This window comes from Dicentrarchus labrax, unplaced genomic scaffold, assembly GCF_905237075.1.
Source record: "Dicentrarchus labrax unplaced genomic scaffold, dlabrax2021, whole genome shotgun sequence".
Classification (NCBI taxonomy): Eukaryota; Metazoa; Chordata; class Actinopteri; family Moronidae; genus Dicentrarchus; species Dicentrarchus labrax.
In genome coordinates, this window is record NW_026137001.1 from 122694 (window position 1) to 187500 (window position 64807).

A 64807-nucleotide genomic window follows, 5' to 3' on the forward strand; every position below is an offset into this window, starting at 1 on the left:
CTCTGGGGTGTAAATCTCCTAAATTAAAGCATGTCGTGTGTCACAGAAGACAGGTGTATATGATCCTGAAAGAGAGAACAACTGATCTGAGCCTGTCTTTCTCATTTAAAGTTGACGGTTTTAATGATGTGGTTTTCGTTTCCTCAGAGACTATGAAATGTTTTGGTTGTGGTGCAGAGGGGCACCTGATCCGCTCCTGCCCGAGGGGTTGTGGAGCGCGGTGGGCTGCTGTGGGGGGGGATCCACCCGTTGCTGCTGCGGTGGCTCCGGGGGGGGGGATCCACCTGCGGATGCTGCCCCTGCCCCGGTTACCGTGTGGGGCACTCTGGTCAGGTCTAGCTTCATGAACATCACACAGATGGACGCCCCCTCTCGCTTCTTCTTTGGGCTGGAGCGGAAAATTGGACAAAGGAAGACCATTCATTCTTTACGAACGGGTAGCGGCTCCGAAGTCTCAGACTCATCTGAGATCAGGAAGTATGCTGCCGAGTTTTACAGAAACCTGTTTAAGAATGAGTGGACACATAATCCAGATGTGCACAGCAGCTTCCTCAGCGGTCTCCCTCAGGTCAGCGAGGCTGACAACAGCGAGCTGGCAGCAGAGGTGACGCTGCAGGAGCTCCACACTGCCACAATGAGCCTACAGAGCGGCAGAGCTCCAGGCATGGACGGCCTTCCTGCTGACTTTTACAAGTGTTTCTGGTGTGGCGGCGGGGAGGCTCTCAATGTGAATCTGAGGTTGCTCGACAACGCCACCTTGGGAATTGCACCCAAGGAAGAATTATCATCATCGTCATCATCATCATCATCTTACATTGATCAAAAAAACAGGTTTGTTCCACTCAACAGACAAGACACGTGGTTCCCAGTTTACAAAAATACTTTAATCAAATATATATTATCACAAAATTTAGCATTCATCCCAAATAATAAACAAGGAGCCTAATCAGGGGCTGAGGCCTACTGGTGGGGAAAGAGCAGGTGAAGAGGAAGGGGACTCAACAACACTAAATTAAAGGAAAAGGGTTCACCCAGACACACGTGGCAGTCACACACTGTGGTATCACCAAATCCAAGCAAGCACAGCACACAAGAAGGAGAGACACCACCACCCACGTCACCAGCACCACCACCAACCTGCAGCCACTGAGAAGAAAACAAAAAAAAAAGAATTTTACAACGGAAATAATTAACCCAAAATGTACAACACAATACACACCATAAAGCATGAAATAATTCACAAAATAAACTTAACAAAACAATTCACTTAATCAAAACAAGTAATACTAAACTAAGGGATTAACTCCTCACAATCATTCGGCTAATATTAAAGGGATAAACAGGTTAAAAGTGTGGTGTCGGCAGTCCACTGTGGTAGCCGGCTGTAGCCAAAAGCCAACAACAGCAGCACCACCACCAAGCAGCACAGAGCAGCAAGGAATAAGTGGCTGCCGGAGACAACGTCGTATATAGCAGCAGAGACAAACTGTAATTAGCAGCAGTGGCCCCAATCAGCTGGTAAATCGCCACCTGTAGATTTCGGCCAGCTGATGAGCGTTCCCTGTCAATAAACATAAAATTAGTATGGCTGAGCTAGATTTATCAAAGATTTTGGGGGCCAGATTTAAGGTAGCATACCTGTTTTCAAAGTCAAACCTGCACAGGGAGAGGGAGGGAGGGAGAGGAAGGGAGGGAGAGGGAGGGAGAGAGAGGGAGAGAGAAACCCACACGGCAGCGGACATCTACCTATGACCACACTAGCATTAGCTACAGGATAGCATTCAGTGTAACACAGAGAGAGAGGACACTTACTGCTCGAGAGAGCCAGCGACTAAACGGAGCACGGAGCACGCAGTCGCTGCTCTGCAATGAAAACACAGTGGCTTTAAGCATGAGGACACAGTGATAAATAAAATGAAGCAGTAGCCACAGCAAGGTCTGCGGAGCATTACCTGCACGGGCAAACACCTGACCCGGAAATGATGCATCAGTGAGAGTGCGAGAAGGAGGGCCGTACTTATGTACTGCCGCCCTAGTGGTCAGCTGACGCAATTGACTGCAGCAAGGCAACCCTATTTCTATGCAGCTACACTGGTCCATAATAGGACCAGATCTGCTAAAGGTGATCAATGAAAGCCTAAAGACCGGCAGACTGCCTCTGAGCTGCAGGAGGGCCGCAATAACCCTGCTGCCTAAAAAGGGAGACCTGCAGGAACTGAAAAACTGGAGGCCGGTCTCATTGCTGTGCACAGATTATAAGATCCTGTCCAAAGCTCTGGCCCTTAGACTGAGAGAGGTGATGGCGTCCATCATCCCTCCTGACCAGACCTACTGTGTGCCCGGCAGGCTCATCAGTGACAACGTCACTTTAATTCGAGACGTTTTGGAGCTCTCCAGTTCATTGGGCATAGAGACTGGTCTGATTTCAATAGACCAAGAAAAGGCTTTTGACCGGGTTGAACACCAGTACCTGTGGCAGACTCTGGCTGCTTTTGGGTTCAACCCTGGTTTCATAGCCATGGTCCGGGTTCTCTATAGTGATATCGCGAGTGTTCTGAAAATTAACGGCGGGCTGAGCGCACCATTTGGGGTCCAGAGAGGGGTAAGGCAGGGCTGCTCTCTCTCTGGGATGTTATATTCGGTAGCCATCGAGCCTCTGCTCCACAAACTTAGAGCTAAACTTACTGGTGTGTGTTTCCCCCAGTGTCCCGTATCTTTTAAACTGTCTGTGTACGCGGATGATCTCATGGTTTTAGTTAATTCACAACGAGATATTGACATTTTAACTGGCACTGTGAAAGACTTTGGTTTTATTTCATCTGCTAGAGTGAACTGGGGGAAAAGCGAGGCTCTGATGGTGGGAGGGGAGCTGGGGGGGCGGCTCGGGCTGCCCGGTGGCCTACAGTGGAAAAAAGGAGGATTCAGATACCTTGGAGTCTTCCTGGGGGATGAGACCAACAAAAATAAAAACTGGGACAATGTCCTGGAGCAGGTAAAAGGTCGGCTGGGGAAGTGGAGGTGGCTACTCCAAAAAAATGTCGTACAGAGGCTGAACTTTAATAGCCAATAACCTGGTCTCATCCTCCTTGTGGCACCGGCTGGCCTGTGTCGATCCTCCGGTTCCTCTCCTGTCTAAAATTCGGTTTTAGTTGATTTTATTTGGGACAAGTTGCACTGGGTCCCACAGAGTGTCCTGTTTTTACCTAAAGAGGAGGGGGGGCAAGGCCTGGTCCATCTGGCCAGCAGGGTCGCGGCTTTCCGCCTCCAGTTTATCCAAAGACTACTGACCGGACCAAAGGACATTCTGTGGAGACCCCTGTCCCGCTGCATTCTGCAGGGTTTTAACGGCCTGGGTCATGATTTTAATTTGTTTTTAATGAACATACCGAACATGAGCACATCTACCCTGCCTGCTTTTTATAAAAGTGTTTTTAGAGTGTGGAACCTGCTGAGGAAAGAGAGGAGGGGGCAGGTGGACTCCCTGTACTGGATCCTCCAAGAGCCGGTCCTGTGGGGGACCCGTCTGGACCTTCCCAGCTGGGCAGGTCAGGGTCTGGCCACGAGACTGCAGACTGCCGGCACTGACTGGACCCCGGATGGATGACCCCTCTGGACTCGCTGCCCCGCTGGGACTGACGTCAGTGAGGGTCACGCAAAAGCTCTTAGAACACTAGAAACAGAGACTCACAGGACACGACTGCTTGCTTTTAAACTCCTCTTTTAATCAAACAGTGACTGATGATCCTTTTCCTGCCATTTCCCTGGCACCGGATTTTAAAGACTGCTCTGGGATTTTAATGGAATGTACACACCTCGCACCACTGGATGGTACCACAGGGAAAACTTTTTACAAAATATTGGTGAAAGCAATTAACAGAACAAAACTAAACAAGAGACCTGACACTCCATGGAGGAGATATCTGCAGCTGGCTCCTGCAGCCAGACCTGAGTGGAGGTCCTTTTACAAACCTCCACTCTCCAAAAGACACGCAGACATTCACTGGAGAGTCCTCCATGGGGTCATAGCAGTGAACTCCTTTGTGTCCACCATAAACCCGGCAGTAGAGGATAAGTGTCCCTACTGCGACCAAAGAGAGACTGTGTTTCACTGTTTTTATGAGTGTCTTCGTCTTTTACCCTTGTTTCTGTTTTTACAAACTGTTTTTACCAAATGTGGAGAGGTTTTTACCAAGCAGTTTTTTATTCTGTGTTTTAAATACACACGCCAACACAAGAACAAATGCCAGCTTTTAAACTTTGTTTTAGGGCAGGCTAAGATGGCGGTGTATTTTAGCCGGAGGAGGAAGGTGGATTGTTGAACCTGTCAGTGTGTATCAATATGATGAAGTCCAGACTCCTCATTGATTTTAGCTATTACAAAGCAGCAGGAGATCTGGACTCGTTCCAGCAGGTTTGGTGTTTTAATCAGGTGTGAATACGAAAAAAGATTTCAACATGGATACCATGTATTTTTTTTGTCATTTCATGACAACAGAAGTTAAAGCCACGGGTCTATAATCATTGATTTCTGTAGGACAGGGTTTCTTTGGAATGGGAATAGTGGTAGATTTTTTCCAAGGGGCAGGAACCAAATGAGAATCTGCAGACCTCTGAAACACAGGGCACCACGCTGGGGTTAGCTTTGCTGCAAAGGTCTTTAGGAGAAAAGCAGAGATGCCATCAGGGCCTGCAGATTTCTTTTTGCATACATGGCTGAAAAGGCTGGAAACATGGCTGATTTTGAGGGGATCAACTACTAACCTTGAACAGGGGTCAGCAGTTGTAATTGACTGTAGTACATTATTGCATTCCAAAGAGTAGTCCTGTGTGGTTAAAATCTCCAAGAATAAAGACCGGGGCTCCCGGAGTGCGTTGCAGTTGATTGTGGACACAGTCTGCAACACGAGCTGCAGCTCGGGCCGCATTGCCACAAGGGGGGCACATACGCTGAGCAATATTGCCAAACTCCCTCGGGAGGTAAAAGGGTCTTAGAGAAATGCACAGCAGTTCAATATCAGGGCTGCACAGCAGTTCAATATCAGGGCTGCACACAGTCTCTGTCACAGAATAGTTCCTGCACCAGCGGTCACTCACAAACATGCAGATACCTCCCCCTTGATTCTTCCTCAAAGTTTCATCCCTGTCTGCACGGACAAGGGAGAAACCCTCCAGCTCGATCAGGGAGTTGGGGATGTCTTTGTGGAGCCAAGTCTCAGTAAATACCAGCAATCCCGCCTCGCGGTATACAAAACATACCCTCATGTTGGTACGGAGCTCCTCCAGCTTGCTCTTAAGAGAGCGAACGTTGCTCAGGATCATGCCGGGCAGCGGAGGTCTACTGCCTCTTTTGACACATCCTCAGAAGCTCCCAAACAATCAGGGCCAGTAATAGTCCTTATGCAAATAACGCCATGGTGCTCCTCGGTACCCTCGTACACACACAATCAATAAAAAACCACAGTAAAACGAGTAAGAACAACAAATAAATTGAAAACAGCAGCAGCACCAGCAGAGCAGGGCCATCGGAAGTCAAGACTACTTAATATTGAGGTTGGGTTGAGCTTGAAGTGCACATCGCACTGAACTTGGTTTACTGAACAAGACAAACTGACAAAGACAAAGGTTGACAAGGACTATTTATACCATGTGTAAGTGAGAACAGGTGAAAGCAATCAACAAAGGTGGGAAAGTCACACAAAGGGAGGAAGTCAGGATTTGAATAGTGAGGGAAAAGGTGAGTACAAAATAAAACAGGAAGGACTAAACATGAAACACTTAACATGACCAGATTTAACATACTTGACGACAATAGGTGAGTCCAACCAAGCAAAACACACCTGTTGAGCTTTTATTTTTTTAAATAAAATGATAATCCATGATAACACTGACAGTCAGAGATCAATAAGTGCTCACTCATATAGTTTCACCTGTTGTACAGGTCTGCTTACAAATCTTTGACCATATATGGGCGTGGACGCTGTATGTGGGCGTCGGCTTCATCTGTATGTGGGCGTCGGCTTCATCTGTGGTCTCCTCCAACAGACGGTGGAGAATCAAACAGGATAAATAATTATCACAAATCAATACCCAACTTAAAGAAACTGATCACATCAAACATCATTCCTGTCAAATACATCAATCAATCATCAATACATCAGTTTAATCAAAAATATTGATCACATGGAAACAAACATATCCACATATTCAGTCACTATGGTAACCAGCACAGTCGATGATGTCATAAATCAATACATGGATTAGCATGCAGCAGGAGGCGGGGTCAGGCCACCTCACAGGTTGTCATGGTTACTGGCTTAGGGCCTGTCATCACGAATACGGGGCATCACCCAATACGATGTCGTTTCGAAAAACATCTCCGTAAACACGGTGTCGTTTCCAGAAATATCTGCGTCCACACGGATTCACTGAATATGAACCAAAGCGCTGTAGTACGACTCCGGGCAATCCGGCGTTTTCGGATTTTCCCACTCTGGGACCCGTTAATACTGTTTTCCCCCCCGAAAACGCCGTATCCGTCTGGACGTGAGGCCGATACGATAAAGTATTTATCCGGATTTGAGAAAAACGTATTCGTGAGGACAGGCCCTTAGACTGACCTGTGACCTGAGCAGAAACAAACACAAACATTAAAAATGGCCGTCATCGCCCTTTAACCTGTCTGCAGGAAGCCCCGCCCCCTGTTGGCTGGCTTCCACTGATGCTACGCTATGCTAACTAAATCTACCCACAATTCATTGTTCCAGTGCAACAGCTCAGCTAACTAATAACTATGGATTAGAGTGAACCAGTGCCGCTAACATGCTAACAACTAGCCTAGCATGGTTTATTAGACACTAGAGGCTTCAGCTAACGGCTAACGAGCAGCTGATTGGTTCAGATTGTCGTGGAAAGATCCCTGATAACACTCGATATGTTGATTCAATAGAAATAAGATCAGAAACCTCTGGAATCTGTCAGCAGCTGTGGACGTGACTTCACATTTATAAGAAAGAGAAAAATATCAGTCGACTACAATCTGTGCAGTTTCTGTATAAATGAGTTCACAGCACTCGGTACAGAGAGCTTGTTACTCAGTGGAGCATTAGAGCCAACGTAAAGAAAACTAGAGCTCAGACCTTTAAAGCCAGAAGTTTACAAGAACATCTGTGAAAAGACATTGTGTTTGAAATATAAAGGAATAATTTTACAAGTAAACGTAATAACGTAATAAATAAAATAACTAATATTTAAAAGATACAAAAAAAAAAGAACAGTAACAGAAACACAACTGTTAGTTTGTTCTGATCTCAGCACTATGACTCCGCCCACAGCTGGTCAGCTTCCTATTGGCCAGAGCTCCTGATTGTCATAATCAAAGTATTGATCAGTTATTGGAGGTTTTATTGCTCTCACAGTGACCACAGTGTTCACTCTGCTGGTTTCAATAAAGCTAGTGTCATTCAAATTCAGTGCTTCTCAATAAAGTTTGATTCGAATGTAGGCTACAGTAATAAAGTTTATTTTAAAAAGCTCCATCTCTGTTTAGAGCAGCTAGCAGAGCTAACAGGCTAACTGTAGCTCCGACTGGAAGACATCATCATCATCATCATCATCATCATCATCGTCGTCTTTTCAACCTCTGACCTGTGACCCTGAGATTAATGTTACTATGACAGCCATCCCATCAATACGACGTTGTGATGCTAAAATCTACAATAATCTGACTCCATCATCGTCATTGTCACAGTAGTGCAATAAAAGTGTGTGTGTTATAAATGTGTGTGTGTGTCAGTGTTCGTTGGGCATGTGTCTGATGGTGTGGAAGATCCAGTCCATCTTGGTGCTCCAGCCTCCATGATGAGCGTCGTTCATCTGTTTGGTGAAATACTCCAGCGCCTCCTGCTGACTCTTCTCTGACAGACAGACAGACAGATACAGAAGGATGTGAGACATATTCTGAGACTGATCATTTCTGCTGATCAATAAGATCAAAAAAGTAATTGTTTTTATTATTTAGGGTTAATTTTCGTTTTTCTTGTTTTGTATTTAAGTCATTAAGTCATTTTTCATACATTTGTTACAAGTAATTTTTTTGCCTTTTATTGCCTTGATGATAGTGACAGCTGAAGACAGACAGGAAAAGGGGTGCAGAAAGAGAGGGGATGACACGCAACAAAGGGCCGCAGGTCGGATCCGAACCCTGGGCCGCTGCAGGAAGGACTCAACCTTAGTACCTGTGGTGCCAGCTCTACCCACTGAGCTTAAATTTTGATTAATTTCTACTCTCATTTCGTTGTTAATAAAAGAGCCAACAAATGTTTTCTCATGTTTTTCTGTACGTTATTTGTTACAGCCTGTAACAGTGTTTTACAGCCTGTAACAGCCTGTAACAGTGTTTTACAGCCTGTAACAGCCTGTAACAGTGTGTAGCAGTGTTTTACAGCCTGTAACAGTGTGTAACAGCCTGTAACAGTGTGTATTTACAGCCTGTAACAGTCTGTAACAGCCTGTAACAGTGTGTAACAGCCAAGCAGAGAGCAGATTATGAGTGCTACATGAGGTATGAGGGAGAGTTCAGTTAAAGAACCCCAAATAACCCCTGAAAATACACCAAGTACAGTTCTATGTTTGTCTGAGCGTCTTTCTGTTTCCTTTATTTACTGTATTTTGTCTTTAAAAAAGGAAAACGTTTGCATTGCGTTTCTTTACTTTAAATCTCGTCTGACTCACTGACTTTCTGTCTGGTGACAAACTGTTGATCTAATGTGAAATTCTATCATTTTAACATTTTATTTTGAAAATGTACTGCATTCTCTGTTTCTGTGTCTGACTTCCTGCCAGTGTGATCTGCTGACGCAATAGTCCAGCTGTGTATTCTACACTGAGAGAGCTGCTGTCTCTCTCTCTCCACCTGTCTGTCTTACCCAGGGCCAGGGTTTTCCTCAGGTAGGCGATGTCGTCGAAGCTCTGCAGTTCGGGCATGCCGCAGCCGAGCAGGAGGGAGAACAAGTTGATGAAGAGGCTGGCATGCTGGCGGATGGCCAGGTAGGCTTTATAACACATCTCCTGGAACCTGACACACAGACAGGTAGACAGAGAGTGAGACAGGCACAATTTCAGACACGAGGACCAGCAATAGACAGGTGAGGTGCAGGTGAGACCTCTCGAACTCTTTGGTCTTGGTCGACTCCTGGACTCCTTTGCTGATGACGATGAGGAAGTCCTGAGTCAGAACGAAGGGAACTCGCTCCCTCTTGTACCCGAACTTCTTCTTCTTGTGATCCAGGAAATGACCAAAGTCAATGTGGAAGAGCTGGAGGAAGAGGAGGAAGAGGGGGAAGAGGAGGAAGAGCAGGAAGAGGAGGAAGAGGAAAGCTGATCAGTGAGCATGAATCCAAACAATCCACTCCCCCTGATGATTCTCTACTGAGCATGCTCAGTAGCGAACCAGAGAACCTCCATAGGGCGAGCTGCTAACTTCCTGTTTAACCCTTCGTTAACTCCAATCTTTAACTTTACAAATGTTACTGTGCATCACCTGACGCACGCCATCGCTATAACTACAAGGTTGGGCCACTATGTCATGTTGGTGTGAAAGCCCGGCGCTCCTCCTGTGGAGCTGGTTCAGACAGACCTGGTTCAGACAGACCTGGTTCAGACAGACCAGGATCAGGATCTGTGGAGGACCAGCTCACCTGCCCGTTCTCCTTCACCATGATGTTGGAGTTGTGTCGGTCTCCGATTCCCAGAATGAACGTCGCTACGCAGTAACCTGCACACGACCTGGTGAACAGGTCGATGGCGCGGTCATACCTGAGACACAGACAGGGAGTCAGATAGACATGCAGCCAGACAGACAGATAGACAGTCAGACAGATAGACAGTCAGATAGACAGACAGGTACTGACCCCTCCCCTCTGTTCTTGTCTTTGATCCAGTGGTGCAGTGTGTTGGAGTTGAACTGCAGCGCCCCCTTCAGGCCTCCTTTACACTGAATCTGCATGATGGTGAAACTGTTCTTCACCACCTCGATCAGACCCACACAGTCACCGATGGACAGACAGCCGTACGGCAGCATGCTGGCGCGCGCGCGCACACACACACACACACACACACACACACACACACACAGTGAGCCAGTGTGTGATGATGTCACAGCAACATCACTGATGATGTCACAGGTTCTCACCGCAGGTCCAGGCCCTGGTTCTGCCAGATGTTCTCCATGATCTTAATGATCTGCAGAGTCAGCATGTCCTGACGCAGGTCTGCAACACAGACACACAGGTTACACACTACAATACCCACAATCCCCGGGCACGGTTAGCATTCTCCACTAAAACCAGAGGAGTGGTTAGCACTGAGCTAGCTACCGTCTCCATTCTTGAAGATGATCTCGTTGTTGGTGAAGAGCAGCTCGGACATGATGTCAGGATTCTCCCAGTTCAACCACAGGGGGCGCTTCGCCGACGACATGATCCTGCACTCCTCCAGCCTGGAGGCCACAAACAAACAAACTTTGCTTCAACTGATCATCAGGCAATTAGTCAGTCAGTTAACAGTCAGTAACAGTCAGTCAGTTACCTGAGGTTTCCCAGCTGGTGAACAGGGTTCAGAGGAGAGACGAATCCCTGCAGAGCCTCCATATAATCTGGACGAGACATGTGTTCAACCAGGAACTTCATCTGAGTCTGACAACCAATCACAGCACAGCAGCACATCACTATAATAATAATAATAATAATAATAATAATAATAATAATTTTTTAACAATGTTACAAAGTGCTGTACAAGGAAAGAAAATGCAGATAAAATGACAATAAGGAACATGAGCACAAAGAGAAGAGATGCAATCAGCCAATCACAGATATCGTTACAGTAACAGACAGAAGATTCAACAGATTATAAAAAAGAGTTTTTACTTTCTGAGTCTCGTCTTTCTTCTCTTGTTTCAGTGTGTCGGTCAGATTCACCAGCTTATCCATCGCCTCCACCTGTGCGCGCGCGCGCGCACACACACACACACACACACACACACACACACACACACACACACACACACACACACACACACACACACACACACACACACACACACACACACTATTCAGCCACTAGATGGCAGCAGTGCCACATTAATGAACACAGTCACACTGTCCGTTCAGGTGTTTCAGTTCTCACCTGTCTGTTCAGGTGTTTCAGGTACATGCCGCAGGCTCTGCAGAAAGCTTCCAGCAGCAGACCGAAGCGACGGGACACCGTCTTATTGTGCATCTCTGACCTGAGAACAGTTACAATTACAGAGATTATCTAAAATGAGTAAACTTTGTTACTTACGAGGAAGCAGATAAACCGTTTTTATCAACTGTTCCTTCAGGTCACGTTTCTCACTTGAGATGCCAGAAGAAGAAGTGTCCTATCCTCTGATTGGTCAGAGCTTTCTTGATCAGGAACCGAGCCAGAGGATTGTCCAGGTACATCTCATACTTTAACACCTGTGAACACACAGTTTAGATAGTTTCTATTTGTTTTACTGGCAGCACACGTAAAGACAAACTCAAACAGTGAGCCTAAAAAACACTGGAGATCAGTGAAATTAGATCATTATAGACCTTGTGCGGACGATGAAGAACAGGGCACAATGCTCCATGAATGTTCAGGTTATAATGACACAAATAGTACCAGGAGGTGTACCAGAGGGTGAGGATGTAACACACCTGTACGAGCTGCAGCAGGTACTGCGACAGCTTGTCGTCTGTCAGACCTTGTACCAGGCAGCGCAGAGCGAACTCTCTGACAATCGGATCAGGAAAGTTACAGTCCAACAACTCCAGAGCCGACTCTGGCTCCATCAGAGGCCACTCCTTCAGCAAACAGTACATCTGAGGAGGAGGAGGAGGAAGAGGAAGAGGAAGAGGAAGAAGAGGATGAAGAGGATGAAGAGGAAGATGAGGAAGAGGAAGAGGAAGAGGAAGACAAGGAGGGGGCGAGGAAGAAGATGAGGAGGAGCAGCAGGAGGAGACAGACCGGTCACTGATGAGATGAATAGAAATACATAATGAAAACTGACTGTAAGAATGAATTTTGTACCTGAGACACTTCGTCTCTGGAGTTCCATTTGACGGACAGAAGCAGTTTAGGAAGAGACTCTGGGATGTTCACACAGTAATGTCTGCAGAGACAGACAGGTACAGTTGAAAAGACAGGTAGAGACACAGACTCAAAGGTAGAATCACTTCAAGCCCATCTCTGCCCATGTTAAGTCCTGCTCCTCACATACATACATCCATATATTAAGTCCCGCCCCTCACATGTGTCTCTATGTTAAGCCTCGCCCCTCACCTGTGTCTCCAGAGGAAGTCCTTCTCCTGCTCAGAGAGCTCGTACAGAGGATCTCTGGAGCAGAGAGAACGAAGCTGCTCTGCATCACCTGCTGAAACACTGCTGTCACACGCCAGACGACTGCTCTGAGACAGAGAGACAGGTAGAGGGAGAGAGACAGGTGGGACAGACAAGGGAAAGGGAGAGGGGGACACAGGTAAGGAAGATGGAGAGAGTGACTGTCTGCAGAGGTCAGTATCTATCAAAAGTAGTCTAAGGAGTAGCTCTATATATAACCAGTCAGTGGCAGTAGTTGTAAATATTACCAGTCAGTAGCAGTAGCTGTATATATTACCAGTCCGTGGCAGTAGTTGTAGCCCAGCTCTCGGCTGATGGTCCAGTTGGCGTGTTCTTCTATCTGCTGCTCATCAGGAAATACGACGGTCTGATTAAACCAGGAGAACTCGAGCTCCACACAGGGAGTCTCCTACAGAGAGCAAGACAATCAATCATTTAATCAAACAAATCACTCCAATAGGTAGAGAGACAGAGAAGTAGACGAGGTCTTGTGAACCTTATTGGGATTTGAACCAGCAACTCCGATGGGATTGAGGAGGTCCTCAAGGCCGTGAGGGACTGGCCAAAGACTGAGAGCCACTTTACCCGAAACCAGAATGTCCGTGTAGTCAAACAGGTTAACGTTTCCCCAGGCCAGAGGACAGTGTTCCTGAAAACAGACAGGTGAGAGACAGACAGTTTGATTTATTCTTTCTCTAATTCCTTCACTATGTGTTTCCTTCCTTCCCTACCTCCTTGGCTCCTTTCCTTCCTTTCACAGAGCAGATAGACAGGCAGAGTCTGGCTGAGCGAGGGAGGTCAGCCAGGTAGATGTCATAGGTCAGCCACTCGTTCCACCTGGACACAGACAGGTAAGACAGAGGGACCGGTGCAACAATACAAAGAAGTAGACAGGTAGAGAAAGCCCAAATTTCCACCAGGCGCATCTTCAAATTCCACCGAGAGCGTTTCAGAATGTCTTCAGCATCTTGCCATACGTTGTTGACAATAAAAGGATGTAAAACATGTTGTTTTGAGGTGTTGTTTGTTTCTCTACCTCAAGTCTCCTCTTACTGACTCACTTCCTGTCTTGTGAATGAAACTTGTTCTGGAGTCTGCACGCGGTCTTTCAATTTGAAAACAGTATATTGAGTGTGTACATTCAGTGTGTATATTGTGTTACCTGGGGTTGGAGCAGGGGACTCTCTGTGTGTTGACGTTGTCACAAAGCGGCTCTCCACCATGATAAATACCTGTCCTCACATAGATCTACACACACACACATAGGTTGACAAACACATTTAAAGGGTTTTTGGAGGACTCTCAGCTAAACCCAAACATCCAGTCAACGTATTCCAAAAATTTGGAAGGGTAGAACCTTTTCATTTTCAAGAAAAGGAGGTCAGTTAGTTTTCCCTGTGTTTCCTGTCATTACCTGTGTGTCTCTGTGTGGTGGATGTGACATCACTCTCTCCTCTTCTGATTGCGCACACCTGAAGCCCATCCACTAATCCACCCTGCAGAATATCAACTGTGGTTGATCACCCACTCATCTCATTGAATCACCTCCAGTGGTAGTTTACGCGTTAGACCCCTAGAATTGTGTATTCTAGTTTCTCTGTCTTGTTAACTTTTTCTAACTTCAGTGGATTGAAGGTCATTGTCAGCCACACTCAAGCTTCACTTAATCACCTCTGCCTCCTACCACCACCATTACCCTTACATTGGACAATAAATTACTCATGTCATTCTTAAGTGGAAAGCGGTCGCAGTCATGGGTCTCCAAAGATTACTGTCCTAACTTAGAAAGCCTTTTAGGCCCTAATTAAGTCCATTTGGTGTCATAGTGTTGAGTATGTACAGAACATTTTTCTCTGGGTCATTATCTCTAGAAAATCATCTCCTCAAGTTGGCATTAAGACTGTCTCAATCCCACTGAATCTTAATGAAGATGGTCAACTGTGGTTCGCTTCAGGATATTTTTAACTCACTGCTGCTGTGGATTAACTCTGCCAGAGTGCATTTGATATTGACATTATTGTGATGATTTTTGGCCATTTTTGGGACTTGAATGTGGACAGCTGTGAGGCTGTGACTGATGATGTTTCACATGAACAGACATGAAGACAGGTTCAGGAAACCCAGAGACACAAACCTTGTCGATGTCTCTGATGTTGACGTTGACATAGGTGGCGCAGAGCAGTCGGACCCTCAGCAGAGTGTTGAAGGCCCACAGAGAGCGAGGAGGAGAACCATCACCTCCTCCTGGACAGGGAGACGGCTGAGGAGTCCGACGACTGAAATAGAAACACAAACATCCTCTACCTGGCTACAGTTCACCTGTACAAGCTCCTGATTGGCTGTGATATGAATAGCAGAGATGCTGATTGGCTGCTGTACCTGTATGAAGGTGTGACAAAGCCAGAGGCAGGTAGCTGAGAGTAGAGACTGTCTTTGGAGACCAGCATGAGGTGAGGAAGACGACCCACTATGATACAGGACCGGATATACTGCAGAGAGACAGGTGGAGGAGGGACAGGCAGACTCAGTGAGACAGGTAGATTCAGTGAGACAGGTTGTACTGAAAAGCTTGTTAATGAAGGATGGTGCCTTCAGAGGAAGTTGTTACCTTGTACTGACTGAGAGGATACTTCTCCAAAAGGTACTCATCACAGCCACACACCTGAGACAGGTAGACAGACACCTGAGTCAGACAGACAGGTAGACAGACAGCTGAGTCAGACAGACAGACAGACAGGTGTACCTTCAGGATGTACTGTCCCTGGTACTCCTGGACACAAAGGCGGAGCTGTTGAGGTGAAAGGTGCATCGATCGACTTTTCTTCCTGATGGACTCTGCTATCAGCTGCTCAGGTAAACTGTCATGACTCACCTGTACACAAACACACAAACATGGATGCCAAGAGTCAGCTGTTCATATACCAAAACAAACATGGACACCAAGAGTCAGCTGCTTGTCTATATGAAGAGATGTTTTTGCTGAAAAGGTCAAAAAAGGAGGAAAAAGCTACAAGTTTGGTGGGATCCTGGATGGAAAGATGTGTTGGACCGTAAACTCCACAGAGGGAACTGGACGTGAACGTCAGGTAAAGCTTCTAGATTATGTAGGACCTAGAATATCTGACATATTTTGGAAGGTGCTTCCCAGACCAAGGAATAAATGTTAAATGTTAAAGGAGAGGTTTTGCTGACTTGATCAGAGACTTCGATTCTTTACAAGAGGGACCTACTGAAACTCCAGCAAGTCCACAGAACCATCAGGACTGGACAGAGTCCGAGTCACACATCCTTTCATCACAGCTCACCTTCAGGGTGTATTTCTGTTTGGAGTTTGACGGAGACACGATCACCCAGATGGTCACAATCAACCTCCCTGCAGAAAGATAGGTACAGGGAGAGAGACCGGTACAGAGAGACGGGTAATAAGAGACAGGCAGAGAATTTGTTTTTCCCACTGATTCCCAGGATTCATTTTCCTTCAGACTGGACACATGGACTGTGAGACCGATTGAAGAATACCTTTGTCCAGTTTGCTGTAGATGTGTTGTGGGAGTTGGGGGCTGGATTCCACGTTGGGGGGATAAACGTAGAGTGCTTGACTGTGGGCCCCCCCTCCCTCCCTCTCCTCCATGGCCTCTCTGCACACGCTCAGTATGGAGCGCCGGAAGTCCTGAACCTCCGGGTCCTTCAACATCTCAAATTCACAGACCGGCATCCCGATAGCAAACCCTGCACACAGGGATGGATTCAGTATGTGGTCCTGGGTTGACTCTGCTTTGGTCCCAGTTTGACCTACTTTGGGGTTTTCAGCAGACGAATTCAATTCAATTTAATTCAATTTTATTTGTATAGCGCCAATTCATAACAGAAGTTATCTCAGGACACTTTTCAAATAGAGCAGGTCTAGACCGAACTCTTTAAAACATTAATTAATTACAGAGACCCAACAGTACCACCATGAGCAAGACCTTGGAGACAAGGGCAAGGAAAAACTGCCTGTTAAAAGGCAGAAACCTAGGACAGATCCTCCGGCTCTAGGTGGGTGGTCGTCTGTCTCGACCAGTTGGGGTGAGAGAGAGAGAGAGAGAGACAGAGAGAGAGAGAGAGAGAGAGACAGAGAGAGAGGCAGAGAGAGAGGCAGAGAGAGAGAGAGCGAGAGACAGACAGATAGGTGCACAGCAACAACAGTATTGGCAATGGCAATCTAGCAGGACCATGGCAGGAGGCTCCACCAGGATCGACAACAAATGCTGTGTGACAAGATGTTTGATTATTAAATAATATAAATCAGGTGAGGTATGTCGTGTTACCGATCTCGCGGTTCAGGATCTTCTCCTCCCGGTTGCCCAGTGGCTCGATGACCTTCAGGATCGGGTGAAACAGTCGCAGGTCACACAACCGCCTCGTCTCGTCGTAAAACTCCTCCCTCTCAGCCTCCTGGGTCACACCGACAAAGATGTAACAGGATTCCTCCTAGCCAATCAGAGAGCATGATTAGCAATGTTACTACGGTAACATTAAGGGTTAAAGGTCAAAGAGTGACCTACCTGCAGCAGGTGGTACAACGGGTATTTCCTGGCCTCAGTGAAGAGCTGCTGCTTGATGCTGATGAGAGGAGTTTCTCTGAGACACTCAAGACTGACCATCATCCCTGGAACACATGGAACCACAATGAGAGAACAATAAGAGAACAATGGAAGAACAATATGAGAACAATGGGAGAACAATGGAAGAACAACAAGAGAACAATGAGAGAACAATACGAGAACAATGAAAGAACAATACGAGAATAATGAGAGACAAATACGAGAATAATGAGAGAACAATATGAGAACAATGGGAGAATAATGAAAGAACGATGAGAGAACAATGGAAGAACAATGGAAGAACAACGAGAGAACAATGAGAACAAAAAAACAATGAGAGAGCATTGAAACAACAATGGAAGAACAATGAGAGAACAACGAGAGAATAATAAGAGAACAATAAGATAATAGGACAGAGTAGAATAAAGTAGAATCAATTAGAACAGAGTAGAATAAAGTAGAATAAAGTGGAACAGAGTCGAACAGAGTAGAATAAAGTAGAACATAGTAGAATAATGTAGAATAAAGTAGAACACAGTAGAATAATGTAGAATAAATTAGAACATAGTAGAATAAAGTAGAACACAATAGAATGAAGTAGAATAAAGTAGAACAGAGTATAATAGAGTAGAATAAAGTAGAATAAAGTAAAACAGAGTCGAATAAAGTAGAACAAAGTAGAACATAGTAGAATAATGTAGAATAAAGTAGAACACAGTAGAATAATGTAGAATAAATTAGAACATAGTAGAATAAAGTAGAATAAAGTAGAACAAAGTATAATAGAGTAGAATAAATTACAATGAAGTAAAGCGGAGTAGAATAAAGTAGAATAAAGTAAAACAGAGTAGAATAAAGTAGAATAAAGTAAAACAGAGTAGAATAAAGTAAAACAGAGTAGAATAAAGTCAAATTAAGTATAATAAAATAGAAGAAAGTAGAAGAGTGTAGAATAAAGTAAAACAGAGTATAAAAGAGTATAATAAAGTATAATACAGTAAAACAGAGTAGAACAAAGTAGAACAGAGTAGAATAAAGTAGAATAAAGTAGAACAGAGTGGTACCGTTGGGCAGGCAACAGTCCACCAGGATGCGGGGGGGCATTAGGTGGAGCCCCCATAGCTCCCCTGACGACGGTCTGGGTGTCATGGCAACCACTTGTCACAAGCTGCCTCACCTTAGCACTGGTCTACCTACAGACAGACAGACAGACAGACAGACTCAAAGGACGTGAACTGAGCTGCTGATTTTGCTCTGATGGACTCATCATGGATGAGTAGTAGAAACCTAGCTGGTTCTATAGGTTCTATACATTCAGGTTCTATACGCCATATCATTATCATATCATTAGATTTTTCATTCCTTGTACCCCTTTTGATAGATACTGACCTCTGCAGACCGGGAACACCCCACAAGAGCTGCAGGTTTGGAGATGTTCTGACCCAGTCTACCATCCCAATGTGGTCTTGGCAAAGTGGCTCAGATCCTCACACAAGACAGCAGAACCACAGCCTGTAATCTCAGTTACAATCATTAATAAAGAAAAGATCAGAGGTTCAAAACATTGTCATTAATGTTAGAAATATTTTTTCAGCTTCTGACCAGTGTAGGTCATCTATGGTATAATGTGTAAAATAAATAAAAAGGAACAGTTCAGTGCTGCACTGTCAGTGTCTGATTTATTAATGATTAATTAATGATTGATTAACTGTAGAAGCACACTAATGATCATTGAGCTCAAACTGATACTGAAGCTGTATTTTATTTTTCTCTCCTTTTTCGTGCTTCCAGACGTATTGATGCTACATTTTCAACCACAATATCTGGATTTTTGATTTATTAATAGTGAATGAAAGTTCACTTTGTGCTTTATTTTTACTGTTGGTAAAAAGAAAATGATAATTATTTTAGGAAAGACCCCGTACCACCTTTAGTACTCACAAGTTTGCTGTTGAAATCTTGAGGGCCCCATTATTAACCAAGTAAACTGGAAAATGGTCCTTTGGCCCTCTTTGATCACATTCAGATCCGATAGATAGATTTATATAGACACATACACTCCTGAACAAAATCTTAAGACCGGGAGAAAAATTACAAGTATTCGCATTTCGCTTTGGTGGAACATAACCAGGTTGTAAGTAGAGCTTCAAATTGCCAAAAGAAGAAACAGGAGCAAGAGACAAAACAATAGAGGAGGCAATTTATTGAAAATTGCATTTAAACTCAAAAAGGCTATTCATCAGCTGATCAAAAGTTTAGGACCATAGCCTTATAAAGTCCAAATCTGTGCAAAAATCTGGCTTTCATGTCATTTTCTATCAGGCATTCACACTGTCATGACCACCTGATGGCAAAGGCAAAAAGGTTTTCTGTCTTTGAACGTGGCAGGATTGTTGAGCTGCACAAGCAAGGCCTCTCGAACGTGCCATCGCTGCCGAGGTTGGACGCAGTTAGATAGTCATTTTAAATTTTTAAAAGATTCTGAGGTTTATGGGACAAAAAGGTCAAGTGGTAGACCCAAAAAAAACCTGCGCTGAGCCGGAGGATCCAACGGCTGTCCATGAAGACACAGGCCGATCCTTGACCCAAATTAAGGCCCTTACTGATGCTGACTGTAGCGCAATAACCATCAGACAGCGTCTGCGACAGAAGGGCTTAAAGAACAAAGAACGTCTTCAAAGGCCACGTCTCCTCCCACACCACAAACTTGCCCGTGTGCACTTTGCAAGGGAGCACCAAACATGGGACATTGAAAGGTGGAAGAAAGTTTTATTCTCTGATGAGAAAATTTTTTACCTTGACAGTCCTGATGGCTTCCAACGTTACTGACATGACAAGGAGACCTCACTGGAGATGTTTTCTAGGCGGCACAGTGGAGGAGGCTCCATCATGATCTGGGGTGCTTTTTTCTTCAATGGAACAATGGAGCTTCAGGTTGTGCAGGGACGTCAAACTGCGGCTGGCTATGTGGAGATGTTGCACCGGGCATCCCTCTAGACTGAGGGCCCTCGTCTGTGTGTTGATGACTGGGTCTTTCAACAGGACAACGCTGCAGTTCACAACGCCCGCCTGACGAAGGACTTCTTCCAGGAGAATAACGTTGCTCTTTTGGACCATCCTGCGTGTTCCCCTGATCTAAATCCCGTTGAGAACGTTTGGGGATGGATGGCAAGGGAAGTTTACAAAAAACGGACGTCAGTTCCAGACCGTGGATGCCCTTCGTGAAGCCATCTTCACCACATGGAGCAACGTTCCCACCATCCTCCTGGAAACACTCACATCAAGCATGTCTAAACAAATTTTTGAAGTGATCAACAACAATGGTGGGGCTACTCACTACTGAGTCCTTTTTTTGAAACTTTTAGTTCTGTTTTGGGTTTTTTTTGGGCTATGGTCTTAAACTTTCAATCAGCTGATGAACAGCCTGTTTGAGTTTAAATGCAATTTTCAATAAATTGCATTTAAACTCAAACAGGCTGCTCCTGTTTCTTCTTTTGGCATTTTGAAGCTCTACTTACAATCTTGTTATGTTCCACCAACACAATGGTCTTTTTCGGTCTTAGTTTTGGTCAGGGTTATATGTATGGCATTTTATATAGTATTTTTATATTTAATTTTTAAATATTTATTATGAAGCTCTACTATAAACACATCTATGTTATGTATAGACACATATATATATAGAGATTTATATAGACACATATGTATAGATTTATATAGACACATATATATAGATTTATATAGACACTATGTATAGATTTATATATTGACTCGATTATGTAGATTTATATATAGACACATATGTATAGATTTATATAGCATATGTATAGATTTATATATAGACACATATGTATAAATTAATATATACACACATATATGTATAGATGTATATATAGACACATATGTATAGATTTATATATAGACACATATGTGTATAGATTTATAAATAGACATATATGTATAGATTTATATAGAAACATGTGTAGGGACTTGGCTTTGGAACCGAAGGGTCGCCAGTTCAAGTCCTACAGACCACAGTATGGAGTGTGGACTGGTAGCCACCTCCTGTGTACTGCAGAAGTGCCCTTAAGCAAGGCACCTAACCCCCCCCAAAAAACTCTCTCCATGTTTGCATGACCACATGTGTTTCAGTCTGTGTGTGTGTGAAAATAAAGTTAATCTTAATTATTGACAGCAATTGGTTGAATTTGAGTTCAATGATGTGCTGGCAGCTTCCTGCAGACACTGATTATGTGTCAAACATTTTATTGTGTTATATTAAATATTATTATTTCTGTCCTGTACTGAATGTTAAAGGTTTAATGTTTGACACATGAAATCTATATGACTTCCTTTACTGACATTATATTAAGTTATAATAAATTCAAACATAATCAAAATGTTTATTTGTTGATATTTATCTGCTTTATTTATCTAGTTCTTCTGCTGGATGATTTATTTGTTGTTTATATTTCGTCCCGTTTGTCTCTTCACGTCCTCCTGTCCTTACATTGTCTTTGTATCTTTGTGATTTTTCAATGAAGCTATCAAACAAAGAGCAGAAAGTAGGACACTCTGTGTGTGTGTGTGTGTGTGTGTGTGTTTGATACAGTGTGTGTGTGTGTGTGTGTGTGTGTGTGTGTGTGTTTGTTACAGTCTGTGTGTGTGTGTGTGACAGTGTGTGTGTGTGTGTGTGTGTGTGTGTTACAATGTGTGTGTGTGACAGTGTGTGTGTGTGTGTGTTTGTTACAGTCTTTGTTGTGTGTGTGGTGTGTGTGTGTGTGTGTGTGTGTGTGTGTGTGTGTGTTACAATGTGTGTGTGTGTGTGTTTGTTACAGTCTGTGTGCGTGTGTGACAGTGTGTGTGTGTGTGTGTGTGTGTTACAATGTGTGTGTGTGACAGTGTGTGTGTGTTTGTTACAGTCTGTGTGTGTGGAGGAAGCTGACTTCCTTCAGTTCTCTTCCTGTTGACCAGCTGATATAAAGTTTCAGTCCGTCACATTTTCAGTTTTCTTACATCAGAATGTACAAAGAATATATAATAAATATATTATATTGTATATATATATATAAATTATTGAATAAAGTATAACATAATAAAGTAAAACACAATGACAGAAACAATTGGAAATAATAATCTTTTATAATATTTTGAAAAAAGTTGTGACATTCTTGTAGACAAAAGTATGTTTCTTAATGAATTAATAATTAATGAAATAAAATTCATCAATCTGAAACTCTTTCTGTGCTTATGTTATTGATTACATTAACAAAAACACCTGACTGAACCAGGACCAGATGACACAGCATCGGTAGCTAGTTCTAACTGAAAGATGAACAGGAAGTGAAGCAGCCGTCTCTCAGGTTGATTGATTGATTGACAGGTTTGTTGTGATGTTTACTGATGATGTCACGTTTGTTTACATGTTTGTACACAGCAGGTAAAAAGGAAGATACATATTTCTATATATTATCAATATATTAACTCTCTTTTAGTTTGAATCTGAATCAGATCAATAATTAGATCAATAATTGATTGATCCATATTGATCAGTATATTGATTTTATCTGCAGCTCCTCTCCTCCTGAAGAACATACATACAGTATATCTATATATAATCAATATATTGTCTATAACTCTAGTTTCCAAAACTTTATTCATAAAGTGAAACAGATCAATAAATGGTCAATAAATGATCAATCTATCATATATTGATTGATCTGCAGGTTGAACACTGTCCCTCTCCTCCTCATGACCTCAGCCTCATATGGTTACCATGACAACGGCAATGGGAGCATCAGGACAGACAGACAGACAGACAGACAGACAGACAGACTCTTTGTTCTGTCACTCACCTGAGCTCGTGCCTGTCGCTCCAGCGGCGCGTGCCTCCGGTCATGCTGTCTGTCTGACTGTCTCTCTGTCTGTCTTGTCTTTGTCTCCGTTTATGTCTCAGCCGGTGGATCCATCAGTCGCCGCCCCGCTGCATCTGTTTCACACAAAGACCCGACACAAACCGCGACCGTCCACACCGGAGACCCGTCTGTCTGTCTGTCTGTCTGTCTGTCTGCCAGTCAGTCTGTCTGATTGACTGACTGTCTGTGTTCCTGTAGCCAGTATCAGCGGCAGCGAGAAGCTGCTTCTCGCCGGGAGCCGCAGAACAATGTGCTGATGGAGGCAGAGGAGGGAGGGGGAGGGAGGAAGAGGGAGGAGGAGGAGAGGGAGGAGGGGGAGGAGGAAGAGGGAAGGGAGGGAGGGGGAGGAAGAAAAGGAGGGGGAAGGAGGGAGGGGGGGAAGGAGGGAGGGAGGGAGGGAGGGAGGAAGGTTTCGGCTCATCCTCTTCCTCTCTTAAAGGGCCAGTAGCCTCTGGAGACAGGAGCTCTCCATCCCAGCTACAGAGAATACACACACACACACACACACACACACACACACACACACACACGGACGGCTGGTATATATGGGCTAACAGGGCTAAGCCCTCCCTCTCTTTTACAGTAAAGATGAGAAACTATTATTAAAAACATTAGAACATATTGTTTTGAATTTTGGTAGAACCTAGAGCAGCAACAGCACAAAACTGTCAGGATTCTGAGGGGAGAGCAGAAGCAGATCGGACAAGAGGTAGAGTTTACACGGTTTATTAGACAACGAGTGAATAGTGAAAAAAGGGGGAGCTGGCAGGCGAGAGTGGGAGTCCAGAGGTGGGGGTGATCCAGAGAGTGGCTGGCTGGGTGGGCTGAGTGGACTGGGTTCCAGGGCTGAGTCCCAGGAATGATTCCTGAGGCAGAGAGACACGGTTAGTTGCAGACAATAACAGACGGCAAGAAGCAGACAGGCAACAAACGGTAGCAACGATAAATAACTGGCTGGAAAGCAGTAGCATACTCAAAACTTCACAACAACCCGGCTTTGACTGGATGTGTGGCTGCTCCTTAAAGGGACACTTCACCCATTTGCATCAAGCTTTGTATCATTAGAACCCCAGTCATATTTCTGAATGGTCGTGCATCATTTCCTCTCTTTCCCTGAGAGGGAGAAATAAGGATGTCAGTGTGTCACTTCCTGCTTCCAATGATGTAAAAATCGTCATTCTGCGTCATTGGAAGCAGGAAGTCTCATATCTCTGTAGAGGGGGTGAGACTACAAACACTACTTCCTCATGTTGTTTCACTCACGCTACAGACCTATTACAGATCAGTGGGAGGGACTAAAAAATATAACCGCCATCTTGTTTGGAAGCTAAGCGGGGGCGCTGTGGAGCCAGACGTTACGACTATGGTAATCAATGTAATATGGAAGAAATTTCGAAAGTACGATGGTGGAATCAGATGTTTGTGGCTACCTTTATGAGCCGCAATATAGCGAGCAGCGTCTGAGGCTGCTGCAGCCGAGGCCTGTCGCGGACGAGGAGCCCGGACCGGCTGGAGCTGGCGGACTGCTGGTGTCTGTGCTCTCGCTGTGCGCCTACGGACACACGGACGTCTGACTGTAAAGTGTTTCTATTTTCTGTCTTATAACAACGTGGCATGTATGTACACTATTTGTTCAAGTATTATCACAAAGTTATTCCCGGTTAATACGTAACGTCAGCCAACTGAACTAACGTTAGCTTCTTTACTGCACAAACAGCTTGCAGTTGCATTGCTAACTACTGTGGCACGCTAAACACAAAGACCATGTATCTCTAACTGTGTGCTCAATGTCTTGTAGACAATATCGCTAACAGCCTTTCTGGAATGGGTCCTGCAAGGCGAGAGATTGGGTCGAGGCGTTGTTTTACCCGCTGATGTGGTGCAGGCTCTCCGACAGTATCCAGCTCCAGATGGCCAGTACTGCGGCACCGAGACGTTGAGGACGCTCAGGACGAACTAGAACTGTCATTGTTTACATATTTATTGTTGTTGTTGTTGATATATTTCTGTGAATAAATGGTTTACATTCATGTTGTTGTAGTCCTTGATAGTGTTAGTGGGAGCGGCTTGCGGAGCTGTGCATTGTGGGAGTTGTTGTCTTTAATACAAATGCGCCCTAAAGTCACTTTCTGTCTTTTCTCGATAAAATAGGCACCAAATTCAAAATGTATGTTACATTCCGACTACATATATATAACCCACTTTCAATAAATATTACAGTGCTCCTTTAAGTACTGCTGAAGATTGATGAGGAGCAGGTGTGTTGATGACCTCAGCCAGGTGTGTGAGCAGCCAGAGATAGACACGCCCCCCGAGCACTGCCAAAGAGTGACAAACACCACAAGACAACACAAGACAACACAAGCAACACAAAACACCCAAACAGTCATCACGGCCCGCGATTCGTGACAAAAACCCAGAATATATGATTTATCTTGGGTTTGTTCCTGTGAATGGGCTAAATGTATTCAGCCCAAGCACAGGAGCGTAAGCTTCCACTCACTTTTGATTGACATGTGTCGTGACACGCCCCCATTTGGGCTAAATTCATTCAGCCCAAAGGCTGACCTTCGACCAATCACAGCGCAGTAGCTACAGTGCAGTGACCTTCGACCAATCACAGCGCAGTAGCTACAGTACAGTGACCTTCGACCAATCACAGCGCAGTAGCTACAGTACAGTGAGGTATTTGGTAGTATGGCGGGCGTTAGCATGATGAAGATGAACGAGGTGGATTATTTACTTTCTAATCAATTTCCTTTAAAGTCTTTGGAGGATTAAATGGAAATACAGAGATTGGGAACACATCATCCAAACGATGTTCAAATAACACAAAAGGACAAACAACAAAATCGTAGTTTTGTGTTCCGTGGTTTCAGCTAACGGACTGGCTAACAGCAAGTGTAGCTAGGAATTCACTTTTCTGTTTCCATGTTTGCTGTTTGGAGGAGACACGGCTTGGACCCAACAAGGAATTGTAGATTTAACACATTTATCCGACAAAATTAGGAAACATAAATGCAGCACGAGCTACATTGGGAACAGCGTAAAGTTGTCATTGCTGGGGAAAGTGAACATCAGCTGTCAGCTTAATGAGGGTCACTGCATCCTGTACAGAGACACAACGAGCTGGTAAAGAAACACAGGCATTCACTATCACGGACTGTGGACTGGATTACATTTTGTGTGGACATGAGCTCGCCCTGTGGGGGTCCGATTAATCTGTTTGTGTCACAGAAAGGCCGTCGATGTGTTTTAAATAAGGTATGTCCAAGCTCTGAAACAACTCTCTCTTCTACAAATAATTATTTTTGCTTTTGGTCTAATAGATTTATTTCTGGTACATGGTTGTAAATTGTTGCTTCTATAATGTAGTTGTAGCGCAATTGGAATGTGCTGATGTGTACAGAGGAGAGAGAGAGAGAGAGAGAGAGAGAGAGAGAGAGATTTTTTTTGGCATCAGGTCATTTGGGTCTTTTGGGTCTCCCCAGTGTTGCCGTAGAGCCCTTACTATAACAAAGTATACAATGTTGTTGCTGTAACTTGATGTGATGCTGCTGTTGCTGCTGTGTGGCGTATTGATGAGTGTAATGCATTTGTTAGCCCGCCCACCCAAAATCACCACCAGCCTTCACTGCACACATATATTTATTAATATGTGTGTGTGTGTGTGTGTGGGTGTGTTCGGTATGTTGTGTGTGTGTGTGTGTGTGTGTGTGAACTAATAGATAAATTGTCATTTTTTGTGCACAAACGAAACAATACGACTGTGAAAAGTGTTCAAATATCTGTATATAATCAATAATATAATCAATATAATGTGTGGACAGAGCTTTTTTACTATGGAGGATATGTTTGATCGTAATTAAAATGAGAGAGATCAAATTAAACAGATTATTCTGTGTAGTGAAGTCAGTTTGGACAACAGTGAGTTAAACCTGCATTCTCTCTAACAGCCAGCAGGGGGCAGCTCCAATCTGATACCATTCAGTTTTATGGAGACACACACACACACACACACACAGTTAATCCTAATCCTGTTTTTGTTTTCCAGATTCTCCTTGTTTACCACCAGTGTGTGTGTGTGTGTGTGTGTGTGTGTGTGTGTGTGTGTGTGTGTGTGTGAGACTGTTACTGTATATAGACTGTTACTGTATGTAGACTGTTCCTGTATATAGACTGTTACTGTATGTAGACTGTTCCTGTATGTAGACTGTTACTGTATGTAGACTGTTACTGTATGTAGACTGTTCCTGTATATAAACTGTTCCTGTATGTAGACTGTTACTGTATGTAGACTGTTCCTGTATATAGACTGTTACTGTATGTAGACTGTTCCTGTATGTAGACTGTTACTGTATATAGACTGTTACTGTATGTAACTGTCTTATGTAAACTGTTCCTGTATGTGACTGTTACTGTTGTGACTGTTCCTTATTGACTGTTCCTGTTGTGACTGTTACTGTATGTAGACTGTTCCTTATGTAGACTGTTCCTGTATGTGACTTTACTGTTATAACTGTTCCTGTATATGACTGTTATTTGTGACTGTTCCTGTATATAGACTGTTACTGTATGTAGACTTTCCTGTATGTAGACTGTTCCTTTGTAGACTGTTACTGTATATAAACTGTTCCTTTATAGACTTTCTGTTTGACTGTTCCTTATATGATGTTCCTTTGTGACTGTCCTTTGTGACTGTTACTGTATATAAACTGTTCCTGTATATAGACTGTTACTGTATGTAGACTGTTCCTGTATATAGACTGTTACTGTATGTAGACTGTTCCTGTATGTAGACTGTTCCTGTATGTAGACTGTTACTGTATATAGACTGTTACTGTATGTAGACTGTTACTGTATATAGGCTGTTACTGTATGTAGACTCAGTGACGCCGCAACCCAGGCAATTGCCTAGGGCCCCGAGCTGAAGGGGGCCCTGAGGGACGGCTGACGTCAATGACAAAATAATGGACCTGCTTTAGACACTGTAACGACAACGCATCGAAAATGCCCTGCACAGGGCCCTTTCTGAGTTGTCACTGGCTAGTTGCTAGTAGGGGCCCCCGACAGACGGCTGATATCGCTCCATATCAGCGACACAACTTGAAACCCCCGTAGACACTGCAATGACACGTCGGGAATCTCCCTAATGGGGCCCCCTTACTAGCCAGCATCGACGTGGGGTCCTGGTCAAACACAGATGAAAAAATGAAGCGAACATATCTCTCTGGGCACACAAAAACAAAACAAAAAAACAAGAAGAGGATGAAAAGAAAAAAGGTGACAGTGGTAAGTGGGAATGTGTAAGCTATGTGTGTTACATTATTAAAAAAGTAGTGCTGCCAGCCAGCCTGCCACTTTATCCCAAACTCCCAGTCATCCACCAAGCACCAAAAAAGTTTACTGCACATTAAAGTCTGTGTAAAGTGAATTCAGCCATTTTCTTCTAAACACATTCATAGCCACACAATCAGTTAGTCCTTTGCTGCCAATGCCTATGATATTTTCTCCCAGAATAAAGCATTTGTTGTCAAATGTTAAAACTGATACCAGCATCAATTCTGCTGTCAGTTTGGTCTGTTTAAACTGGTGCTAATTTGTATTTGGAATTATGTTTTTTAAATGTGAGCTGCTGGACAACTGAATTTCCCTTCAGGGATAAATAAAGTTTATCCTATCCTATATATCCATACATTTTCTGCTATAGCCTAAATGTTACATTAAATAAAATGTTAACATGAAGCCTTAAAGTTGTTACTGCAAATGGATGTTCATTAATTATTCCATACAGATCTCAAATGTTGTGTTTGTGTAGCATGCACAGTTCTTTACTTTACTTTACACAAGCCAACCAAATACATTGTGCTCTTTTCTTTTTTCTTCCTCAAGGTGCTTTGTTGAAGTTTTTTGGCCCACAACAACAACAACAACAACAACAACAACAGCAACAGCAGACCTCTACAGGAGAGGCTCACAGGACTGGCACTGATTTCAATAGAAAGAGATTCGAAACTCCTTAGATATGGAAGACATAGTGGCTACATTTGCAGAAGCCAAGGCCCTCAAGCAGCAGTTTTAAGAAAAAAAAGGCACTACTATTCGACTGTGGATATAGGACCAAGGTGTCACAGCAAGTCTTAAATTCTTCCTTTCCACTTCAATACCTTGTTTGTTTGTTTTTTTGCTTGGTTGCGTTTTTATCATTCTGAACATTTTGCACATTTCAGTTATATTTGTTTTTCTGTTATTTATATATTGTATGTAAAGTTTGCATTCAGATAGTTATGTTATTTGTTATTTATTTTATATGTTAATTGTTTAATAAAAGATTTCTTTACTGATCCGTAGTCCTGGACTTCATTCATCATGATTCTGGGGGGCCCCATAGTCCTTCTTGCCTAGGGCCCCCAGGGGGTCTAGAAACGCCCCTGTGTAGACTGTTACTGTATGTAGACTGTTACTGTATGTAGACTGTTAGTGTATGCAGACTGTTACTGTCAAAACATGAATACGTGCTGACGTACTAACCCTAACCTTTGGTGCTGTAGCTCTGTCCAGTGAAGTTACTCGTTTCAGTGGTTATTTACCCGCTTAACATTTAAACGTAGACTAGTTCTACCTGAACACTCGGAGCTACTCCTTCTTTTAGCGACTTTTCGCTATTTGCATAGTTTTCACTCACACTAGCTTTATTAGCATTAGCATTAGCATTAGCAGTTAGCGATGGCTTCTCCCTCTTCATCTGCTCCTCTGTCCTGCTCAGTGTGTCAGATGTTCAGTTATTCCTCTGACTCCTTTAATGATAATGGTACCTGTATTAAATGTAGTTTATTTACTGCACTGGAGGCGAGGCTTAGTGAAGTAGAAGTACGGTACCACACCACAGAATTATCTTTAGCCGCTATAGTTAGCCAGCCCCCAGTAGCTGCTGCGGGCCGACCGAAGGTAAGCTCTGTTAACCGTCCCCCGGTAGTTCCCCCTGTAGTTCCCGAGCAGCCGGGAAGACAGGGAGGCTGGGTGACTGAGCGGAGGAAGACTAAACTGCTGAAGCCCACAGTTCACCACCAATGGGTTCATGTTTCTAATAAATTTTCCCCACTAAGCGACACACCCGCTGAGGAACCAACTCTGATTATTGGCAGCTCCATAGTCAGAAACATGAAGTTAGTGAAGCCAGCGGCCATAGTTAAATGTATCCCTGGGGCCAGAGCGGGCGACACTGAATCCAATGTCGGACACCGTAGTTTTCTCTGGACCCCTCCCCAATGTGACCAGTGATGACATGTATAGCCGCATGTCGTCATTCCACCGCTGGCTGTCGAGGTGGTGTCCAGCAAACGATGTGGGCTTCATTAATAACTGGAAGCCTTTTTGGGGAAAACCTGGTCTGATTAGGAGAGACGGCATCCATCCCACTTTGGATGGAGCGGCTCTCTTATCTAGAAATATGGCAAAGTTTATTTCTAAAACCTGACAGTCCAGAGTTAGGACCAGGAAGCAGAGCTGCTGTCTTACACACTTCTCTGCTCTTTCTTTAGAACAGTCACCCACCCAAAACCCCATAGAGACTGTGTCTGTCCCCCGACCACCTAAATTATTTAAAGAAATAAAAACAAGAGGAGTTAAAGATGAAAACTTAATAAAAATTAAAACCAACTCCTCAGTAGCACAAAATAAAATAATTAAAAGTGGACTGTTAAATATCAGGTCTCTGTCCTCTAAAGCTGTTTTAGTGAATGAATTAGTCATATTAATACTCACATTCCTCGAGGCACTGGCCGAGGAGGTGGAGTAGCAGCCATATATGATTTGAGCGTTTTAATTTACCCTAAACCTAAACTAAATTATAATTCATTTGAAAGCCTTGTTCTTAGTCTTTCTCACCCAAACTGGAAAACACTGCAGCCAGTTCTATTTGTTATAGTGTACCGCGCTCCTGGACTGTACTCTGATTTTATATCTGAATTTCTCAGAGTTTTTATCAAGTTTAGTCCTTAAATCAGATAAAGTAATTATTGTAGGTGATTTTAATATTCATGTGGATGTTGACAATGACAGCCTTAGTAACGCATTTATATCATTAATAGACTCAATTGGCTTCTGTCAGAGTGTAAATAAACCAACTCATTGTTTTAATCACACTCTTGACCTTGTTCTATCATATGGCATGATGATTTGAACATTTAATAGTCTTCCCACAAAATCCTTTCCTATCTGACCATTATTAAATAACTTTTGAATTCATATTATTAGATTATAAACCACTAGGCAAAACTTCCTACAGCAGATGTCTATCTGACAGTGCTGTAGCTAAGTTTAAGGAGGAGATTCCATCGGTGTTTAATTCAATGCCATGTCTGAATATAACAGAGTCCTATATTAACTTTAGTCCCTCTGAAATTGATAATCTTGTTGATAGTGCTACAGGCTCACTACAATCAACATTAGACTCTATCGCTCCTATAAAATGGAAATTATTAAAACATAGCCAACTAGCACCGTGGTACAACCACCAAACCCACCGATTGAAGCAAAAAACAAGGAAATCTGAAAGGAAATTGCGCTCTTCGAAATTATTAGAATATCGCTCAATTTGGCATGATGATCTTAAAACCTATAGAAAGGCCCTCTGTAATGCCAGAGGAGCCTATTACTCAGCACTAATAGAAGAAAATAATAACAACTCTAGGTTCCTCTTCAGCACTGTAGCCAGGCTGACAGAGAGTCACAGCTCTATTGAGCCACATATCCCCATAAACTTAAGTAGCAATGACTTCATGAGCTTCTTCTATAATAAAATTATTACTATTAGAGAAAAAATTAATCACCAACTGCCATCAACAGTTATCAGTGGCTCTCCAAGTTCAGGGACTTTAACTAATGTAAAGTCAGATATATATTTAGAATGTTTTTTCTGCACAGTCTTTTAAAGTAGCTGTAATTAAACCCCTTCTTAAAAAGCCCACTCTTGACCCAAGGGTTTTAGCCAACTATAGAACAATCTCTAACCTCCCCTTCCTCTCTAACATTCTGGAGAAAGTAGTCGCCAAAGAGTTGTTTGACTTTCTACATAACAATAGTTTATTTGAGAATTTTCAATCAGGATTTAGAGTTCATCACAGCACAGAGACAGCTCTGGTTAAAGTTAATAATGACCTTTTGATTGCTTCTGACAATGGACTTGTCTCTGTACTTGTATTATTAGATGTTAGTGCTGCATTTGACACCATTGACCATGATATTCTTTTACAGAGACTTGAGCATCAAATTGGCATTAAAGGAACCGCACTAAGCTGGTTTAAGTCATACTTCATACTACTTCAGATTGTTCTCAGTTTGTACATGTTAACGATGAATCTTCAATAAATACTACAGTTAGTCATGGAGTTTCACAAGGTTCTGTAATTTACTTTATATATACTCCCTTTAGGCAACATTATTAGGAATCACTCCATTAACTCTCATTGCTATGCAGATGAAACGCAGTTATATCTATCGATCAAGTCCGATGAAATTAATCAATTATCTAAATTACAAACATGTCTTAAGAACATAAAATCCTGGATGAGCTGCAATTTTCTGATGTTAAACTCAGAAAAAAACGAAATTCTTGTTCTTGGCCCCAAAAACCTTAGAGACTCACTGTCTAAAGATATAGTTACTCTAGATGGCATTACCTTGGACTCTAGCACCACTGTCAGGAATCTTGGAGTTATCTTTGATCAGGATTTGTCATTTAACTCCCACATAAAGCAGACCTCTAGGACCGCCTTCTTTCATTTACGTAATATTATAAAAATTAGACACATACTATCACAGACAGATGCAGAAAAACTAATCCATGCATTTGTTACTTCAAGGCTGGATTACTGCAACTCTTTATTATCAGGTTGCCCCAATAAGTCCATTAAAACGCTCCAATTAATTCAGAACGCTGCAGCACGAGTACTGACGGGAACTAGAAAAAGAGATCACATCTCTCCTGTACTAGCTTCTCTGCATTGGCTCCCTGTAAAATGTAGAATAGAATTTAAAATCCTCCTCCTCACCTATAAAGCTCTTCATGGTCAGGCCCCTTCATATCTTAAAGAGCTCATAGTACCCTATTACCCCTCTAGAACACTACGTTCTCTGAATGCTGGGCTACTTGTGGTTCCTATACTCTCTAAAAGTAGAACAGGAGCCAGAGCCTTCAGTCACCAAGCTCCTCTCCTGTGGAACCAGCTTCCAGTTGTGGTTCGGGAGGCAGACACCCTCACCACATTCAAGAGTAGGCTTAAGACATTCCTCTTTGATAAAGCTTATAGTTAGGGCTGGATCAGGTGAGTCCTGAACCCTCCCTTAGTTATGCTGCTATAGGCCTAGACTTTTGGGGGATTTCCCATGGTGCACTGAGCTCCTCCCTTCCTCTCTCTTTATGCACTCATTCATGTCCCATTAATGCATGTTACTAACTTTACTTCTTCCCCGGAGTTTGCCATTGCTAATATCACTGATATTAGTGTTATTATTATTATTACTACAGTTACTATTATTACTATTGTCACTACTCATTGTCCCCCATCGTTGTTGTCGTCGCCATCATCTTCTTCATGTTCATCATCATCAGTCACTACTATTGGTGTAGTTGTTGCTACTGTTGTTGCTGTTCACCTGTCTCCCTCCCTCTGTCTCTCTCACCCCAACTGGTCAAGGCAGATGACCACCCACCTAGAGCCGAAGGATCTGTCCTAGGTTTCTGCCTCTTAAAAGGCAGTTTTTCCTTACCCCCATTACCAAGTGCTTGCTCATGGTGGGAATTGTTGGGTCTCTGTAAATAATGTTATAAAGAGTTCGGTCTAGACCTGCTCTATTTGAAAAGTGTCCTGAGATAACTTCTGTTATGAATTGGCACTATACAAATAAAATTGAAAATTGAATTGAATACTGTATATAGACTGTTACAGTATGTAGACTGTTACTGTATATAGACTGTTACTGTATATAGACTGTCACAGTGTATAGACTGTTACTGTATGTAGACTGAACCACCACCACCACCACCATCATCAGTCTCCCAATCAACGATCAATAGTCTGTTGTGTAGTTAGCCATCATTAATTTATTAGAATCTACTTTTCGTCATCATCTTCATAATACAATAACACCAGTATTCAAACAGTCCCATTGTCATGGTTACCAGGGTTCTTATTAGTCTGATTATCAGCCTATTCAACTTGTTACCACGACGACTCTCAGGTGAGGAGAGTGTGCTCAGTCCAGGTCTGTCATTGTGTGTTATGTAGTGTGTATATTGTGTATATTGTGTGTATTATGCAGTGTGTATATTATGTGTGAGTGTTCTCAGGATGTGGTTCTCTCTCTCCAGCTGTTGGTTCCTCTCTTGCAGCTCCCTGATTTGTTCCTTCAGAAGCTCCACCTCCTCTCTGACCGCTAGCATCAGGTGACTCTTTACCAGGTCCTACACACACACACACACACACACACACACACACACACACACACACACACATCATTGTGTTTACAAAGATCCTTTAGAAAGTGCAGATGCTCCACTCTGATTCAGGGCGCAGTCACTGATCATTTCATTATTATACCACAACTGAGTGAATACTGGATTCTGATTCGGGACACCTCGTCTGGTTTATCCATTGTATAATTAATAATAATAACAAGCTTTATTATGTAAGTATCAGTAATATAGTGGAATCAGTGTAAACTACAGAAGAATTAGTGTAAACTACAGACAAATAAGTGTAAACTACAGTAGAAGCACAGTAAACTACAGTAGAACCAGTGTAAACTCGAGTAGAATCAGTGTAAACTACAATAGAATCACAGTAAACTACAGTAAAATCAATATAAACTACAGTAGAAGCAGTGTAAACTACAGTAGAATCAGTGTAAACTACAGAAGAACCAGTGTAAACTACAGTAGAATCACAGTAAACAACAGTTAAATCAATGTAAACTACAGTAGAATCAGTGTAAACTACAATGGAATCAGTGTAAACTACAGAAAAATCAGTGTAAACTACAGTAGAATCAGTGTAAACTACAGTAGGATCAATGTAAACTACAGTAGAATCAGTGTAAACTACAGTAGAACCAGTTTAAACTCGAGTAGAATCAGTGTAAACTACAATAGAATCCCAGTAAACTACAGTAAAATCAATGCAAACTACAGTAGAATCAGTGTAAACTACAGTAGAAGCAGTGCAGACTACAGTAAAATCAATATAAACTACAGTAGAAGCAGTGTAAACTACAGTAAAATCAGTGTAAACTACAGAAGAACCAGTGTAAACTACAGCAGAATCACAGTAAACTACAGTTAAATCAATGTAAACTACAGTAGAATCAGTCTAAACTTCAGAAAAATCAGTGTAAACTACAGTAGAATCAGTCTAAACTTCATAAAAATCAGTGTAAACTACAGTAGAATCAATGTAAGCTACACTAGGATCAATGTAAACTACAGAAGAATCGGTGTAAACTACAATAGAATCAGTGTAAACTACAGACAAATCAGTGTAAACTACAGTAGAATCACAGTAAACTACAGTAGAACCAGTGTAAACTCGAGTAGAATCAGTGTAAACTTCAGAAGAATCAGTAGAAATCAAACTCACCATGGCCTGCTCGATTTTGTTGTCGATGGCGATCAGACTGTTACTGGAACTACTGTAAGACAAAGAGAGACAGACAGGTTTGGGACAGACAGGTGTTGTTAAGGAACAGGTTCTGAGACATTCTGCAGGTGTTAAGACCTCCAGGTGAATCTGAGCACACCTGCATCAGAAGCCCCGGCCTCTGGTTACCATGTTTACCTGTGGCAGAAGAGCAGCAGTGACATCATGGTAGCTTCAGAGCCCCGCCCACTGGGAGGAGCTCTAAGAGGGACTGACCAATGAGGGTGAGGGGCAGCAGTGAACAGTGGAGTCTGGGACAGGGGCGGGACTGATGGGGTCATGTGAGGTTGTGATTGGTTTGTGGTTCTGGGAGGGGCCTCAGTAAATGGCTGGCCCCGAGAGGGTGGGGTCAGTGACGGCCCAGCACCTGGCCAGGACTCTCTGACCCCTGACACATGACCTTTCACCTTTCTACCACCCCTTAACATAACAGGTCCCTCTGGTTGCCTAGCAACAAGCTGCAGAGTCCTGAGGGGGAGAGGTGGGGTCGACGGGGGACGCCGCTGAGGACGAGGAGCGTGGGCGGGGTCAGAGAGGGGAGAGGATGGCTGCAGATGCCCCAAAACAATTTTCTTTACACCACCAAACATCTCTAACAGCGTCAACTCTGAACGTCCAATCAGAGCTCAGCTACAGACTGCAGACCAATCACAATTCAGATCAATATAGAGACGATTCAACGGCTGTCTAATCAAAGACATCTGTGTTGTCCCTCACTAGGATCTGTTGATGACCACCGTCTTTCGTTAAGGTCTGATGTCCCTCGTTAATGTCCACTGTCTCTCGTTAATGTCCAAAATCCCTGAGTAAGGTCTCTCTGTTGTCCCTCATTAGTATCCTCTCTTAATGTCCAGCACGCCTAATTAATATCCACTGTCCTTTATTGATGTCGTTAAGGTCTGACGTCCTTTGTTAAGGTCCAGACACCTTGTTGTCCCTCGTCCCTCCTTGTTGTCTCTTATCTTATGTGATTGGCTGGTTGTCTGTGAGCTCACAGGTCCAATCAGAAGCAGCTGTCTCAGAGCGTCCAGATGTTGACTTCAAACTAACGAGTGTGTCTCTGTGTTTAAACTATTTCTCTGTCTGTCCGTCTGTTTCCCACACACACTCACTCTCTGCTCTCTGATTGGCTGTTGTGTCATTCCAGCTCCAGCCCACTCACTGTCCCAGCCAATAGAAAGACAGCTGTGGAATTCTCCTCCTGCCCACTCAGTGAGTCAGAACACAGAGCTTCATTCATTGGTTCAGAGTTTAAAACTGTTTAACTTGTCATCATTAGTTACTGATAACTACCTCCTACACTATTTACACTATTTAGTCTGCTTTTAATGATGATGGTAGTAAAAATATAAACCTCTAGAATGTTAATACTCTAAATAATGCAAAATAATGTTATATTTAAGGGCACCTCAGTGGTGGTAATGAGGGAGGGGCAAGCACTGCTTCTTTAATTCAGTTCAATTAAATTTTATTTGTATAGCATCAATTCATAACAGACGTTATCTCAGGACACTTTTCAAATAGAGTGCATAAGGTGCACAACAACAACAACAATAACAACAACAATAACAACAACAACAGCAACAACTACTACTGACTGATAATGACGACGTCAACGACTTTACTTTCCCCACCCAGATTTTCCCCTCAGGTTGCAGACAGCCACAGACTGCAGGTTTACAGAGACCAACCCAGTTGCTATAAACGTCTCCGATCTGCAGACTGTGGATGCTACGTAATCGTTAATGGTAAATGGACTACACTTATATAACGCCTTTCTAGTACCCTGACCACTCAAAGCATTTTACACTACATTCAGTCATAGTCACATTCACACACAGTCATACACCAGTGCTCGGCATCAGGAGCAGTTTGGGGTTCAGTATTTTGCTCAAGGACACTTTGACATGCAGCAGGAGGAGCCTGGGATCGAACCTTCAACATTCTTTAGTGGACAACCTGCTCCATCTCCTCAGACACAGCCGTCCCCCCCCGATAGCCTAACACTTTGTCACAGACACCAGAGAGATTGCCTCTCTGAGCATCTAGCTTAGCTAACATTACAACAGTGACTGTAAAACCTCCAGCAGACTCTCTGCGTTTCCAAGACGGACACAGCTCATTCTCTTTGTTAACTTTCTTAGCTCTGTTAGCTTTGTTAGCTCTGACTATTCCTGCTATTGTGAACGGTGGTGAGTCACTCTGGCTGGTGTCCTGCATAACAAACTGTGTAGTCAGAAGGCCACGCCCCCCATGTAAATCTCTGCAAGGAGGGAGCTAGCCGAATGTAGGGGGTTAGTTACAGTTCCCCTGTCCCTCATTAAGGGGTCTCAGGTCCCTCATTAAGGTCTCAGGTCCCTCATTAAGTTCCAGACTTTTTGTTGTCCGTTGTTCCATACTGTCTGTTATCTTCTGTTCAGAGTAAACACTGAAATGTGTGATCCTCCAGTGAACTTTGCAGTGAACTTTGCAGAAGCAGCAGGAACACAAAAAGGACTGTGATCCCATCATTCTGAACTGTCAGTGTTTGTTTTCATCTCAAGAGGAACGTTTCTGTTTCAACTCAAAACTCACCTGCAGGATTTATGACATCATGACTAGTGTGGAGCCAATCAGAGAGCAGTGCTCAGTTCAGTTATTAGAAACACTGAGACGTCCTGCTGACAGTCTGAATGAATGAGTCCTCTGTTTGTCTTAATCCAACACACACACACTGCTGTGTCAGCTGAGTGTGTGAGTGTGTGTGAGTGTGTGTGTGGTATGTAGGTCAGCTGTTAGCTGTTAGGAGCTTTAAGTCTGTGTACTTGTAGAGACCCCTCTGAGACCAGGACCTCTGTAGTCTGGGGGATCTGAACTCTAGGTCTGCAGGTTGGTCGTTTGAAACCCGGACGCCCTACAGGGTTAGAGTTAGAATCAGAGCTTGTTGGGGGTCTGTAGAATAACTGATGTTGGGGAAGAGATAGATATTTTCCATGAGAGAAAACCCTGGTCCTTTTGGTATCAGATGAGAGTAGGTACTCTACTAATGGAAGGATGCAGAATGTAAGACAGTAGTAGTTAATGTAACTATTTTCAGGGTTCCCATCAATGAGTTTTCTGTCTACAACTGTATGCAGACGATTCTGTCCTTTGCATCAACAATAACAACAACATCAACGGCATCAACAATGACAACCACAACAATAACAACAACAACAACAACAACAACAAGCAGCTCCACGCAGCCACACCAACAGGAAATAAATAAAAACAAAATAAAACAGAGAGCTACCTGGCCTCCCCCGGCAGGTTGAAGATGGTTTGGTCCAGACTGAAGGCAGCAGGAGTCTGGATGGGGGTCAAAATGGGATGGTACGGTCCAGCGGGGGGGGAGCTGGGCTGAGAGTGAGACAGCCTGAGGACAGACTGACAGAGAGATAGACAGGTGAGTGGGTATGAACAGGTTGTGTTTGGCTCAGTTATTCCAGTAGTTGCGTGTCAGTACCCGTCCTGCAGCATCAACGTCTAATCGTAGAGGAGGAGGGACATTTCGTGGGCGGGGCGAAGGAGGTGGAGGTTTGGAGTCAAATCCATGTACTCCTATTGGCTCCTTGCAGTCCAGGAGCCGGATGTTGATTGGCTCTTGGTGTGTTGGTGAGGGCGGCCCACTGCGCAGTACAAGACCCGCCCCCTCCCTGCCTCTAAGTGGGTGAGCCAACAGGTGGGCGGTGTCCTGGGAGTGGACTCCGCCTCTGTCTATGTCACAGCCAATCATCTCCAGGGATTCGAGCGAATGGGCGTGTCTCATTGTGTCCATCACCCGCCTGAACCCCACCCCTTCCTGACGCTCCATAAAGTCCATGCACGTCCATCGACCACGCCGATACGGCTCACCCCGCCCACCGCCACCAACCCCTCCCACTACCAACCGAACCACCCTGAACCTGGAGGAACAGCCACCCTGCCCCGAAGCATCATGGGAGATGTATTTCCTTTTCAGAGAGGGTGTGGTCGGCTGGGAGGAGCTTCCCTGCAGGGTGGAGGAGGAGACTGCTGATTGGAGGACATTCAGGACCACGCTGGGAGCTGATTGGGCGGCTGGAGTTTGATTGAAGTCTGAGGTCACACTGGTGATCTGGAAGCCACTCCTTTTTTTACCGCCGCTCATCCTCACACACACACACACACACACACTACGGACTCACTGAAACACAAAGAATACAACATGTTAACGTGATGAAGACGTTTCAACAGGGCTGTAGCTGTAACCAGAATAATGAAACACAGCAAGAAACCAACAGCAGCGGATGGCGAGCAACCGCCACAACTGCACGTAACGCCACATAATCCCAATATGTTCTGAGTTTGTTTTTTAAGATGGGAAATTGCCTCAGAGCGCTGTCTGGGAGGCATTGATATACTGATATACAATATCCCACAATTCACAGCCACGTTTACAATAAAACACGGGTTTAAGTCAAAGACTGGTTCACTAATTTTCCCAAATGTACATCCTGCAGCTCGTCAGTGTTTCAGTTTAGTTCTGAGGAGATGTCCTAAACCAGTGCAGGGGAAATTCCTTCACAGCAACAGCCCTATGTTTCACTGACTTGAAGACACATTTTATGTTGTGCTCATGGCTGAAAATTCAGTTTAAATAACTGAAAGCAAACACCAGATCTCATGGAATAAATAAAATAATAAAAATTATTAATTAATATAAAAAAAAAAGCATCAAGAACAGCAACTGAACCAGAACACTTGTCTGCATGTTTATGGTCTCCTCTGGTAGCTAAGACGTGAGTAAGCCTGTTAATATTATTATCCCAGAAGAATGGTTCAATCGGTGGATTTGACATTGTCCCCCTGGTATTTAATTTATATTGTGATGTTTTACATTTAATTGTTGATATTTTATTAATTTTTAGCATTGTATAATTTGATTTATTATAGTTTCAGTTTTGTTGTAAAGCATGTGTGTATAAAAGATTTTGTATGAATAATGTTGAGTTCATTTTTATCCTCACTAGTAGGTGTGACAATTTGTCACAGAAATGGATAAGAACCTCACAGTAACCAGTAATGTGCTGGTGGGAGGCCGAGGGAACTGTCTATGGCTAAAAATAGTACAAGTAACCTCAAGAAACACCTGGAGAGAGTGCACAGCAACCTTAAGCTAGCAGCTAAACGACCTCTTAGCAAACAGGTGGAAGATGACGGTCCAACGAAAGTTGGATTTCTCCAGACCAGAGGTGAAGATGCTTGACCCAGGAGAAGTGAGAAGGCTGGTGGCTGAGTATGTTGTGGAGGATGCCCTGCCTCTTTCTACAGTTGAGTTGCTGGCGTTTCAAAAGCTTGTCAGCAAAATCCCTGTTCGATCAAGTGACAAGGTAAAAACAAATCTCTAATGATATAGTCCTATTGTTAAAGTATAAACACATTTCCACAGATAGTTCATTTAAGATGAGACACTACAGGTGGTGTGAGAGGTGATTCAATGATTAAAAAGTGTTTTAATTTGTTAAGTCAGTTTGTTTGCAGAGGGATTTTAATGGTTGTTATTGTCACATCATCTCAGAATACTTTAACAGTTAAGTAAAACAATAAATAATACATCTCCATGTTTTACAATACTCATAAATGAGACTGTGCACTTTTATTTTATTATTGAAATAGTATAGACTATTAACATGTTTAATTTCATGGAAATTTAACTTTTTTGTTAAATCTTTGTGTGGCCGCACTTTGTAACTCAGGAGCTAATAAATGAGGCATAGAAAAAGAGTTTGTGTCATGTTGTGTAAAGCTTTTGGTTGTTTAATTATTCTATATCATTACATTATTGTAATTCAGCTATTCATGGTAACCACTACTTGCAGATGCAATATAGACCTCATTAGACTTTAATGTTGCCCCCCCTCACTATATTTATGAGGAACTACAGTTAATTGAGGACTATTCACCATGACAAAATATTGCGCGCCTTCATTTTGTAATGCCTTGTCCTAAATGTTTATTTTGGTGAAAGTAACTAAAAAGTAATGAGTAACTTATTACTCTACACAGAAGGTAATATTGTAAAGAAATGTATTACTTTCAAATGCAAGTAACTAGTAATATGAAATATATTACATTTTGGAAGTAACTTGCTCACCACTGAAACTGAGTGAACAGTTTAATGCTGTTTCAGAGGACATCGCTCACCACATTGTTACAGATACTGAGAGCTTTGTGATAACGGGGTCAGGAGTGTACGCTCTGTCTGTAACTACAAAGAGAGCAAAACAGCACTGACGGCTGTCGACTGTAAACAGATTGTCTTCAGAATATTCTGGATCCATTAGCTGACTCTGTCGGACTGGGAGCTCCCAGTGAACAGTAGGTCTAAACCCTGACATTAACCTAGACCAGGTCTAAACCCCTACATTAACCCAGACCAGGTCAAAACCCTGATAGTAACACAAGATCAGGTCTCTGACAGGTTTACATTAAGGTCCTCACAGTGTGAGTGTACAGTCAGGTCTAACATTCCCATAATCCACAATAACAAACACAGCAGGGACTGCAGTCTGTCTTACAGCTGAACTTTAAAACAGTATAAAGTTATTAAGTTAAAGTCTGTCTCACCACACATCCTGTCTGTCTGTCTCTCTCTCTCCCTCCCCTCGTTATGGTCAGTGTCTCTCGCCCTGCAGCTTTCGTCTCTAACTCATTTTCTTCTGTGTTTCCTGTTTCCTCCGACTGACTGTGTTCTGTTGATGGTTGCTTCATTCTGCTGCTTGTTGCACAACCTGGATTAATGTGTGTGTGTGTTGTGTGTGTGTGTGTGTGTGTGTGTGTGTGTGTGTGTGTGTGTGTGTGTGTGTGTGTGTGTGTGTGTGTGTGTGTTTGAGTGTGTGTGTGTGTGTGTGTGTGTGTGTGTGTGTGTGTGTGTGTGTGTGTGTGTGTGTGTGTGTGTGTGTGTGTGTGTGTGTGTGTGTGAGAGTGCAGTTCAGGTTCTGCAGGATCTTAACTATTGAAACCACACTACTACTACTCTGAGTATTTGTACAGTTTGATATAATGTCTGAATGCTGATTGGTCAGATGATGACAGCAGGTTTAAACCACAGCTGACTTCCTGCCAACCCAGAGTGCTTTTATTAACTGCATATATACTACCTTTATATTTATATATACATCATTTATTGTGTATTTATTTTAACTGTCATTAAACTGTAGTTAACAGCGCCACCAGTGGCCGTTCAGTGAAGTGTAGTCAGCGTCGACCAACAGAGACAAACACTGAACGCTGTAAAATAACTGACAATCATATTTAAAATAACGTTACTATCTGCAATGTACTATATTTGGTCCGTTAGCTCCATACTACTAACTAGCTCACTGTTAGAAATCCACCCATCACCAACATCACCAACCAACACCAGACCCACACCACACAGCCAAGACACAGCCAGCCGGACAACCCCAGTTAGCTTAGCTACAGTTAGCTAGTTGGATCACTCCGTAGAAAGCTATCGTTAGCTTCGTACCACTACATAATTTATTGTTGGCTAAAATCAACACTGTTTGTCAGAATACATAAGTTAGCATCGTTGCTCATGTTAGCAAGCAAGCTAACATTATCCATCTAACAGCACAATCAGACAATATGTTCCACTAGCTTAGCAATAATGTTGAATTGACTTTGGACTTTTGTGGACTCTGTGTTGGACTCTGTGTTGTGGACTCTGTGTTGTGGACTCTGTGTTGTGGACTCTGTGTTGTAGACTCTGTGTTGGACTCTGTGTTGTGGACTCTGTGTTGGACTCTGTGTTGGACTCTTGTTGTGGACTCTGTGTTGTGGACTCTATGTTGTGGACTCTGTGTTGGACTCTGTGTTGTGGACTCTGTGTTGGACTCTGTGTTGGACTCTGTGTTGTGGACTCTGTGTTGTGGACTCTGTGCTGTGGACTCTGTGTTTGGATTTGGACTCTGTGTTGTGGACTCTGTGTTGTGGACTCTTTTGGACTCTGTGTTGGACTTGTTGTGGACTCTGTGTTGGACTCTGTGTTGTGGACTCTGTGTTGTGGACTCTGTGTTGGACTCTGTGTTGGACTCTGTGTTGTGGACTCTGTGTTGTGGACTCTGTGTTGAACTCTGTGTTGGACTCTGTGTTGTGGACTCTGTGTTGGACTCTGTGTTGGACTCTGTGTTGTGGACTCTGTGTTGGACTCTGTGTTGTGGACTCTGTGTTGTGACTCTGTGTTGGACTCTGTGTTGTGACTCTGTGTTGGACTCTGTGTTGTGGACTCTGTTTGTGTGGACTCTGTGTTGTGGACTCTGTGTTGTGGACTCTGTGTTGTGGACTCTGTGTTATTGTGGACTCTGTGTTGTGGACTCTGTGTTTGGACTCTGTGTTGTGGACTCTGTGTTGGACTCTGTGTTGGACTCTGTGTTGTGGACTCTGTGTTGTGGACTCTGTGTTGGACTCTGTGTTGTGGACTCTGTGTTGGACTCTGTGTTGTGGACTCTGTGTGGTGGACTCTGTGTTGGACTCTGTGTTGTCCACTGTTGGCACTCGGGAGCATAAAGGTCACAACCTTTGACCCTCATCCTACATAGAGACACATAGAGATCAGTCCACAGACAGCAGAGGGACAAAGCTCCACTACAACCTGTTCACTCTCTGCTGATCAATAATCTGATCAATAATCTGATTGTTATGGAGACAGAACAGGATTCACAGTCTGACATGTGGGAGCTTTACAATGATGCTTTATCAGAAAATAAAGAGGTGACAGTAAATGAGACGGAGTTGTGGAACTACGACCAGGACGTTGTTGATTTGGTTTCTGTTTCCTGTCAGTCAGAAACGTTTGTTATATTATACGTTTCTGACCTTTTATACTGAAGTCTACAGGGTCTCTCACCCACAAAGCCACGGGTGTACCTGGATGTGTCAGTACATCTACAGCTGGCACACCCAGCGTAAACACTATGAGTTCGTTCCAATTAAAAAAATGTCTTAATATTATTTTCACAATTGAAATTAATTGGAAAAGTAATGGACTGAGGGAATCACTGCAGCATTACAAAATATTATTGTTATTATCATTATCATTATTATTATTAGTAATAGTATATTATATATTATTTTATTGTTATTATTATTGTTGTATTATTAGTGTAATTATATTATATTGTATATTATGTTATTGTTATTATTATTATATTATTATTAGTGTAATTATATTATATTATATTTTATTTTACTGTTATTATTATTATATTATATTATATTATATATTATGTTATTGTTATTATTATTATATTATCATTAGTGTAATTATATCATATTATATGTTATGTTATTGTTATTATTATTATATTATTATTAGTGTAATTATATTATATTATATTTTATTTTACCGTTATTATTATTATATTATATTATATTATATTATATATTATGTTATTGTTATTATTATTATTATTATTATATTATCATTAGTGTAATTATATCATATTATATGTTATGTTATTGTTATTATTATTATATTATTATTAGTGTAATTATATTATATTATATTTTATTTTACTGTTATTGTTATTATTATTATTATTATATTATCATTAGTGTAATTATATCATATTATATGTTATGTTATTGTTATTATTATTATATTATTATTAGTGTAATTATATTATATTATATTTTATTTTACTGTTATTATTATTATATTATATTATATATTATGTTATTGTTATTATTATTATTATTATTATTATTATTATTATATTATCATTAGTGTAATTATATCATATTATATGTTATGTTATTGTTATTATTATTATATTAATATTAATGTAATTATATTATATTATATATTATTTTACTGTTATTATTATTATATTATATATTATGTTATTGTTATTATTTTTATTATATTATTATTAGTGTAATTATATTGTATTATATATTATTATATTATATATTATGTTATTGTTATTATTTTTATTATATTATTATTAGTGTAATTATATTGTATTATATATTATTATATTATATATTATTTTACTGTTATTATATTATTATAAGTGTAATTATATCATATTATATATTATTTTATTGTTGTTATTATTATTATATTATTATTAGTGTAATCGTTATATTATAAATTATGTTATTGTTATTATTTTTATTATATTATTATTAGTGTAATTATATTATATTATATATTATTATATTATATATTATTTTACTGTTATTATTATATTATAGTATATCATATTATATATTATGTTATTATTGTTTCACACTTTACAAACAAACTAAATAAACAACGGCTGTGGCTCAGAGGCAGAGCGGGTCGTTCCCGGTGCCGTGCATCAGTGTGTGAGTGTGTATGAATGTTAGTTTCTGTTCGATGGACTTTACCATCACTGAGTAAATGTGTGTGAAAGGGTGAATGTGTGTGAAAGGGTGAATGTGTGTGAAAGGGTGAAAGGGTGAATGTGTGTGAAAGGGTGAAAGTGTGTGAAAGGGTGAATGTGTGTGTGAAAGAGTGAATGTGTGTGAAAGGGTGAATGTGTGTGAAAGGGTGAAAGGGTGAATGTGTGTGAAAGAGTGAATGTGTGTGAAAGGGTGAAAGTGTGTGAAAATTTATAATTCACTGAATGTGTGTGTGTGTGAAAGGGTGAGTGTGTGTGAAAGGGTGAATGTGTGTGAAAGGGTGAATGTGTGTGAAAGAGTGAATGTGTGTGTGTGAAAGAGTGAGTGTGTGTGAAAGAGTGAGTGTGTGTGAAAGAGTGAATGTGTGTGTGTGAAAGGGTGAGAACAGCTCCATTTACCATTTACAACAACCGTCTGACGTCATGGTTGTAAACACTCACGTTCATGCGCTCAGCTGAGGCGCGCTCCCGCAGCCCCCCCTCCCTCCGGTCCCGTTGACGTCACCGCCGGTCCCGGTGACACAACCGATCCATTGTACCCGGAAGAGGAAAAAACACAACAGCTGTGGACAGAGCATGCGCAGTACGGCCCGAGAGCAGCCGCAGGCGGCGGGAGCGCGCGCAGAGTTTGCGGAGAGAAAAGTTTCAACAGGAAGTCCTCCGACTTCTTCTTCTGCTGCTTTTATTGTTACAGTCCATCAGAGAGCTTCTTCTTCTGCTGCTTTTATTGTTACAGTCCATCAGAGAGACACAAAGCGCGGGAACTTTCTTCTTCTCCTCCCAACTCTCTTCATCCTCCTCTGGCTGCAAACAGCGCGAGACTGCACAGCAGCCAATCAACGGCCGGAGCGCCGCGTCACCAGCAGCGTCACCAGCAGCGTCATCAACTTCATATGTCCGGATTCCGTGAACGAGCAGAGCGCGTGCACGTGAGAGAGTCCGATGGGAGGAGCCTCAGTGGTTAATAAAGTTTATCGACATTCAAACTCCTTATGAACAATATTTAATGATTATTGATCAGTTGAATTAATTTGGTTCATTCTTTATATTGATCCTGTTTTTACTGATATGTTATCATTATTATCACATATATATATATAATTATCATATTAGGATTGATTACTGTGTATTGTGTTATTGATAATTCTCTGTCGTCAATACTTTTCACTCAGTGTGATATAAGACTCTTAATAACTGTTGAAGCCTCTCTCTTGAAGCCTCTGTTTCTATACAGGTACTAGTGGTAGCGCTGCAACCTAAAATGTTTCAATAATATGTTCAATAGAACCACTTTTTATATTCAATATTCCTATTTTCAATGTGATCGTTTACTATCAGCTGCTAGAGAAGGAGCAGAAGGATGGTGTTTGTTCACCGAGAGCAGGAAGTCAGTCTCATAATACTGTAGTTATATTACTGTACAAATAAAACTGTAATAATACTGTAATAATACTGTAGTTATAATACTGTAGTAATAAAACTGTAATAATACTGTAGTTGTAATTTAATATTTTATAATATTTAATAAAAATAAAAAAAATAAAAAAAAAAAAAAAAAAATAAAAAATATAAATAAAAAAAAAAAAAAAATAAAAAAATAAAAAAAATATAAAAAAAAAAAAAATAAAAATAAAAATATATAAAAAATAAAAAAAAAAACTGTAATAATACTGTAGTTGTAATACTGTAATAATACTGTAGTTATAATAATGTAGTTATAATACTCGACATCCTCCGTGAAACTGGACTACTTCGCCGTCCTCCACACAGAGGCTCTGGTCGTATGTTCATTTACAACTGTTCAACTCCTAACTCTATCCCGTCCATCTGGTCCTGCTCACGCACCGCAACTTCCTCATTACATCATCACAACAAACGACATGTGCACCTATCTAATCTCCGCCCCCTTTCTCGGTCCTCTCAACCCTTCACGAAGCAACGTCACCTGAAACTGGCTTTGCTCAACACCCGCTCATTTAACAATAAAAGTCTCATTCTGAATGAATTCATAACCGCCAATAATCTGGATTTCCTCTGTGTCACTGAAACCTGGCACAAGCCTCTGGACTACTTTTTGCTCAACCAGACCACACCCACCAGATACACTTACATTGACAAACCCCGACCTGAGGGGCGGGGAGGTGGTGTAGCAGCAATCTACAGGAAGGACATCAAAACATCCACCATCTCCATCCCTGCTGCTCACTCCTTTGAACACCTCACTTTCAAACTCTCTGGTCCCACTTCTCTGGTCACTGCCATCATCTACCGCCCCCCCAAACTAAACCCTTCCTTTCTCTCCGACTTCTCTGACCTTCTAACTCAGTTATCTGCCATCTCACCTTCTGTTCTTCATCTGGGAGATTTCAACATCCACATTGACACTGACTGCAAATCTGCCACTGAATTCCTGGAACTACTACACTGCTTCAACTTCACCCAACATGTCAACTTTCCCACCCACAGCCGTGGTCACATCCTGGATCTGGTCTGCTCCACTGGTCTCACCATACCTCACCTCTTCAGCTTCAACCTCAACATCTCCGACCACCTGGCAATCATCACGGACATTGACATCCCCATTCCCACCATTAAGGATAAACGGACAATATCCTTCAGAAACCTCAAATCCATCTCCCCTTCAGCTCTTTCTGCTTCTCTTGCAAGTAAAATATCCTCCTCCCCCCCACCGCTGACTGACAACCCCTCTGAACTCTACAACGAAACACTCTCCTCCTGTCTCAATCAGCTGGCCCCCATTAAAACCAAAACCGTCTCATTCACCCACTCTGCCCCCTGGTACACTCCTGAACTGTACAAAATGAAATCACGCAAACGACAGCTTGAAAGACTTTACAAGAAAACCGGTTTAACTGTTCATCTCCAAACTTTTACAGATTACCTCCTGCAGTACAAGGATGCCCTCAACACCATCTGGTCCACCTACTACTCTCACCTCATACACGCTGGCTCCACCAACCCCAAGTCTCTGTTTTCTACAGTAAATAAACTCCTCAAGCCCAGCAACAATACCTCCAAGTCATTCACCACTGACAAATGCAAAAAAATCATTCTTTCAATCAAAAATCGACACCATTTATAACAACCTGTCCTCCGCTCCTGCCCCAACAGTCTGCAATCCCACTCCTTCATCTGCTCCCCCCCCCCATCACCTCTCAGCCTCTGTCTCAGTTCTGCCCCGTGTCACCAGGGGAGCTGCCCAAAATTATGACAGGCATGAAAACCTCTACATGTGTCCTGGATCCTATCCCATCTCACCTCATCAAGGACTCTCTACCAGCCATCTCCACACTCATCACAGAAATCATCAACTCCTCCCTCACGTCTGGCTCAGTCCCCCGTTCACTCAAACTGGCTGCTGTCACCCCCATCCTCAAAAAACCTGGACTCAACCCTGACATCATGTCAAACTTTCGGCCCATCTCCAATCTTCCCTTTCTGTCCAAAATACTGGAACGTATTGTCGCCACACAACTCAAAACCCACCTCTGCTCAAATGAACTGTTCGAACCATTTCAATCCGGTTTCCGCTCCCAACACAGCACTGAAACAGCCCTCCTGAAAGTCACCAACGATATCCTCCTCTCCGCTGACTCCGGCCACCTCACCATCCTTATCCTCCTGGACCTCACCGCAGCCTTTGACACCATCAACCATACCATTCTCCTCTCCCGCCTTGAGTCATCTCTCAGCATCACTGGCACTGCACTCTCCTGGCTCAAATCTTACCTCACAGACCGACAACAATTCATCCATATCAACAACTGCACCTCCTCCACTGCTCCCCTGTCCCAAGGCATCCCCCAGGGTTCGGTGCTTGGTCCTCTCCTCTTCATACTTTACCTGCTCCCCATTGGCAACATCATTCGCCACCATGGTCTCCACTTCCACTGTTATGCCGATGACGTCCAGCTTTATATCTCTACCAAATCCATCACCCCGGCCACTCACTCCACTCTCTCCAACTGCCTCACCGACATCAAATCCTGGATGCATTCCAACTTCCTCAAACTCAACTGTGACAAATCAGACCTTATCATTATCGGCCCCAAATCCCTCACCAAAACCACAGACAGTTTCCACCTCACCATTGATAGCTCCACCCTGTCTCCATCCCCCCACAGTCGCAACCTCGGAGTCATCTTTGACAATAACCTCTCCTTTGAACATCACATAAACCAAATAACCAGAACTGCCTTCTTCCATCTCAAGAACATTGCCCGTCTTCGCCCATCACTCTCCTTCTCTGCTGCTGAAACCCTCATCGACGCCTTCATCACCTCCAGAATCGACTACTGCAACAGCATCCTCTATGGCACACCATCCAAAACTCTAAATAAGCTACAGTACATCCAAAACTCCGCTGCACGTATGCTCACCCACACCCGCACCCGTGATCACATCACTCCTGTCCTCCAGAACCTCCACTGTCTCCCAGTTCCACAGCGCATTCATTTCAAAATCCTCCTCCTTACACACAAAGCCCTCCATAACCAGGCTCCTTCCTACCTCATTGACCTGCTCCATCGCCACAATCCATCCCGTAGCCTCCGCTCATCTGAAGCAAACCTCCTGACTCCTCCACCCCGGACGACAGAGCCTTCTCTGTAGCTGCCCCCTCCCTCTGGAACTCTCTCCCCAAACACATCCGTGACTGTACCGACCTTCCAACATTCAAATCACAGACAAAAACACACCTTTTTAAAATTGCTTTTAATGTTTAGCTTAGTCTGATGTGTTTTTAATGTTTTACTATTTGATGTTGTTTTGCTGCTTTTATGTTTTTATGTAAAGTGTCTTTGAGTATTTAGAAAAGCGCTTATAAATAAAATGTATTATTATTGTTATTATTACCTTTCTAACCGTGTATCGTTTTAACCATTTACTTTTGCTCGGTCTTTACTAGAGTCGGTAAAAGGATGCTAACGCCGGTGATTTAGCCGTGAGCTGCTGGTGTCCCCAGTCTAACGGCAGCGTCCGCTCGCTGTAAACATTGAACACTGCTGGTGTTATGGGGGTATTAAGTTGTTCCTGAGTCTGACAAACTAACATCAACTCATCTGGGATCGTACTTTCCTCCTTCAAAATAAGATACAATGCTTTAACAACTCTAATTTATGCAGTTATACTGCTATACCGCCACCTACTGGATATTTTGTTAAACACTTCTCATTTCAATCACTTGTAAAATACAAGCTGATGCATTTAATTTAGCAATTACAGACACATATGCTGTATGCACATAAAACAATTACCTGTAATAGACTCAGTGCAGAGTTAGTATGTAGCATAATATAACAAATAAATGTTCATACATAATGAGGAAGAAAATTGCAGCCGGCTCGACTACCCCCTACTGCCACCTAAACTACCACCCTAAACCTCTCACCATCATGGTGGTTCCAAACACCTTAAAGTGGTGTCTTGAAGGAAAGGGCAACATTCACTTGGGAACATCCAAGTGTGACTCCACATACACTTCATCAGAAGGACAGATTTCAGAGTCCAAAAGGACAACTACAATAATTTTGTTACTATGATCAATCACTGCTCTGTACCATTACCAAAGGGTGTATACTGGATTTGTGGAATGAATGCTTATGAGTATTTACCGAAAGGATGGTCTGGAGTATGCGGTCTAGGTCATGTCATACCAGCCATGAGAGTCCTTGCTATACCACCTGAGGTTCACATAGTTAAAAGAGACTTATACACACACACTCAAACACCATGGACAAGATTTTAGTGCTCTCCTTCCAAATTATAGAGTCATAGCAACTTTGGATCAGATAAGGGACCTTTCTCATGCCGTTGAAGATCTTGCAAACTCCACTGTAAAGGGCATGTCCATGCTTTCACAAGAAATGACTGCTGTAAGAATGATGGCTTTACAAAACCTAGCTGCACTAGATTATTTACCGGCCTCTCAAGGAGGAACTTGTGCTGTCATTGGAACTGAATGTTGCACATTTATACCTGATCACAATTCAACGATACAAGACATTACTTAACCCGGTTCCCACCAGTTTGCTCGACTATGTCAAAGTAAAGTTAGGGACATTAGGGTATGTCGTTTTTGAATTTGTTTTACTTGGTTGCATAATCTTAACTGTTTTGTCCCTCCTGATCTCCTGTCTAAAATCCATAAGCAAAACAGCTATCTCTAAAACAGCCACTACAATCATGTACTCCACAGTAACTCAACCTGTTCCACAAATAGAAGACAACCTTTTATTTGAGAGTGATTACGAAAGAGTACCAGAACTACTGTTTACTTACATCCTCATTATGGGTTTAATTTCGGTTATCCTTCAGAATACTTTTTCGTTAATATTACTTTTGATTCATTAATCTAGCAATTACTTTTATTAGTTTATATATATATATTTTTTTTTCATATGTTACCATGCTTTCCATTTGCTATGTATTATATGACTTTATTTTACCTCACCTTAAAAAAAAATAAAAAAATTGTGGATTGAGGAACAAAATTGCAGCGGGCTCGACTACCCCCTACTGGTCATGTCCTTTTCACACTCAAATGTATATTCATACTGTCTCCTGAGGCAGCCAGCTCTCTCTCCCTGGACAATGGTGCAGCTGTCTGCAGGCTGTATAAACAAGATGATGTGTTGTTTACTCATCATCATCCCTAATATCACCAGCATCTTAGGACATTGTTTGTTTTTATAGATGATATAAAGCATTTACATTGGGAGGGAGAGGAAGACAATCTGGACCCTCTGAGGACAAAGGCAGATGTTGATGGTTCTAAAAGAAAAATCATATTTTAGTATTACAACAAAAAACATGTGCTTTACCATCCAGTAGCCAGCCAGGAGCAGGCAGGCTAGGTGGGGATGTTCCGCTGGGGGCAGGCAGCTGGTGACCGTGGGAGGCACTAGAGGGGGCCGAGCGGGTTGAGGGACCAGCGATGGAAAGGCCAGAGCTGGAGGCCGAGGCAGCCCTGGGGGATGCTGTTCTCCTGCGGCTGGGATGGGAGCCACCAGGCAGGGTAGAGGAAGTGGCTGTCGGGCCGTTGTTTTCGGCCCGCCGCTGCTCTCTGGCCAGAGCTTGGGCGTCCCGCCTTGCAGCATGGTCCTCTGCCTCCTCGATGGCATCAGACATCTCCTGAGCCACCAGTATCCTGGCCTTGGTGGTATTCCTCCTGACCTTGCCGGTGTTAAAACGCACCTCGGGCAGGAGGTGGGCCAGGTCTACTGAAATCCTGCCTGATGTTACCAGGGGATGGGTACAGTAGGGATTGGGTGGACAAGGGACAGGGGGTGAACTAGGGACAGGGGGTGGACTAGGGACAGGGGGTGGACTCTGGTGTGGGGGGGGGTGTTGGGATGGGTGGGTAACATCAGGCATGGCCCAGGAAGATGCTGATGGGGTTGGTGGAGGTGGCGAGGAGGTCCCACGCCGCGGTTCGGATGGCATGACCCGTGACTAATCAATGGCTTCCGGGTCCAGTGGGTAGAGGCCACACTTCCTGCACTTCCTGAACCCAGCCACCACCACTCACCGATCCTTCACCCTCTGATATGAGTCTCTAAGGACCCTTGAAAACTCCTTCTTGGAAACCAAGAAGGAGTGGCTCATTACCGACAGATCTCCTATAATTCCAGAGAAATCTACCTTCAAGGGTCCAAAGAAACTCATATCCAGAGGCTGCAGGATGTGAGACGTATGTGGTGGAAGGCACAGGAAAATGACCTCCTCCCTCTGTGCCACCCGGACCAGCTCTGGATCCAGGTGGGATTTGTGCCCATCAAAAACAAGCAGCAGCGGGCGCTCCTGCGCGGCGAACTTCAGGAAATGCCCGACAAATCACTTGCTGAACAGCTCACTGTCCATGTACCCTGCCGGTGACTTCCCGTAGAGGGCGTCGGGGACCCCCTCCTTGTTATAGGGCCCCCCGGGATATCCCCCCTTGTAAATTATGAAAGGGGGGATATCCTCCCCAGCTGCGTTGAGGCAGGCCAGTACGGTGGTGTGGTCCCTGGTTCCCCCGGGCGTGCCTTTAAGCATGTTTTGTCCCCCGGGACACGATGACCTTTCTTCTCGATGAGTCCAGCTCAAACCCTGTCTCATCGCAGTTTGACGGGGTTTCTCCCTCAACCCATGCTCCTCCATGGTGGTATTGAGGAGCCTGAAGTAGTGTTCAATCGGCCCCCTCTTTGCACAGGATGCCCTTCCACGGCCAACATTGTCTGGGGTCCGAGAAGTGAAGCGCTGGCCTTGCCTCCTGCGGAAGTTGAGCCACCACATCTGGCCCAACTTCCCCCTTCTCTTTTCTGGATAGCGCTGATTGTAAATGGCCGTAGCAAAAAACTGAACCTGAGGCTTTGTCAGTGGAAACCCATGATTGGCAGAGGAAATGCAGTACTCTACCAGGGAATCTTCATCTGCAGGGGTGAGAAGTGGCCTCTGACCATGCACACAGTCAGAGGCCACCCTTCCACTGACTCGGTCACTCGGTTTTTGGGACCCCAAACTGTTTGGCTGCCTGCCCCAGACTCAGCCTGCCTGCTTTCACCTCCTGGATGGCCTGTCCCATGGTCTCCGGGGTCCACTTCCTCGTCTTCCTCTCCCTCTGGGGCAGCTGTCTGATGTTAGGCATCTAAAAGAGGCATATTATTTCAGAAATTACAGTAACATTTTTATTTCATGTTGCATCAACAAGCACAAATGTATTTATCACATGCATACACACAAATATACTTCCCTTCAACCAAAGCATTGTTTTTAACCATCTTGATGCACCTGTAAAGGAATAAAAGCAAATCTCTCTCTCACACACCCACACCCCTTGCCTACCTTATGTCTCGTATTCTCTATGTATTCTCTCTCTTGTCTTTCTTGTGTTTTCTCTCTTTCTCTCTCACTTCTTCTCTCTCTTTCTCTCTCTCGTCTTCTCTCTCTTCTTCTCTCTCTTGTCTTCTCTCACTTCTTCTCTCTGTTTCTCTCACTCGTCTTCTCTCTGTTTCTCTCACTTCTTCTGTCTCTTCTTCTCTCTCTTGTCTTCTCTCTCTCGTCTTCTCTCTCTCTCGTCTTCTCTCTCTTCTTTGCTCTCTCGTCTTCTCTCTCGTCTTCTCTCACTTCTCTCGTCTTCTCTCTCTCGTCTTCTCTCTCGTCTTCTCTCTCTTTCACTCACTCGTCTTCTCTCTCTTCTCTCTCTTGTTTTCTCTCTCTTTTTCTCACTTCTTCTCTCTCGTCTTCTCTCTCTTTCTCTCACTCGTCTTCTCTCTCTTGTCTTCTCTCTCTTTCTCTCACTTCTTCTCTCTCGTCTTCTCTCTTTCTCTCACTTGTCTTCTCTCACTTCTTCTGTGGTGGAGGTTTGTTGGTGAAGAGCAAGGAGGATTTTTCCTAGAGCCGCTTTTGTGTAGGCTTAGGAGCCGACTGAGAGGTCTGGTTTTGCCTGAACTGGTTCACAGCCCCCCCGTGGTTATATCAGCATATGCTGATGATGTAAATGTCATTGTCCAGGGTCAGGAAGACATTCGGGAGTTAAAAGACGGTCTTGTTTTATATGAGAAAGCTGCTTCAGCCAGGGTTAACTGGGAGAAGAGTGAGGCCGTGTTGGTTGGTCAGTGGAGTGAAGGGAACACACGCAGTCTTCCTGGAAACCTTGGGTGGGGAAAAAGAGGTCTAAAGGTCCTAGGAGTGTATCTAGGAAGTGAAGAAATAAAGGCACAGAACTGGGAGGGAGTGCTGGGGAAGGTAAAAGCCAAGTTGTCTAAATGGAAATGGTTGCTACCCCAGCTGTCCTACAGAGCTCTGATTGTTAATAACCTGGTTGCCTCATCCCTGTGGCACAGACTACAAGTACTAAACCCCCGGAAGGCCTTTTGAAACAACTGCAGAGGCTCCTCATAGATTTTTTCTTCTTTCTTTTCTTCATCACTGGGTGCGAGCGTCGGTCCTGTGCCTTCCTGTGGCAGAGGGGGGGGGGGGGCAGGTGCCTCATCAGACAGTGCTGGTGCGCCTCTCAGGAGCTGCTCGGTACAAAAACAACTCTTCTAATGAAGTCCTTGTGGCATTGGTTTTACACCTTTTTCAGCTCAGTATTGGCCTGGCTGCTGTATAGCTGTTCCTCTCTGCTGGTCTGGCTGCAGTGACGGGCATACGGTCAACCAGAGTGCTGCAGAACCTGTTGAATGGAGTCTGGCAATCTCTGTCGGCACCACTTCGGACTTTCGCGCAGAGCCGAAGTTTGGCTGACCAGTGGAGTAGAGGACATAAGTATGTCTTCCCCCCCTTGAGTGTGAGTCCTGAGGTGGGGGAATGGAGAGAGGAGAGAGGACTTGTTTTAACCCTAAAAACTCCAGCACTGGGAACATTCAGCTCCTGTACAAGTAAACAGCTGTACTCCAGCTGTGTGAAGGTACTGAATTTTTCTCTTCTTGCAGGAGTCAGAGAGTCAAAGTGGACCGAGGTTTTAGGCTCAGACTTTTCTCCTAATGGCAGCTGGTCCTGTATAAGCCTCCTGTTGAAAAACGGATGGCTGACATCCAGTGGAGGATTATACATGGAGCGATAGCTACGAACAGACACAGGGCTCACTTTGACCCAGGCACTGGGGAGGGTTGTCCTTTCTGCTCACTAACAGAGACCTTAGACCACCTGGTGGTGTCCTGTCCCCGATTGGTAGATGTTTTTAAAATGCTGCATGAGTGGGTGGGGGGCTTGGGAGAGGTTTTCTCTGTTCCCCGCTTTGTCTTTGGACCCAGATACACACCCAAGAAAAGGCAAACTTTGGTTTTAATCAATTTTATTTTTGCAAGTGCCAAACTAGCGATCTGGAGAAGCAGAAAAAACAAACTGCTTGAAAAAGGCTGGACAGACCCAGTACACTGTGAGATTAGTTATGCATCATTTGAAATAAGTATTTAAGGTTTTTTAGAATGTGTTTTAAATAAAGTTACTTGAAAGTCAAAGTCTTCTCACTCGTCTTCTCTCTCTTTCTCTCTCTCGTCTTCTCTCTCTTGTCTTCTCTCTCTCTTTCTCTCTCTCGTCTTCTCTCACTTCTCTCTGTCTCTCTCTCTGTTGTCTCTGTTCTCAGACAGAAACACAAGAACAAAATTGAGTTTCAACAATACTGTTTTTATACATAAGGAGGTGTATCTATATAACCAATATTTTCTATCATAAAAGCCTCTACTGGCTTTCAACACATCTCTCACACCCCTCCCTCTCTCTCTCTTACTCACACGCACACACCAATAATATATAAATTATTACATGATGACATCATGACAAAAAATATACTTTATTTATTTTAGCTTATAAACAAGAAAATACATCTGAATAGCTAATTTGAACCTTATTTTTGCATTAAACCTTCATGTGTACTGTGATACTTCACAGCTTAAAAAAACAATGCTGCGCTTGCTCTGTTCCTTTGTTCTCCTTTCCCGTGTCTGTAACTTTTTCAATTTCAATAAAAAAAAATTGGCCTCCGCCCACCTCAACCACAGACTGTATAAACACAATATCCGACATTTTCATTAGCTAGACTAATCAGTGTAAACCTAGCTACGATATGTACCCATATGAGAGCTTATTTAAGCTGTTAAGTGAAAATAGAAACAGACTTTTAAAGTTGACTGGATCGTCGCCCAAACGCATTCTAAGCGGAAACTGTGTCAAGCCGGAAGTCGCTCGGGTCCCGACGCCGGCAAAAACAGCGTTCGGGTCTGAGTTCCGGTACGTTAGTACTGTAGTAGTACTGTAGTAATACTGTAGTAATAACACTCTAGTTAATATACTGCAGTAGTACTGTAGTAGTACTGTAGTAATACTGTAGTTATAATACTGTAGTAGTACTGTAAAAATAATACTGCAGTAATACTGTAAAAATACTACTGTAGTAATACTTACAAAAAATAATGCTGTAGTTATAATACTGTAGTAATAATACTGTAGTAATATTGTAGTAATACTTTAAAAATAATAATGTAGTAATAATACTGTAGTAATACCGTAGTAATAATAGTAGTACTGTAGTAATAATACTGTAATAATACTGTAAAAAATAATACTCTAGTAATACTGTAGTAATAATGCGGTAGTAATACTTTAAAAATAATGCTGTAGTTATAATACTGTAATAATACTGTGGTAATACTGTAAAAATAATACAGTAGTAATACTTAAGTAATAATACTGTAGTAGTACTGTAGTTATAATATTGTAATAGTACTGTAGTAATCAGGGGCGCCGTATAGGGGGGAAAAGTTAGGACAATTCCAAGTGCCCATGACTGACAGGGGCCCCAAAAAGTAGGTAAAAACTAATATAAAATGATTAAACCATCATCATTCAGTATATATATTTCAGATATAATAATAAAATGAATGATCTCTTTGTTTTTACTTGTTTTTGGCAGTAAAAGTTAAATATACCTATTGACCAAAAAGTAAACATCCATATTGACCGACCACCCCCCTGTATCTGCATGAAATGGTTTGGTCCTGTCTTAGCGCATTTATCAGCGACGGTGTTTAGTTGCAGTCAGTAGATGCTCCAGAACTACAGTGATCACAATGTTAACTAGTAAATCAAAATCTGTCTTTCAAAAAAGGAAAGAGAGAAAAGAGAGAGAGAAAAGACAAAGGAAAGGATATCAATCTGTAACCCAGTTTTTCACCAAGAAAGGAGCCTATAGTCTGTGAGTGCTATTAACCTGTTGGCTTAATGTCCATAGGGAAATAAGATAGCCAGCTACAGACTAGTGTTAGTCTACATTTAATCACCATTTAATCAGTTAAGGGAAACATTTAGCAACATATTCATATTAAATCATTGTCCCTGTCCCTTTTAACAGACTTAACAACAGATAAGTCTGCAGCACCCCAGTCTCCCCATCATTGTACCCCTCCCAGTCTCAGTAAAGAAGGTGAGCAACATTGTGTTCAATGACAGGCCAGTTAGCATCATTGCAGGGAGTCTGTGGGGATTTCTGTCTCTCTTGCTCTTTTTACCATTACAAAAAAGAAAATGAAATATATATTAATGACAGAAATTCAAACACATTAATAACAATTATTTTCTCACATAATGATCATTATGAAATAAAATAAAAAAACAACAACCTACTGTCTGTACTGGATGCTGGACAATAATAATTAATAATAATAATTAATTTCGTTAAGAGAATTTTCCATTTTTTAGCACATTTTTTATGGTTGCTTTTAATCTTGCATCAAATAGTGAACTGCATACTGTATGCACTCTTGCATGCATGTACAAATCACCAGCAGTAAATATTGTGCTAGTATTGATCACAAGAAGCAAGATAGTTGCAAGCCATTAATTAGAGTTATGTAAAGCTTTTGATGGGACAGTTAGGTCCTAGAGATGTGGTGACAACAGCTGCGCAGAGGGGGCCCAATTTGATTTTTTTGTCATGGGGCCAAAAATTCCTGGCGTCGCCCCTGGTAGTAATAATATAGTAATGATATTGCTATATTTATAATACAGTAGTAATAGTACTGTAGTAATACTGTAGTAATACTGTAGTAATGGTACTGTAGTAATAATGATGTCATCTTGATAACAAGATGGCGCCATGTACGGCCGCCTCGGTGTGTTGGTGCACATTGTTTTTTCTTGTTTTGTTTGTTAATTCAGTTTTCGGCTGTGATACCCGGGGCTCTTTTACTAGAGAAGAGCTCATGAACATCAGGGGAACAACTCCAGCTGATCTCTTTCCCACTTTTCTTATTTCTTCTGTGGAATTATTGGACATTGTGGTCAAAGGTGCGCTCACCTTTGCTCACGCAGTGAAACGCAGGAGGAGAGGGAAACGTGCCGGTGCGCTTGTGCGTCTCCGCCAGCGCGGACATCGCACACCGTTACCTGGAATATTCCTCTCCAACGTGCGCTCACTGTGCAATAAAATGGACGAACTTCAGCTACTTCTCGGGAAAAACAGTGACTTTTCTTCAGCCTCTGTTTTATGCTTCACGGAGACGTGGCTGTGTGGATCGGTACCGGACTCTGCGCTGCAGCTGGCAGGCTTCCAACTCCTCAGAGCGGATCGTAACACGGAACTCTCAGGCAAAACAAAGGGTGGAGGTATCTGTTTTTATACCAACAGTAGCTGGTGCAATGATGTGACAGTGATCCAACAGCACTGCTCTTCTACTCTGGAATATTTCTTTATAAACTGTAAACCTTTTTACTTCCCCCGTGAGTTTGTTTCATTCATTCTGGTCGGTGTTTACATTCCACCGCAGGCCAATGTGCAGGACGCACAGCGCATGCTCGCCGACCAGATACTGTGTGTGGAGCAGACTAACCCGGACTCTTTAGTTATTGTCCTTGGTGACTTTAACAAAGGAAACCTCAGTCACGAACTTCCAAAATATAAACAGTTTATTAAATGCCCGACCAGAGAGAAGAATATACTGGATCATTGTTACACTACAGTCAGCGGAGCTTATCACGCCGTCCCCCGCGCCGCACTGGGCCTCTCCGACCATGTCATGGTCCACCTGATTCCCTCATACAGGCAGAAATTAAAGCTCTGCAAACCTGTTGTGAGGACATCAAAGCAGTGGACCAGTGAAGCTGTGGAGGATCTCCAGGCGTGTTTGGACTCTACTGACTGGGATGTGTTCAGGACTGCTACTAACAGTCTGGATGAGTACACAGAGGCTGTGACATCATATATCAGCTTCTGTGAGGACTGCTGTATACTATCACGCACCAGGGTGAGTTACAACAACGACAAACCTTGGTTCACAGCCAAACTCATTCAACTACGGTTGCAGAAGGAGCAAGCGTTCAGGAGTGGGGACAGGGACAAGTTTAAGGAGTCTAAGTACAAGTTTAGCAAGGCGGTGAGAGAAGCTAAACGTCAGTACTCTGAGAAACTTCAACATCAGTTCTCAGCCAATGACTCTGGTTCTGTCTGGAAGGGGCTCAGACAGATAACTAACTACAAGCCCAAAACCCCTCACTCCATCAATGATCTGCGCCTGGCAAACGAGCTGAATGAGTTCTACTGCCGCTTCGACAGACAAAGGAGCAGTCCTGACACCATCCCCCGTGACACCCCTCACCAGCCCCACCTCACCAGTCCCTCCCCCCAGCCCAGCAGGAGCTGGGGCCACTTCACAGCTTCACACCTCTGTGAATCCCTCCTCCTCCACCACAGTGACGACTCTCTGCCTCCAAGAGAGGGACGTCAACAGACTCTTCAAGAGGCAGAACCCCCGCAAAGCAGCCGGACCAGATTCTGTCTCTCCATCCACCCTGAAGCACTGTGCTGACCAGCTGTCTCCGGTGTTCACTGACATCTTCAACACCTCTTTGGAGACATGTCATGTGCCAGCCTGCTTCAAAGCATCCACCATCATCCCTGTCCCCAAGAAAGCAAGGACCACAGGACTAAATGACTACAGACCTGTTGCCCTCACCTCTGTGGTCATGGAGTCTTTTGAGCGCCTTGTGCTCTCCCATCTGAAAGCCATAACGGACCCTCTCCTGGACCCCCTGCAGTTTGCCTACAGAGCCAACAGGTCTGTAGACGATGCAGTAAACATGGCCCTGCACTTCACCCTCCAGCATCTGGACTCCCCAGGAACCTACGCCAGGATCCTGTTTGTTGACTTCAGCTCTGCGTTCAACACCATCATCCCTGCTCTGCTACAGGACAAGCTCTCCCAGCTCACTGTGCCTGACTCCACCTGCAGGTGGATCACAGACTTCCTGTCTGACAGGAAACAGCACGTGAAGCTGGGGGAAAATGTCTCTGACTCCCAGATCATCAGCACCGGATCCCCTCAGGGCTGCATTCTTTCTCCTCTGCTCTTCTCCCTGTATACTAACAGCTGCACCTCCACTCACCAGTCCGTCAGGCTCCTGAAGTTCGCGGATGACACCTCCCTCATTGGGCTCATCTCTGGTGGAGATGAGTCCGCCTACAGATGGGAGATTGACCATCTGGTGACCTGGTGCAGCCAGAACAACCTGGAGCTAAACGCTCTAAAAACAGTGGAGATGGTTGTAGACTTTAGGAAGAACCCAGCCCCACCCGCCCCCATCATCCTGTGTGACTCCCCAGTTGACTCTGTGGAGTCCTTCCGCTTTCTGGGTACCATTATCACCCAGGACCTCAAGTGTGAACATCAGCTCCCTCTCTAAGAAAGCCCAGCAGAGGATGTACTTCCTGCGGCAGCTGAAGAAGTTCAACCTGCCAAAGACGATGATGGTGCACTTCTACACTGCCATCATCGAGTCCATCCTCACCTCTTCTATCACCATCTGGTACGCTGTGGCCACTGCCAAGGACAAGGGCAGACTGCAGCGTATCATTCGATCAGCTGAGAAGGTGATTGGCTGCAATCTGCCATCCCTCCAGGACCTGTACGCCTCTAGGACCAGGAAGCGTGCAGGTAAGATTGTGGCTGACCCCTCCAACCCCAGTCACAATCTCTTTGAGATACTTCCCTCTGGCAGGAGGCTGCGGTCCATCAGGACTAAAACATCTCGCCATAAAAACAGTTTCTTCCTGTCGGCAGGTGGCCTCCTTAACAAGGCCCGGATTACCCACTGTCATTGACTCTTATACCCACCCTGTATATAAAGTATGCATTACATTAATGCACCCACGTTCTTCTGCACAGCTTTCTCTTTCTCTTCTTATCTTTATCTATTTATTTTTTGAAAGTACTTTATTTTTCTGTGTGATTTCTGTGTGATTTGAATTTGAATAATTGTATATTTGTATATTTGTATTTGTATATGTATATATTTTTATGCACCAACTGCACCAGGTCACATTCCTCGTAGGCATAAAAACCTACTTGGCAATAAACAAATTCTGATTCTGATTCTGATACTGTAGTAGTACTGTAGTAATAATACTGTAGTAGTACTGTAGTAATAATACTGTAGTAATAATACTGTAGTAGTACTGTAGTATTAATACTGTAGTAGTAATACTGTAGTAATGATACTGAAGTAGTACTGTAGTAATAATACTGTAGTAATGATACTGTAGTAGTACTGTAGTATTAATACTGTAGTAGTAATACTGTAGTAATGATACTGAAGTAGTATTGTAGTAATAATACTGTAGTAGTAATACTGTAGTAATAATACTGTAGTAATAATACTGTAGTAATGATACTGTAGTAGTAATACTGTAGTAATAATACTGTAGTAGTATTACTGTAGTAATGATACTGTAGTAGTAATACTGTAGTAATAATACTGTAGTAATGATACTGTAGTAGTATTGTAGTAATACTGTAGTAATAGTACTGTAGTAATACTGTAGTAATGGTACTGTAGTAATAATACTGTAGTAGTACTGTAGTAATAATACTGTAGTAATGATACTGAAGTAGTACTGTAGTAGTAATACTGTAGTAATGATACTGTAGTAGTAATACTGTAGTTATAATACTGTAGTAGTAATACTGTAGTTATAATAATGTAGTTATAGTACTGTAGTTATAGTACTGTAGTAATATTACTGTAGTAATAGTACTGTAGACGTACTGTAGTAATAATACTGTAGTAATAGTACTGTAGAAGTACTGTAGTAATAATACTGTAGTAGTAATACTGTAGTTATATTACTGAAATTATAATACTGTAGTTATAGTACTGTAGTTATAATACTGTAGTAATAGTACTGTAGTAGTAGTAATACTGTAGTGATAGTACTGTAGTATAATACTGTAGTAATACTGTAGTTATATTATTGAAGTTATAATACTGTAGTAATACTGTAGTTATAATACTGTAGTTATATTATTGAAGTTATAATACTGTAGAAATACTGTAGTAATAATACTGTAGTTATATTATTGAAGTTATAATACTGTAGTAATACTGTAGTTATATTATTGAAGTTATAATACTGTAGTAATACTGTAGTCATAATACTGTAGTTATATTATTGAAGTTATAATACTGTAGTAATACTGTAGTTATATTATTGAAGTTATAATACTGTTGTAATACTGTAGTTATAATACTGTAGTTATATTATTGTAGTTGTAATACTGTAGTAATACTGTCAGATCGGTCCAATGGTTGGGTTCTCAGACTAACTGTACGTTCAATATCAGGAGCAGCTGAAATATAAAAATCTGAATCATCAGATTTACAGAAGAATGTAGTTTAATGTTGTATTTGTGTCCAATTCAATCAGACACTGTGATGTCACACCAGACCTCTGTACAATCCACTCGTCAATCATCATCATCATCATCATCATCATGCTGTGACGTCACTATATGACACAGAACCAGAGGGAACACTCATATTTACAGAGCTCTTAAACGCATCATGAAAACTCATTCCCCATTAAATCTATAGGCCCTGCTAGCACTGTTAGCATTCCCCATTAAATCTATAGGCCCTGCTAGCACTGTTAGCATTCCCATTATATCTATAGGCCCTGCTAGCACTGTTAGCATTCCCCATTAAATCAATAAGCCCTGCTAACATTCTTCAGATAAACCAATGGGTTTTGAATGCAATGTTATGGGTGCTGCTAACATTGTTAGCATCTACGAGCAGTGTTAGCATCTTCTATTAAAACCCCCCAAAACCTATGGAACCCATCAATGTAAATTGCTAACAATGTTAGCATTCTTCAGTGAAATGATCACGTTCAATCCCAATTCAAATGAATGAGCCATGCTAATATTAGCATGCTCCATTTACATCAGTAGTTCCTAGCAATGTTAGCGTGCTAACAGTATTAACGTTTCTTATTCAAATCAATGAGCCCTGCTAGCAATGCTAAC

General features: G+C 42.8%; 2 protein-coding genes and 2 long non-coding RNA genes across 9 annotated transcripts; 1 reads left to right on the plus strand and 3 right to left on the minus strand.

The window, feature by feature from the left end:
* Positions 1-274: 274 nt before the first annotated feature.
* LOC127361319 (uncharacterized) lies at positions 275-1981 on the minus strand. Its single transcript, XR_007884192.1, has 3 exons — positions 1953-1981; positions 503-1863; positions 275-388 (listed from the first exon to the last, which is right to left on the minus strand). It is a non-coding gene; the product is annotated as an uncharacterized LOC127361319 (long non-coding RNA).
* A 3836-nt stretch (positions 1982-5817) lies between these two features.
* On the minus strand, positions 5818-23179 carry LOC127361314 (phosphatidylinositol 4,5-bisphosphate 3-kinase catalytic subunit alpha isoform-like). Of its 4 annotated transcripts, none has more exons than XM_051395842.1 (29): positions 22841-23179; positions 18375-18471; positions 18050-18178; positions 16947-17050; positions 16710-16872; positions 15919-16128; positions 15705-15772; positions 15143-15271; positions 15008-15061; positions 14779-14888; positions 14534-14675; positions 13562-13647; positions 13131-13236; positions 12896-13048; positions 12677-12808; positions 12343-12467; positions 12091-12172; positions 11718-11882; positions 11392-11495; positions 11182-11281; positions 10923-10994; positions 10585-10691; positions 10374-10495; positions 10190-10268; positions 9909-10079; positions 9696-9813; positions 9162-9313; positions 8925-9073; positions 5818-7913 (listed from the first exon to the last, which is right to left on the minus strand). In XM_051395842.1, exons 3-29 carry the CDS (start codon positions 18132-18134, stop codon positions 7789-7791), a joined length of 3213 nt encoding a protein of 1070 aa, XP_051251802.1. In that variant the 5' UTR covers positions 18135-18178; positions 18375-18471; positions 22841-23179; the 3' UTR covers positions 5818-7788. The 4 variants fall into 4 exon arrangements, with proteins under 4 accessions (XP_051251802.1, XP_051251799.1, XP_051251800.1 ...); XM_051395839.1 differs by having other exon boundaries at positions 18375-18497; XM_051395840.1 differs by having other exon boundaries at positions 18375-20120.
* A 131-nt stretch (positions 23180-23310) lies between these two features.
* LOC127361320 (uncharacterized) lies at positions 23311-24930 on the plus strand. The gene is made up of 2 exons (XR_007884193.1): positions 23311-24476; positions 24699-24930. It is a non-coding gene; the product is annotated as an uncharacterized LOC127361320 (long non-coding RNA).
* Positions 24931-33981: 9051 nt separating this feature from the next.
* Positions 33982-46840, minus strand: zgc:153012 (uncharacterized protein LOC777626 homolog). 3 transcript variants are annotated; one of them, XM_051395845.1, is made up of 5 exons: positions 46449-46840; positions 39080-39778; positions 38867-39000; positions 35536-35587; positions 33982-34364 (listed from the first exon to the last, which is right to left on the minus strand). In XM_051395845.1, exons 2-5 carry the CDS (start codon positions 39740-39742, stop codon positions 34215-34217), a joined length of 999 nt encoding a protein of 332 aa, XP_051251805.1. In that variant the 5' UTR covers positions 39743-39778; positions 46449-46840; the 3' UTR covers positions 33982-34214. The 3 variants fall into 3 exon arrangements, with proteins under 3 accessions (XP_051251805.1, XP_051251806.1, XP_051251804.1); XM_051395846.1 differs by having other exon boundaries at positions 46407-46840; XM_051395844.1 differs by lacking the exon at positions 46449-46840 and adding an exon at positions 42202-42381.
* Between the last annotated feature and the right edge of the window lie 17967 nt (positions 46841-64807).

Coding starts and splice junctions, on each gene's coding strand:
- LOC127361314 (XM_051395842.1), bottom strand. CDS start 18,134: ATGACACCCAGACCGTCGTCAGGGGAGCTATGGGGGCTCCACCTAATG. Junction 12,173..12,342: donor GACTTCCTCTGGAGACACAG/GTGAGGGGCGAG, acceptor CTGTCTCTGCAG/ACATTACTGTGTGAACATCC. Junction 11,883..12,090: donor CCAGAGACGAAGTGTCTCAG/GTACAAAATTCA, acceptor CCTCCTCCTCAG/ATGTACTGTTTGCTGAAGGA.
- zgc:153012 (XM_051395845.1), bottom strand. CDS start 39,742: ATGAGCGGCGGTAAAAAAAGGAGTGGCTTCCAGATCACCAGTGTGACC. Junction 39,001..39,079: donor ACGTTGATGCTGCAGGACGG/GTACTGACACGC, acceptor TCTCTCTGTCAG/TCTGTCCTCAGGCTGTCTCA. Junction 35,588..38,866: donor AACCTGCCGGGGGAGGCCAG/GTAGCTCTCTGT, acceptor TTTGTCTTACAG/TAGTTCCAGTAACAGTCTGA.